The 72,089-nt window shown below is 41.1% G+C and overlaps 1 protein-coding gene and 2 long non-coding RNA genes across 3 annotated transcripts; 2 read left to right on the forward strand and 1 right to left on the reverse strand.

Moving 5' to 3' along the window:
- The first annotated feature begins 11,063 nt into the window (after positions 1 to 11,063).
- On the forward strand, positions 11,064 to 12,319 carry LOC131310253 (uncharacterized). Its single transcript, XR_009195154.1, has 4 exons — positions 11,064 to 11,128; positions 11,528 to 11,664; positions 11,780 to 11,875; positions 12,016 to 12,319. It is a non-coding gene; the product is annotated as an uncharacterized LOC131310253 (long non-coding RNA).
- Positions 12,320 to 14,115: 1,796 nt separating this feature from the next.
- LOC131310254 (uncharacterized) lies at positions 14,116 to 18,193 on the forward strand. The gene is made up of 3 exons (XR_009195155.1): positions 14,116 to 14,287; positions 16,695 to 16,824; positions 17,555 to 18,193. It is a non-coding gene; the product is annotated as an uncharacterized LOC131310254 (long non-coding RNA).
- Positions 18,194 to 20,144: 1,951 nt separating this feature from the next.
- LOC131310255 (mannose/glucose-specific lectin-like) lies at positions 20,145 to 23,727 on the reverse strand. Its single transcript, XM_058337174.1, has 6 exons — positions 23,572 to 23,727; positions 23,198 to 23,416; positions 22,667 to 22,906; positions 21,452 to 21,664; positions 20,851 to 21,150; positions 20,145 to 20,546 (listed from the first exon to the last, which is right to left on the reverse strand). Exons 1-5 carry the CDS (start codon positions 23,572 to 23,574, stop codon positions 20,887 to 20,889), a joined length of 939 nt encoding a protein of 312 aa, XP_058193157.1. The 5' UTR covers positions 23,575 to 23,727; the 3' UTR covers positions 20,145 to 20,546; positions 20,851 to 20,886.
- Between the last annotated feature and the right edge of the window lie 48,362 nt (positions 23,728 to 72,089).

The following is a 72,089-nucleotide window of genomic DNA, read 5'->3' on the forward strand; positions in this document are numbered from 1 at the left end:
AAATTCATTACAAAGTGGATAAAAACAAAGGAAAATTAGTGTGTTTTCATTATGAGGGAAAAACTAATAACAAATTACAATTTTGGATGGTTATTTCAAATGTTAGCAGTAAAAAAATCACAGTTTATATGATATATATATATATATATATATATATATATATATAATAGTTATGCCAATTTAGTCTAGAATTCGTATCATTTGGTGTCAATTTAATTTTCACATTTTGCTCTTCAATTATTACATGAACTCTTTCAGACACTAAAGACATATTAATTTCTCTCTCCAGAAAATATAAAGAAAGGAGAGTAGTTATTTTTTAATAACTACTAATATATTGTTTAAAGTGCAAGCAGACACAAAACCTCAATTTAGCCTTCATAGAATTACGTTCTTATACAAATTTAGTTCATCTCAATCATTATGTAAATGAACTATTTCTATGTACCAAAAAGGAAAAAGTAAATGAACTATTTCTGTCAATCGACATACATCAATTGCTGCATCAAAACATAAATAACATAAAAAAATCAATCAATATGATTTCATTTCAAAACTTATGATATGTTTGACTCGAGGATTTTAATCCCAAATTTAATTATAGCTAGTAGAAAAACTCAACAATATGTCCAACATTTTACACAACATTTCTACGTCGAAGTGTTACATTTTAGAGGATGAAAACGTTTGACGAAGGGCTTTTTTGGCTAAATAAAATAAGCCAATTGGCTAACTTATTTGCCCTTATTCAATTTTTTTTCTGCATTTGTTAATTTTGTATTTTTGCATCAATTTTTTTTTTGGATTATTGTGTTTCCATGACGAGAAAAATCGGAAAAGTAAAAAAATATGATCGAAACCAATTTTTTTTTAATAAAAACGAAAAAAGCCCAACCTAATTTTTTTATAATTAGAAAAAAAACCAAATAACTTATTTAACCAAAACACTGCCCGACCTAAAAAAACCCCCGCGACATGGTAAAACTTGCCTACTAGTGTATTACTTCATTGCCTGCTAGTCCTTTTTTGGGGTCACACTTTATGCATCGGCGGGTGTTAGAATATTAGTCAACAGAGATTCAGAAAAATCGTGAATCTCAAACCCGCCCCTCTTGGGGCTCGAACTTAGGCCTATCCTTAACCCATCCCTTGTGGGACTCGAACTCAGGCTTTCACTGGAGGACATGGTACAATGTACCAACTTCACCAGGTTTCTCCTTGCCTAATGCTAATGTATATTCTACTGCTCCTTTTACTCCTGCATTCAATTACTCACCTAGTGCATGCATTAAAAACCCATAAAGCTATAGGTACCGATCGGTCCCCTACCGAAATTGTACCTATGGTCGCGTCATCCAAATTTTTTTAAAAAAAACGAAGGGGTTCACGCGGGAACCAACGACATCCGATTTGTGTAAGGTGCTTGGATCAAGCACCATACACATGAAAAATAGGGTGTTGGATCGAACACTCTACACACATCGGATGCCGTTGATTCCCACGTAGGCCCTCTCTCTTCTTTTTTTTTATAAATTTTTTGAATGGCTCGGATCGACCGTTCAGTGACCGGAGACGGCCCAATGTGACCATAGCCATAGGTATGATTTCGGTAGGAGACCGGTTGGTCCCTATAGCAGGCCACGAGAAAAGTAATCTTTGAGAGCATTTCTGGGCACGTTTTTCTCCGGATATCTTAGATCGCTTTCGGTCCCCACGCACTTCAATAAAATAGCATAAATTGAAATAAAATAAATAACAATGGAGGATAATAAGATAGATATGGTCATGGGATTTCGATGCCACCTTGGCGTTTTAACAATAGCATTAATTGCGTTTGGTGTTCCACTAAACTTTTTTTTTTGAAAGTTACATTTTTGTCCTTATTTAAATTTTTTTTGCGTTTGTTCATTTTGCTCCAAAGTTTTTTGAATTTATAATTCGTCTTGACGAGAGACGAATCGGAAAAGTAAAAAAAATTTACTTTTATCCAAATATTTTGAACAAGGACCACTTTTAAGTAGAAAAAAAATAAAAAAAGTTAAAAAAGTTTACTTAAAAGTGGTCATTGTTCAAAATATTTGAGTAAAAGTAAATTTTTTTTACTTTTCCGATTCATCTTAATGAGATGAATCAAAAAGTTTAAAAAAATTTGACGCAAAACGAACAAATGCGAAAAAAATTTAAATAAGGACAAAACCAAAAAAAAATCATGAATCCCACTTTATGCGTTAGCGGGTGTTAGTATGCTAGTCAACAGAGGTTCAGAAAAATCGTGAATCCCAGACCCGCCTCCCGTGAGGCTCAAACTTAGGCCTATTCTAAACCCACCTCTCGTGGGTCTCGAACTCAGACTTTCACCGGGGCACATGAGACAACCAACTTCACCAGGTTTTTCCTTGCCTAATAATCTACTACTCCTTTTACTCCTGTATTCAATTACGTACTCACCAGTGCATGCATTAAAAACACTAGAAAAAGTGGAGTATTCTTTGAGAGCATTTCTGGGCACGTTTTTCTCCGAATTTGCTCACAAAAATATTAGATCACTTTCGGTCCCCCCTTCTATCTAATCAATCAAGCAATTTTGATAAAGTTTTATCACCCACGCACTCCACATGGGACTCTCTCACCCCTTGGCCGGTGTTGGCTACCGTCTTGGTACAGCAGCCTTGAAGTCTGAGCGGTGTGAAGTGATTGGGTGTATGAGTGCATCTCTTCTGCATCATTTGAAGTTCTAGTTAATGTCTCACCTTCTTGAGAGTTTTAAGTCACACAGAGACCTGAGGCAGGGTGATCCATTGTCACCCATTCTCTTTGATGATTTAACAAGAGGAAATACCGCTCATTTTTTTTTTCTCGGCAAAAGGAATTTTTATTAAACTCGAAAGGGTACATTGAGGGAAAAATAAACATTACAAAGGACTAATACCGTAGAAGATATCCAACCAAAGTTGGATAGAACACCAAACTAAACCTTCACTTTTCGAGTCCCATCCAAATAACCTTTGAAATCCTCCACCGTGTAGATCTTGATGTCAAACTTAACCTTTATCCACAACTCTCGTTTTAATTAAATCCGCCACTTCTGAAACTTGAGTTGTTCCCCCATTGAATATATACCCATTCCTCGTTAACCAGATGGACCAAAGTGTTGCAAAAAAACATACTTCCCAGATAGCTTTCTCCAAGTTTCGGAACCTGCTCCCAAACCACCAAGGTGCTAACTCTGCTAGAGAAGATGGACATACCCATTGAATATTCCACCACGCCAGAATTTGTGACCACACTCCCCACGAAAATCGACAATGTAAGAACAAGTGTTGAGGTGTTTCCACATGCAGATCACATAAGGGGCACATTGCCAATTGAAACTCAGAGATTAAATTTCTATCAAAAAGAACCGACCTCGTGGCAACTCTATCTTGGATGGCCATCCATGAAAAGATTTCTACTTTAGGGGGGCTCAGATTCTTCCATAAGGAACCAAGTAGAGCATTTCGTGACTGTGTCTGGGCTTCCCACTGTCTATAAAACCGATTATACAGAGAAGATTTTATCGGTTGTCCAAATTCACTGTAACAGATCAGGCTTTGAAGGATCTAGTGTCACACCATCCAGTCTACGCATCAAAGCCTCATATTGCTGATTTTCCCGAGACCTTAGTGTGCCCCTAAACAGCAGATTCCAATCACTACTGCCTCCTAATCCACAAAAACTGCTCAGAACCTCATTTTGTTGAGTTGAATGCCTATACAGCCTGGGAAATTCATCTTTAAGTGCTATAGGACCCAGCCATACTTGTTCCCAAAATAGCGTATCTCGACCGGAGTTTACCTGCACCTTGAACCCCTCCCGGATAGAGAAACCAAGTGCTGAATCAATATTACCAAGTGAACAAATGTCTCTCCAAACATTAGATATCGACCCAGAACCAGGCAAATACGGGAGCCAACTCCTCCGGTCTAGATTGCTGAAGATCTATTGATGTCCGGCCTGAAGATCAACTACTCTAAAAGTTCCCTTTGTGGTGTAAAAGTCCAACGGCAGGATATTGAATCACTTGCTAAGGTGATGGGATGTAAAGTGGAGTCTCTGCCCATTAAATACCTCGGCCTTCCGCTTGGTGCTAATCCAAGGAGGGTGAAAACATGGGAACCAGTTTTAGAAAGAGCTCAAAAGAGGTTATGTGTGTGGAGAACGAGAACTATATCTACTGGGGGCAGGCTTACACTGATCAATCACAACTCTAGCACTCTGCCGATTTATTTTATGTCTCTTTTCAAAATGCCCGTGGAAGTCACCAAGTCTATTGAGAAATTACAGAGGCAATTTTTTTGGGGTGACACACCGGACAAGAAGAAAATGCACATGGTCAATTGGGAGAGGATCACGATGAAGAAGGAAAATGGGGGTCTAGGGATCAAGCGATTGCTACAACACCTAAGGATTCGTTTGATATTCCCCATTTCCACCAAATCATTATTACAAAAAAGAATTGTATCATCAGCGAACTGAAGATGAGAGATAGTCACTCCGTTACTCCCCAATTGAACACCTTTAATGATATTTTTCGCTCGAGCTCGTTCCAGCATAATGTTAAGTGCTGTTAAGTGCTTCAGCCACTATGTTGAACAAAAAAGGGGATAAGGGGTCCCCTTGCCTCAGCCCTTTCTATGTTTGGAACTCTTATGAAGCTGCCCCATTAATCAAAACAGACATAGACACTGTGGAGCAACATTTTTTAATCCAAACACACCATTTGTCCCCAAATCCTACCTTTTTAAGCATATCCAATAAAAAACCCCAATTAACACAATCATATGCTTTCTCAAAATCCAATTTCAGAATTAAACCACCTTGAGCAGAGTTTTTCCAGCTATGAATAGCTTCATTGGCAAATAGAACACCATCCAATATCTGTTTTCCCCCAACAAAGGCAGCTTGGGCTTCACCAATAATAGCAGGGAGAAGATCTTTAAGCCTATTAGCTAACACTTTGGATAGGATTTTGTAAATACTCCCCACCATGCTAATAGGCCTAAAATCTTTAAATGAAGTGGGACAATCAACCTTAGGAATTAAAGCAACAAAAGTAGAATTAATACCTTTTGTGAGCTTTCCATTCCGATGAAATTTCGAGAAAAATTGGATCATTAGGTCCTTCATGAACTCCCACCCCCTTCTTGATAAATGAGAAGTTGAAACCATCCGGACCCGAAGCCTTTAAGCTATGGCACCCTTTGATAGCAGCCACAATTTCTCTTTCCTCAAACAAGGTTTCCAATTGCAATGAAGCTTCTCTGGACAACTGTCTTTGAAAAAAACCCCCAAACGTCGGTCGGACCAATCTTTCCTCTGTGAAATTATTCCGAAAGTGGGCAACAGCTGCTTCCTTGATTTCATTGGGGTCCTCCACTATTCTACCATTAACTTTGACTGACCCTATCATATTCCTCTTGAACCTATTATTGGCCATAACCTGAAAAAACCTTGTATTCTTGTCCCCCAATTTTAGCCACTTCACCCGTGATTTCTGTCTCCATAGTGATTCCGAAAGCTTGTAAAGCCTCCAATATTCTGACTTTGTTCTACATCTTAAAGCCTTTTCTTCTAGATCAAGTGGTCTACCTTCCGCTACAATATCAAGCTGATATAGTTTAGCTTCATGATCCTGTAAAGCACAATTAACGTCCCCGAACTCCTCCTTATTCCATAATTTCAGCCTATCTTTGACGGCCCTCAGTTTTTGCACTAGAATAAATCCAGCCCACCCCACCACTTGAACCTCATTCCACGTTTCCTTGGCCAAACTCATGCATTTAGGGTTAGAAAGCCAAATATCCATAAACTTAAAAGGTTTAGGACCCCAATCCCTGCTATCATCCTTAATCGTAATTGGGCAGTGATTAGATATCGGTCTCGGTAGACCCCATTGTAGGATATTATACCTATCAAACCATTGTTGAGACAACAAGAACCTGTCCAGCCGGCTATGAACAGCATGATCTTGATAGTTAGTCCAAGTATATTTCCTACCTAGCATAGGAATATCTATCAACTCCATATTGTTGCAAAACTCTGTGAATTCCCTCATGCCCCTTTGAGATTACCTTGATTTCATTGAAATCCAAGAAATACCGCTCATTGTCAAGGGATGAGAGAAGGCAAACTACTCCATAATGAGTACGTATTTCTTCCTATCAATTGTTTATTGGTAAAAAAATCTAAGTTATAGAGAGGAAGAACAAGAAAGAAAATACAAGATAAAGAAGCCGTGGAGTAAAACTGATCTTATCTCTTAGCTAAGCACTTATGCAAAATTGCCCAACATCGAACTTGAGCTGATCAGGCTCACGGGGTTCTCCGGTAGTATTTCTGCAGCTGCACGTGAGTACTAATGGCCATTTTGTTTATCCACACACCACACGGTCCACACGGGAAGTTCATTAACTTGGGGCATCCTACTTGGTGCAAGTAAATTAACTTGGGAAATACTGTTCTCAGTTCTTTCCAATATAACTCTAATTTGCTCAAGTACTCCAAACGCAATATCTCCACGGTCCACTTCTACTCTTGGCGTCTCTGAATTTCTTTAGTTGACCTCCTCTAATGTAGAGTTTCTTTAGTTCCTTAAGTTTGCCAGTCATTAGCCAATTGGTAGTACTCGTTATAGGGAAACACTGAAGGTCTAGTTTTTGTAGTCTCGGAGGAAGTCTAGCAAAGGGAAATGCTTCTGCAATTACTTCAGCTCGAGCTTGTAATCTTCCCCATGATATTTTCAACTTTTTTAGGCCTTCAAAACTTTCTAAATACTCCAAGTCCTGCAGCCTGAGAAGATCTTTAATAATTATGTGGATGTTAAGTTTTCTCAACTTCTGCAGTCATGACAAATCAAGTAGACTACATGATTAGTTGTTGTTATTGAAATCTCCAATCAAGAATCCCTTAAGTACTTGGAGGTTTGATAGTTGAGCAAGACTCTTCGGCATATGTTCCAAACAGTTACACTTGGACAGGTCCAAATGCGTCAAACTCTTGAGCAAACCAATGTTGTCGGGAACCACCTCAAGATTATGACGAGCTCGGAGATCCAAGATCATCAAATTATGGAGCTTTGAAATGAATGTGGGAAGCTCTGTAATCATAGAAAGTCCTCGAAGGCTAAGAAAAGTTAAGCTATTCAGCTTATTTAGTCCGTGGAAAATTTTGGCGTTTTTTAGTTCAATATGGTGTGTAACTAAGCTCTGCCACCTTTTGAGATAAAGACTTCGAATATGCTTCTCATATTCTCAAAACTCAACTCATATCACTAGTGAGGCCATCGCACCCAAGGCTGACACTAAAATGGAAATGATACTTGCACAATAACTGTGCACATATTTTGCGCATAGATAGCGGTGTGGGACTCGTATACAAATAATCCGAACCGTTCATTAAATGTAAATCATTTTTCTAAGGATAAACGCGAAAAATCAGCTCAATCCGATAACTAGATGTGCTCGATCCATTATAAAACATTTTTTTGTGTACATGCAATATGGATCATTCATTGTCTCCCAACAATCCAATGAAAATGAAGCTGCTACCCAACCCGCTAAATTTGCCTGACACGTGACTTGTTAGGAGTATCACATGCTGCTCGGGCACCGTCTAATAATTCCAGAGGAGGGAGGAAGAAAAAAGTAAGATCAAGTGAGTCGCTACTGACTTCAAAAGATTCGCTTCTAATTATGGCTACAGTAGTATACATATTTGACACATTTAAATCCAAAATCATGGGACAGGAAAATTCTTTAAACACAAAAAGAATTTCTTTATGCCAAAAACTCATTTGGATGTGGTAGCATTAATATTCTTAGATTGCATGATAAAATGAGGATTTGACCTGAACTTAAAAGCCCATGACTTGAAATTCAAGCATGCAAAATAATTTTTATATTTATGCAGGGGCGGACCCTGGCAGCCGAGACGCCAATCCCATCTCATCCCATTTTTGCAAAGTTTGTACAATGATTTACTCTCCTGTATATCCAAACACACAAGGCCCGTTTGGCGGGTGGGGAGAAGGGAGTGAGTGAGATATAAGAGTCTTTTAGAGCTAGCGCATGAGCACTCTGGAAACGCTAAATTCAAAACCTTTGCTTAGACCCTTATGCGTCTTCTACAAAGTCCTCGGCAGTTGAGAGGCCCTGGAAGCCATTGCTTCGGACCTGAAAATGACCAGGACCCCGATATGTTTAGACCCCCTTATGCATTAGGCCGAAAAAATTAAATATTCCTGCATGTAAACAAGCCCCAGATCCCGCCTCCAACGGCCGAAAACAACAAAAATTAATGAACCACGGAATTGTAATATTTTTTTGGAATAGTGACTTTCATGAAGAAACCAAACCAATCAGATCAGATCAAGGGAATAGCCTTGAGTTACAAAATTAATATTTTACATATATATATATTAATTTGATTGGTCTTTGAAATGAGTTTGTCCCCTAGTTGTGAGACTGAGGTGTGCCCTTAAAAAGGCGTTGGGTAATTAGCTGTAAACCCCCTTATTGACTTTAGTCTCCTACTTTTACTCTAACTAATCAAACCATTATCCTATTAAGAGCATCCACAGTGGTATAATCAAAATCAAAATGTTGCTAAGATTAGTAACATTTGCTAAAAAAAGAGCTCACAATGAAATAACCAAACTTAGTAACATCTTAGCAACTCATCAAATTTTGGTCATTGGATAATTTAAACCAGTAACCTTTTGCAAATAATCAAATTTAGTTATCCTCACATTTCACTAATCAACAACATCATCATTACACAAAAACCTTCTTTCTCTCTTTCATTTCAACATTTTTCTAAAAAAAAATACTTTTAAAAATAGTTCTTATTTTTTCCCAGAAATTGTTTTTGTCAAAACTGTTTTTTTTTATTTTATTAAAACTGTTTTTCCCAAAACTGTTTTTTGGAAAAAACAGTATTAAAACTTTTTTTCAAAAACTGTTCTTTTGAAAAATAACTTTTTTTTCAAAATCTTTTTTATTCAAAAACTGTTTTCTTTAAAAAAAAATTCCAAAAAACTATTTTTTTAAATCAAAGTTTTCAAACAACTATTTTATTTTTTTTCTATTAACCCGTTTTTATTAGTTTGAAATCTATTTTAAAAATAATTATTTTCTATGTCACAATTTTTAAATTTTTATAAGTTGAAAAGGTAATGTGATAAGTTTTGATTATTCAATTTTGATTCCTCTATGTTGCTAACGTTAGCAACCCTTAAATGGATAATCAAAACATGATGTAGCAACTTTTGATTATCCACTTTTGATTATTCCACTGTGGATGCTCTAATACTCTTATTATTTCTTGCAAAGAGAATGGTTTGTTACAAATAAAAACCAAGTGGTCTTGGACGTTGGTTATAAATTTGATGGGACTAGTGTTTGCAAAAGACAATACTTTTCTTAATTCCATACTCTGACTTCTCTGTATGGCAGAATTTACTCTTCTTCTCTTTTTCATGCAAACATCTTGTGCTCCACTATGTCTTCTCAGACTACTACTATATGTTCGGCTCGTATATCATCATAATATCCGTACAAATATTTGCAACTGATTTCATAAGGATTTAGAGTGTTGGGAAATTACTTGGTTCGTGAGTTTGCTTCATTGCACAGAAGGAAATTTGAAGGTCGATGTATCTTAGGGAAGGAGTACCATCCAACCCTGTGCAAGATGGGGTATATCGTTCCTTAGGAGAGCGCTATCACGTGCCTCAACCACCCCACAGGCTATTCTTATTCCTTTCTCTATCTATTTAATTTTGTCAATTGGATTGATGAATATTATTTAGAATTATTATTCTAACAGAAAATTCCTATCCAATATATTTTCTCCAACAATCTAAGGAATAATAATTATTAGGTTTTTCTGTAGAATAAGTTCTAACTTGGGTGGTCGTTGAGATTGTTATTTTTTGCAATAAAATGAAGATTGGAAAAAATAGACGATACACACTGTCTAGGGTGCATTAACCGTAGAGATGGAATTGATTAGATCAGATGTTCTATATCTTTGCATTTGATGGGAGGCCATGAGATCGATAGTACTATTGTTGCACTTCATCCAGTGTAGTTATGCATAATGAGTAATATGGATGTTTGTGTTACTCTATGCTTGACACTAGACTTGGCTTAGCAGTTTGCCAAGTCATCTAGACATTGTTCTTGTCTCGCTACAAGAAAAATTACATTGGGTGACGAATGAAAATCGTCAAAAATTGCATGTTTTTCGTCACAAATAGTATAGGTGACGAATAAAATTTGTCGACTAAAGGTTGTCGAGGATTCCTATACCTGGTGACGAAATTTATTTTTCGTCACTTATAGTACCTTTTGATGACGAAATATTTCACCACCAAAAAGTGAATAATTGGTGACGAAATTTTTTTCCTTGCTTATTGTGCTTTTTGCTGACAAAATTTTTTGTCATCAATTATTCCTTTTGGCGACGAAAAAATACGTCACCTATAAAAAGGAAGTATTAGTTTCTTTATGGACTCAATCGCATGGAGTTTTGTCCCAATTTTAATTGGATCTCGGTTAGTGGACGATGGGATAGATCTCCAGATTGGTTGGTTCCCCTAGATACCGGACTATAAAAAGGAAGTATTATTGAATGTAAAGGTCCATCGGATAATCGGTTCAATCCCACACATTTTATTGACAAACAAATGTTCCCTAGACTAGTAGAATTACTGTAGGTGTCTTCTTTCCGAATGCGGAGGGTTTTAGCTGAAGAGATTGCCAATAATCGTTTTGTCTTTCTTTTCAGTGATTGAACATATTCAAGTTGTCTCATTGTCCGTATTGGTTTATATTTTGCAGGATGATATCGTCTGGCATCGATGACAATAGGATAAGGCATCTGTTGCTGTGCCGCGTGATATTAGGGAACACGGAAGTGGTACGTCCTGGATCGAAGCAAATCCAACCAAGTTCTACAGAATTTGATTCTGGAGTAGATTATCTGTTATCGCTGAGACGATATACAATTTGGAGTCCCTAGTCTCCCTACATGAATTCGAACAATTTTCCGAATTACGTTGTCAGTTTCAGAGCTCCCCGGGTTACTAGTAATCAATCTTACTAGTCTGTTTTTGTGACTCCTAGGACTTTCACTCTGTTAGGCTTCAAAATTTGACATGCTAGGTATAGGCTTTTTCAACTTTGGCAAAAAAACTAGATAGGTTTAGTCCTGTTCCACATTGATGATCGATATCGTCCATTTTTTCCCCCAAAACGAGTACTCCTACGAGAATATTATCTGGTTTTCCATGAATAAATTAAGCTGACAGTTTCCTAAAGAACAAACGTTTCAATTCTGTAGCTGGCTCTGTAACGAGCCCAAAAGGTAGAACTGGACTTGGACACCCAATTCGAGACGATCTACTTGCATTTCACAATTGGGTTTTTTTAGGTGTCGTATGTTTTAGATGTTTAATGCAATGCTGTCTTCCTGTAATTTGATTCAGGTTTTGAAAGAATTTGGAGGTCTGTAGTCGGACCTAGTTTGCCATACATGACGTTTCCTACTTTGTTGTCCATGCTTTCGAGATTCTTACCTCGTTAGAAGAAGGTTTTGATTACCAATTTCTATAGTGCCTACAGAGTAAGTTCATCTTTCTAATCTTAAATCTTCATTCGCTTCTGTCTTTACGTTGACTACAGATCAATAAGCCTTTTGTTGTTTTAGTCCTGATGATTTAAATTATGCTTAATGACAGAAAAATAAGCTTTCCCGTATCCAACTGATACAAAAAATGAGGCGACTAGCCGGAGACAAGCTTTTAATCGCCGTAATCAAATTTGATAGGAAAAAGGTACATTCTCTCGTTTCACTTTGTTAAGCTAATAATCTTATAGTCAGCAGAAAAGGAAGATTAAATAGTTCAATTTCTCGTATCCTTGAGTGTGTTAATTTCCAACTAAGAAGAGTACTTATGATTTTTTCATTTTCCAGCAACTCCAGGCAAGAATTAGATCTTCAGCTTCAGCAGATTTAAATAGTGCAAAGAGATGTGCAGCAGGTGCTTGAGTGGCCGAAAGGGAAACTGGCTTCGTCCCGCGTTGCTTTCAACCCTGCAGATCATACCCTAGCAGCGTTCATATTCGTAGTCTTCCGCAGATTTTTTGCAATTGTTATGGTTAAGGAAAAATTGTGCGTTTTGATCCATTTGTTCTGCTCCAGTAGTTTTAGCTCAAGTTGGACAGTCTTTTCCGCTGATATGGCATTGTAATTCCTCAAGAACATATATTTTCTCTGAGCAAAAGTCTATCAATATATATATAGTAAAATTTTTTCATTTGTTGTGCTCCAGTTCCAGTAGTTTTAGGTCTCAACTTGAATCCTCCTATTTTCCCAATCCTCCTATTTTGAAAAGGATTGACAATCCCATGGTATTTATAGTCTAAGACTGTTCTGTCAAACCGAATAAAGGATTAGAGCCCCATGGTGTTGGCCGGGAGATGTTGGGAATGCCTAGAATTCATTTGTCCAACATTGGTTAATTATGTTATTTCTATTTTTGCATCCCACGTAGGACTTGGGGGACTTCTAGAAATTATTTTTGGGTGGCATTTCTCTCTCATAATGTGGCATTTCTAGAGTTAATAGATCATAGCCGACTCTTTGTATCTCTTCTCCACGTTTGTCAATAAATCCTCTCTCTCCTTGCGCGTGGATGTGCCCATCTTGGGGAACCAGTCTTGTGATTTCTTGTTTAGTTTTTTCTTTCTCGTTCTTAGCTTGCATTCATAATGTTCATTACAACAGGAGAGAACTTAACGAGCTTGTCGGCCAAAAGCTGATCAACGATCTCTTCCGCCTTGGTGATGTCAAAAGCCCGGCAGACATAAGGCAGGTCGATGAAGAACCGTGTAACAAGCATTCTTTTTTTCTTTTTTCTTTTTTTCGGATAATAAATGTTTTAAACGTAATAATCTTATTACCAATGGTCGATTTATTCTAATTTCGCCACTTCTGAATTCAAATCATGACTCTGTCCGTTGTCTGTCCCTGACTTACAAAGCCGTCACCTCTAGATTTGTTATATAAAAGATTAAATTGGAACCTTTTATTATCAATATATTCTAAGTTATGAAGCACAGAGACTTCTTTTTCTTTTTGAACTGAAACATTAATTCTTCGATGTACTGAGGTGATAATGTCACATAACCTGAAGGGTAAATAATCATAGTGGCAACGCTGAATGAGGCTTATCATCGTTGTTAGTCTCTTTGTTTCTTTTCCAAGATTTATTTTTTGGGCATTCCCACCTATATAAATTTTGGACTTCAGTAATGCAAATGGAGGATTTGCATGTTGGCGTCTTCTCGTTAGGACCAAGGACGGATGGAGGGGCCGACGAAGTCCGGGCTACCACCTTACCCAAGTGTTTAAATTTCTTTAAGAAAATAATAGTATTTTCTCAGTAAATGTCAATATTATGGAAGTTCGCACACCCAAGGGGATTTTCAAAAAAACTCTAATTCCACCCATCCAATAATTTTTGTAAAGTTAAATAATCGTACTCCTAAGTTGGTATGCATTTATAAAAAATTAACCACAAGTTTAGTATTTTTCCTTTTGTAATGATATTAATTAACAAGATTGCATGCATTTATAATTATGACAATGACTATATTCCTTGCAATTTTATAGGCCGATCAGAATCATCTAGGATAATTTTTTCTGATACTGTTTTTGTTATGTGTCGATAGAAATTAATGACCATGTTCGTTTTGGGACTCAAGTCACAGCCTTTTCTCTCCGTGCATGCATGGTTCCTAATAAATTTTCTCTCATTTCTCTATCTCTAGCTCGATCTCCACTCATTATAAAAAATTCAAAATCCCAAAACGAATATATTCATATGATAAATATGTGAGGAAAAAACTTAATGATCACCCACCCAACGTTAAAATCTCGTGTCCGTCATTGATTGGGCATGGACGACGACTCGGCCAACGTTGATGAAAAAATGGCAAAAAAAACAACTTCTCTCATCGCATTATTAACTTGTGTAGAATTAAAGATTAAGTCCAGGATTCGAGTCAAATCGACCTTCCCCTTTCAACTAATACCTAACCTATCCTTTCACCTCTTCCAACCGTCACCATACAACGCCTCCAATTAAAACGACACAAAACAACAACGCGACTCCCTTCCCGGAAAATCCAACTGCAAAAAATCTTCCAGACTGAACACACACTCTCTCTCTCTCTCTCCAAAGGTAAATGGTGGGTCTTTGCTTCAATTTCAACATTACTTAAATTATGCTTTTCTAACTGTTTCCCGATGAAGACAACATATTCCTCCCACATACCTTGTGAACAAAGTTCTCATATGTGATATTATGGTTTTCTAATTGTTTCTTTATGAAGGCAACATATTCCTGACACATACCTTGTAAACAAAGTTCTCAGATGTAATTTGCATACTAAGTGTTTGATACAATGACCCAATGATTACTCAATTTCATCATCACTTTATTTTTGCGTTTGCTGACAGTTACCTAATGAGGATACATATCCCTCATGCAAACATAAGGAATCCCATAAATTCCCTTCTTGGATGACATGTTGGTTGGTGTAGGATGGACTGTGCAGGATTAGTTGAAATAAGGGAGAATGATTGCTATCACCGCTTTAAAATGGGCATAGGCTTTTTCTGCATGACATAAGAGAAGTAGTTGTTTGCGTTGATGTCGAATGGATGAAGGTGGCAATACTATTGTAAGTCCACATAGCCTCATATTGCTTCTCTCATTAACTCTTGCAAGGGCGTACTGGATTCTATGGATATTTGGGGTACCTTCTATTAAGTAACACCTGTGAAGATTTCGGAAAATTCTGAATAGTTGAGTCAATCTTTGAAACTCAGTAAGTGTGCAGCGCAGTAACTTGATAAGTTATGTTACATTTTTCTCCTTTTTGTTGTATGGGTAATGATGTTATGTTACAACAGTTAACATTGTTGGAAATATGTGAAATTTCCCCATTGAATGACACCACTAAAACAAAACCTTGGCCATGCCATTGCTTGTATTGTTACTACACTAATTGCGGGGAAAAAAACCTTAATACCAATGGGAAGGGGAGAACTTGAGGAAACAGTTTGAGTTTCTACAGTAATTTTTACTACAATGAAAGTCAGAATTAGAATGTCACCTAAAATTGTTCCCGTACTACATGAGAAACTGAGTGTAGAAGTGTATTTATTGGTATTTGGTAGGTAGTGTTCTAAAACTCGGAAATACTCGGTGAGTACTCGGCGCGCCGAGTACTCGGTATTCGGTGCCTAGCCGAGGAGAGTTAGGGCTAGTCGGTGGGAATTACTCGGTGAGTACCGATTCTCGGTAAAATGAGATTACTCGGAAGTGGGGAGAAAATCGAAAAAAACTGAAAAAATGGGATAAAATACATAATATGTTAAATTTGAAGGGTTGTTAGTGTAATTTCAGTATAGTTTTATACTTACCCTAATAGAGTAAACACACCAATCAAGCTACTGCTGCTGTTCGAATCGACTGCTGCTGTTCCTCTTCTTCTTCGAGTTGCTGCTTCTTTTCATTTGGTTTGAACTTTGTAATTGACTATTAATTTCGTACTTGGTTTCATTTGGTTTGAACGTTAAACTTTGTAATGGACTAGTAATTTTGTACTTGGTTTGAATTATGAACATCGAACTTCTCATTATGCATTATGAATATCATTTGGGGAACATATAAAAAAAAAATTCAAGTAATTTCTACTCGCCGAGTAATCGCCGAGTACTCGGCCTCCAAGGTACAAGGTGGCCGGCCGAGCGAGTACCGAGTTTTAGAACATTGTTGGTAGGGCACTGTTATTCTAATATGAAAGGTAATGAATTGCAGCAATTTTGACTTGTTCTGATCTATCGCAATTTCTGCTTGTTTTGGCTTATTTCCATTCCGAATAGACTATAGAAGAAATGCTTGATCTGTCCATTAGGTTATATATTTAGTGCTTGTGCTTTAGGTATCTGTGTTAAACTACTACAAATTCAGAGATCTTGTGTCGTGGATGAGAAGCTGATTTTTGTAGTTCTCATCTCCACTATGGATTATCATTTGCCTAGATGTTTGCCAACTGTAACCCAAGGAAGTGGTATTTTCGTTTCTGCATGGTGGTGGTTCTTGTTCTCCACGTCTATAACTATCCCGTATTGTGGTATAGTTCTCATATTGTCTCACCGTGAGTTTTTGTACAATTCTTTGGTACAATAGAGGAATATAGCCCGTGATATGGAAGGACATATCCAAGAGACATTCATACTCAATTGGATCCTCGGCAGCCATTCTTGGTGTCCTTGGTAATCAACGTGTTTGTTACTACTGTCTTGGCTCTAGGATACACACTTCTCACAATTTTGTTTTAAGACTTTTGTCCTTGACACTCGACTGAATGAGACCAGCATAGGTTCAATGTATACCTAGAGCCAAGACAGGAAAAAAATTTGTAAAAAACACTTACCTTTGTCTTTCATGGTTTATTGTATTATTATCACGAGTAATAGCACGTGCAACGTCAAGAATAGGTAAATAGGTAAATCATAAATAGGTAAATCAATCTCTCTCTCTCTCTCTCTCTCTCTCTCTCTCTCTCTCTCTCATTTAGGGTTAATTGGGCCGCCTCAGTCCTATGGATCTCATAGACTATCATAGTAATGGTTTCAGAAAGAGGGCAATGCTTGAAAGGCTTGGTAAAGACATACAAAAGGAGCAGCTCAAAATCACCCTATGGAATGGTAACTGTCCAGTCCTACCTCTTACAATTTATACTTATATATGCTTATCATTTAATGTTTGTAACTTAAATGATTTGGTCAGCTGTTAACTGCATTAACTACATTTATGATCGTCTCTCTGTCTTCCTACCTCCTATAGTGTTTCTTTTAAGTTGCTGATTTTTTTCCTTATCTGCCACGTCTGTATACTATTTTTTTGGATAGCATTTCCGGGTCTCATGTCCATATTTGCTTTATGATGTGTGCCCGTGTCTATTAATTAGTTCACACACTCCAGTTGAAGCACGCAAAACACGCCCAACACAAAGCTGGAAATTGCAAATTAAACATTTCAATCTGTCATCGTCAAGCAATTATATGGACATGAAACGTTTTTAGATGTATCATTTACTCTTTGAAAGTGACTTTTAAGAGCTAATTATAAACAGATGGTCTAACATTGGCTAGCTCATTAGGTCAACATGAACTCCTTGTGTATGATTGGAATTTTTTTTGTCTAGAGTCTAAAATCTCCAACCAGAAATGTCAAATTGGTGATGTCAAATTTTTTTTGAAGGCTAATGTGGCATTTTGACATTTTCAATTTGACATCAAGCTCTCCCTCTCCAACCCTTTTGTGTCAAAAAAATAGAGCTCAAACTTAAAAGGGCAAAAAAAAAAAAGAAATCCTCAAACGCAAATTTTTTTTTGAACTTCCAAAGGTAGCTTTTGAAATTTGGCATGTGGAGAGGTAGATGTCAAAATTGGCATGGGAGTAAGAGATGTCAAAGCTACGTCAGCTTTGGCATGATTGAAGGCAGATGGGTTGGATTGAAAGTTGATGCCCAAAATGATCGTTAACTTGTCCATCTCAGCTTTGACATCTCCCATTGGAGATGCTCTAAGGTATCTTTAATACTTTGATTGTTAATTTTATAGTGCCCACATTCATAAGTGATAAGAGTGTTTCCCTGTGCTGCCAATAATCCCACAATTTAGAGTGACTTTCTTTAGAAAGAATTGTTTATCATTTAAAATGATATGAGCTCGAATATGGTTATTGAAAATGAATACATTATATGTGACATTTGAGTCTGTTGTAAATACATTTGGTTGGAGATTGATAATCCCACCATCTAGAGATTGATACGCTTCTCAAAGTCAAGAGGGGAGACAGAGGAAAAGTTCAAAGTTCAGGTACCCATGATCATTGAAGGTATCTTCCGTTTGAATCACATGGAGCTAGATCATTCTTGGACTCATTTACAAGTCAGAATCATGCAGCCACTTGACAAACTAATAACATTTGGTGTTATCTTCCCTGCTCTTCTTGGCCATTAGAAGGGTTTTTGTATTCTTGTTTATGCTTTCCAGTAATTGAGGGGTCCAATAGAAGGGCAGTGTGTATGTGCCACTAGGATTCATGTGCCCGTTTCAAAATGCTCCGTTTCAAAATGATATGGGAAAATGACGGCCCATGACATGTTTTGATAATTAATACCTGCCAATGACATGCTGAGAACATTTGTTAATGCTAAAAATGTCCTTAGAGGGTATTAATTATCAAACACGTCCTTGGCCGTCATTTTCCCAAATGATATAACTACATTCCAACAGCTGTCTCCTAATATAGGTTAGTTGAACTACTGAAATAGGGTTCTAAATTATAACAATTGCTGAATCTGGCATTTTAAATACACAAACTATTATTCTGGTTGCTGAAACGGATTCCCCAATTTGCTGAAACTACATTTGAATTGTTGAAGCTTGTTCAAATGTTGCTCTTTTCCGGATCGGAAGCTTGGTTTTGAAGTTAAAATCACACGAACTGCTAAAACGGGTTCTCTAAATTACGGAAATAAGAATTCCAAATGCCGAAATTGAATTCGAAGTTATCTATCAATGTTATGTACTTACTTTTGGACATTGTGCATAATACCTTAGTTGGTTACTTTTAGGCGAAGCATACAATATAATGATGACCCAAAAGATGAGGGAGGGGAATAGGTTTTTTGACTTATTGTTCATTGTTAGTATTCACAATTTGCTTAGTATGGACTTCGAGTTGGTGCTGTGCTATGAGCCGTCGGATCGCGCATCTGACGGCTCGGATCTCATCTCAGACTCATGTAAGTGTGCAGCGCAGTAACTTGATAAGTTATGTTACATTTTTCTCTTTTTTGTTGTATGGGTAACGATGTTACAGTACATTAGTTAACATTGTTGGAAATATTTGAAATTTCCCCATTGAATGACAAGCAATTGGCTTAGTATACCCATTTTGACTTTCATAACTCATGAGTCTTTAGGCTCATGAAACAATATGCATCGTCTAGACATCACAAATTACCACGTGTAACGCACATGTAATTCCACTACCATGAATAAAAGTAGTAAGACTCAAGGTTCTATTTTTAATAATTCAAGCCGTTTGTTTTTTGCAAGCAAAAAAATAAGCTTGATTAGAATCTTGATTTACTACTAATTGGAAAAGAGAAAAATAGAGGGAATAGAAGGCGATCAACCTTGTGCTGTGTTGGGTTGGCGCAGAATCTGGCTGTTCACTTTGGGTGCATGGGTACTACAAGTACACCAATTACAGTAAGGTAGGTTCCAACAAGTCCATGGAATTCAGCAATAACTCCATCTTGACATCTTGTAAGGGAATGTATTAGAGAAGAAGCACCCCTTCTTGAACTAATTAAAAGGTCCATATTCGTGTTGGAAAGCAGAAGCGAGAGGTATCAATTACACACACAATCAAACACTACTCTTTTATTAATATTCTTGAACACAAAACAAAAACACAATATCACTGATGGGAGGAGAAGATATTCACACACAATAGTAACACACTTTTATTGACTAAGCTCTCACATGTCTATTTGTCTTTCTCTCTCACTCAACTCTCATAATTTTACAATATAAATTACAAGCCTATTTATAGGCGGAACAATAAAGATACGATAATCTCTCATTTATTTTGCAAAACCAAAACATATCATGGAAAAGCTCCAAAGTTTTCAAGCCTGATAAGGAATAATGCTCCACGTTTTTCTCAATCCTAATCAGCTGCCTTTTCAACATCCCCCTTAAGCTTGATTTACCTTCAGCGTCAAATCACTCTTCTTCTTTGGCTAAGATAACCTCTGCTTTGATTAACAATATTGCTTCGTCTGTCCCTGCAATATTCACTTGCAAACGACAATCAAAGCCCTACGCTTTGGGCTATTCACCCAGAGTTACAAGGCAAAGTCGCAGGCATCCGACATAGAGCCTTTGGCCAACATATTAAAGTAGGAATACGAAGTATATATATATATGATATTCAATAAGCTGCATTAATAACAAATACCAGCAGTTTAATTAATAGAACAATCATCCCCACATGAAAAAAGTAAAAAGTAATTACAGATCACACACCATTTATTACAATACAATACAGATTACAAGCCTATTTATTGCCCTTAACCAAGTGCCCCAGGGGCATTATTTAGCGCATCCGCATAACTGAAGACGCGTAATTTGGCCATCAAAGTCTAGGACCGTATCAAGGTCGGAACGGAAATGCAATTATTACAAATATTGAAAGATAAATACTTAAGTGATCGAACTCCCACGGCATGTGAATATAAGAGTTACTCCTGCCGAAGAAACCGACCTCGCCTTCCCAACAGTCAACAATATTGAAGAAAAGTATGTGCCTATTAGATATCCTCCAAACGGACCAAACTTTTGCTTCCCTGCGAAAAAAAAAAAAATTATGCCAATTAATTAGTTCCCAATACAGTAGTGACACGTCACATGGTATTCAAATTTCGATCACCAAAACATTAATGAATTAGTTGAGGCACGGTACTGGGTAGAAATCAGGATAGTCTACCGTGAGATCCCCTTATGTGAATAATAGTAAGACGTACTCACGGTTCTATTTTAAACAATTCAAGCCGTTTGTTTTTGCAAGCGAAAAATAAACTTGATTAGAATCTTGATTTTACTGATTGGAAAAGAGAAAAATAGAGGGCATCTTTATAGAAGGCGATCAACCTTGTGCTATGCTGGGTTGGCGTAGAATCTGACTTTTCACTTTGGTACATGCTTGGGTGCTACAAGCACACCAATTGCAGTAAGGTAGACTCCAACACGTCCATGGAATCCAGCGAAGTCCCCACCTTCTATCGGAATGGACACAGAAGAAGTACCCGTTCTCGAACCAAAAGGCCCATATTTGTTCCCAATATTTGTCTCAAAACTGAGGGATATGATTGTCACTTCTCCGGATCCATAGAACTTTTCGTATGTTAGGCTTATGGACGAGATTTGCTCTACTGAACTGTCAATGGAGAACTAAACAAAGTGCAATTATGAATTAGGACTTTGTTTGTGAAGATAAAAAAATAAAAATAAAAATCATGTGAAATTATATATTGTAGTATTTGGCTATACGTTTTCACTTTTGCCTATTTGTCTTTTCAGTAACGAATTCCTTTTTTAGGAAAAAAAAGCTTCGGAAATAACCGAAAGTGATCAAGTCCAGACAAAGATATATATGTCCGTAACTATCCTACGTGTGTGAGATTCACGTTCATCGGACGGGATCGAGATATATCCCTGCCCAGATCTATGAATGAGCTATAGAGTGTCCCACCGTTTTAGTCGTTCCGCCACCGTTATCGCCAATTTTCATAGAGCGTCCAAGTTTATTGCCGGTTCTACTTTGAAATAAAATTGAATCGATAGCTTCTCCATAACGAATACTTATCACCATTATAGGCTCGTCGGCCTTGTAAGCCCAATATGCACCTTCTTTTCCTCCCTCTAACCCTAAAGATATGCATCCTCCTTCATTGCCAACATTTCCCTGCACATTCACACAATCTATCTGTTACATAAAGATTCTGAAATGTAGGATAGTCGGAAATTGCTGTTTACCATTGGATTCTCTTGGTGCGTGTTCGAAGAAATTCAATCGCATAAGGAAAGGAGTCTGAATGGGTGTTTTGCAAAGTTTTTTTGAAAGTATTTATAGGAGCGTCAAAGTATTTGTAATTGACACCTTTGGATTTGAATTCAAAAAAATCAGGCGGCTTTTCCAATCCTGCTAACGGTTGGAAATCCTGTATAATTTCTCGCTAGGGTTAATGTTTTTTGCGTTGTAGGGTTTCGGGGGCTTAACAATTAATGGTCCGGATTTCATTTCGATTCAAATGCTGCAGTACTATTACGTACCCTCTACCCATTATGGGTGTGTATATATTGTAGACTTCCCTTTCACACGTGGTTTTTATCAATGAATAAATTTCATAACGAGAATCTTAAAAGTGAAAGTTTGGATCATCAAATTGATCAATAAGCATGAGAAATGAGCATGAGAAATTGAATTTACTAACTGGATATATATATATATATATATAGAGTCATTTTCAAATGAGTAAAATAAGGACCTCTCCATTTCTCCCATTTTCAGTTCGAATTTCAATGATCCGAGCCGCTCAATGTGTTTAGAACGTGATTTTAAGAGTACCCGTGTGAAATTAGCAAAAAAAATGACCGGGAAGGGCTTCATCTGAGCAGTTTTTATTTGAACCGTTTGATAAAATATAAACAAAAACTGCTCGGTTGAAGCCTTTTCGGTCATTTTTTTTTGCTGATTTCTCGCGGGTACCCTTAAAATCATGTTCTGAACATGTTGAGCGGCTTGGATTATCGAAATTCTATTGGGAAAGGGAGGTCCTTATTTTATTAAGTTAAGGTGGTCCTTAGGAGAAGGGGACTCTATATATATATATATATATATATATATATATATATATATATATATATATATATATAAAAGAGAATAACAGAGGGGATAGAAGGTGACCTTGGGTGCCACAAATATACCAATAGCATCAAGGAAGCTTCCACCACGTCCATGGAATCCAGCGATGAATCCATCTTCTATTGGAATGGACACAGAAGCACCTGATCCCGGACCAAAAGGCCCATATTTGTTCCCAATATTTGTTCCAAAACAGAGAGATGTGATTATGGGTTGTCCATGGTAGTCTTTGTACGTCAGGCTTATGGATGTGAGTCGCTCTACTGAACTGTCGATGTGGAACTAAACAAGTGCAAGTATATATTAGGACTTTGTTTGGACGCATAAAAAAATAAAAATAAAAATCATATGAAATTATTGTAATCTTTGTTTAAATACTAGTTCCCTAGCTTGCCTATTCGTCTTGATAATGAATCACAATATTTTAAAAAAAAATGATATGGACAAAAACAAAAGTGCACAAATTTGAACACTATGGTGTCGGGAACCGTCTAACGTGTGTGAGAACCACGTGCATCGATGAATTTGATACATCTTTGTTTGAATCTATGGACAAGCTAACAAGGGGCACACCTTTGAAGACAAACTGCCGCCGGTACCGCCAATTTTCACGGAGCTTCCAATAACATTGCCATTCCAGCTTTGGCTTTCGAATAAAATTGAGTCGATAACATCTCCGTGACGAATTGTTATCTGCATTATAGGCCCCTCGGCCTTGTAAGCCGAATATTCACCACCTTTCCCTCCCCATGGCCCTAAAGATACCCATCCTTGTGCACCGCTAATCATGGCCTACACATTCACACAATATGCTATTACAACCTTCATTGGCACATTTTATATATCTCATATATGCATGTACATATATCGGGGGGGGGGGGGGGGAGAGAGAGAGAGAGAGAGAGAGAGAGAGAGAGAGAAAGAGAGAGAGAGTCAGAGTCGTTTACCATTGGAAATCTTGGACTCTCTTGGTGCCAATGAAGACTTTGATCGAAGGGTTGGATACTGGTGTCTTGTGGAGTTTGTAAGTATTTATAGGCTTCTCGGCTGCTCGAAATCGCCCCGTGTTCATAGTGGACTTTGACACTTTGTTTCCGTTTAATTGGGCTTTACGTTAGTTAGTGGATGGTGGGATTGAATTTCCGGAAATTCTGAGAGGTGCCTTGTGCGCGTAACGTGGGCCGGGCAACAAATTTAAAAGTTGTGGATAATAAATTTATTGTTTTGTTCTTATTCAAAAAAATTTCGTATTTATTAGTTTTGCACCAAATTTTTTACGTATTATTGGTTCGTCTCAACGAGAGGAATCGGAAAAATCAAAAAATTATGATTTTTACAAAATGATTTTGGGTAACACTTTCAACAAATATGTAAGGAAAAAAAAAAAACTTTCATGTTTAGGGATTGGAACAGTGGTCAAGGCATTGGAATTAGTTTTTTTTTTTGGTACATTCTTTTTAAGATCTCATGTTCGTCAGTCTCTGGTACTATCACCTACTTTGGGGTTAGTTCATACGTAGTTTTGCTCCAATTTTAATTGGGCTTTTTGCAAATGAGTGATGAGAATGAACCCCTAAAATTGATCGGGATGCACGTGACTTATCAAATAAAATGTGAAAGGAAACAATAAAAGACATTTCATAAGTGCCTATGCTATCAAGTGGATAGCATTTTTTTCTTTTTTGGGAGCGGGAGGAATTCACCGTTCAAATCTCTTTCTTTTTTTACACGCATCTTAACTAATTTCTCCCCTGGTCCAATCAAAAAGAAGGTCATCTACACCGAAACTAGAGTATTTACAATAAATTACTTTTCTGCGGACTTATCTCAACAATCAAATCATAATCAATTATGTGAGAAGCAAACCCACAAATTAACCAGACTAACTTGTGCCGGTACATATCATGAAAAATGGGGTGTCGTACTCACTAATCCTTCTGTCCCTCATGGTAATTTTTCATTGGATTCTCAAATTGCGTTTGTCATTTATTGACCATGCATTTCACATGCATATCACTAGCAAAGACTTGGCTATGCACGGTTTGGATGATGGGAATTGGAAGTTAAGATTTTAAAAATTCATTTAAAAACAAAGGAAAATTAGTGTGTTTTCATTTTGAGGGAAAAACTAATAACAAATTACAATTTTGGATGGTTATTTCAAATGTTAGCAGTAAAAAAATAACAGTTTATATCATATATATATATATATATATATATATATATATATATATAGTTGTGCCAATTCAGTCTAGAATGCATATCATTTGGTGTGTCAATTTAATTTTCACATTTTGCTCTTCAATTATTACTTGAGCATACTCATGCATCTGAACTATTTCAGACACTAGAAACATATTAATTTCTTTCTCCAAAAATATAAAGAGATGAGAGCACTTATTTTTTAATGACTACTAATATATTGTTTAAAATGTAAGCAGACACAAAACCTCAATTTAGTCTTCATAGAATTACTTTCTTATACAAATTTATAATTCTCCCGTCCATTTACTTCATCACAATCATTATGTAAATGAACTATTTCTATGAACCAAAAACAAGAAAAGAAAAAGTAAATGAACTATTTATGTCAATCGACATACATCAATTGCTGCATCAAAACATAAAAAATCAATCAATATGATTTCATTTCAAAACTTATGATATGTTTGATTCGAGGATTATAATCCCAAATTTATTGCTAGTATATAAAAACTCAACAATATGTCCAACATTTTACACAATATTTCTACGTCGAAGTGTTTCATTTTAGAGGATGAAAACGTTTGACGAAGGGCTTTTTTGGCTAAATAAAAAAAGCCAATTGGCTTATTTTATTTGCCCTTATTCAATTTTTTTCCGCATTTGTTAATTTTACATTTTTGCGTCAATTTTTTTTGTAAATTATTGTGTCGCCATGATGAGAGAAATCAAAAAAGTAAAAAAATATGATCCAAACCAATTTTTTTTTAATAAAAACGAAAAAAGTCTAACCTAATTTTTTTTAATTTGAACAAAAAAATAAGCCAAATATCTTATTTAACCAAAACACAGGCTGACCTAAAAACCTCAGCGACATGGTAAAACATGCCTACTAGTGTACTACTTCCTTGCGTGCTAGTCCTTTTTTTTGGGGTCACACTTTATGCATCAGCGGGTGTTATATTGTTAGTCAACAGAGGTTCAGAAAAATCATGAATTCGAGACCCGCCCCTCGTGGGACTTGAACTTAGGCCTATCTCAGACCCACCCCTCGTGGGGCTCGAACTCAGATTTTCACCAGGCGACATAAAACAACCAACTTCACCAGGTTTCTCCTTGCCTAATATTCTACTGCTCGTTTTAACTCCGGGTTCGGCTCCCCTCCAGTCTTCCACTATCCAGTATGGGCCAGGGTGTTGCTGGAATGCATTATTGTCAAATCCAAGGCTCCACGTTATTTCTGCTCTCAAATGGACAAAACGATTGATAATGGAGTTAACGGAAACAGAACAGAAAACATAAACGGTCCGGTAAAAAATATGGTTAAAAAATTAAGTGTTCAAACTTTTAATCCATTTGATCCTGTGAGAAAATTTTATTTTATTTTTATCATTTTATCCTAAATACTCGTAAAGAATTTTTGGCTCTAAGGCTTTCAATGAACACCCTAACAGAGTCCTAGAACAAAATAAGAAACATGTACTCTCATATGAGAGCCCTAGATACAAAAATTCAGTATGACCATTTATGATAAAATAATCAAAAAAATAAAATCTTCGTACTGGTTCAAATGGATTGAAAATTAGAGAACTTAATTTTTTACACCGTTTGTATATTAAAAAATATGATTAAAAAATTAAGTGCTCCAATATTTAATCCGTTTGAACCAGTGCAAAGATATTATTTTTTTGTCATTTTATACTAAATGGTCATAATGAATTTTTTGCTCTAAAGCTCTCATATGAGAGTATATGCTCCTTATTTTTTTCTAGAGCTCTCTTAAGGTGCTCATTGAAAGCATTAGAGCCAAAAATTCATTATGACCATTTAGGATAAAATGATCAGAAAAATTAAATCTTTGCACTGATTCAAATGAATTCAAAATTGGAGCATTTAAATTTTTTAACCATATTTTTTACCAGAGAAATGACGGTTTATGTTTTCCGATTTTTTTCCGTTAAGACAATTATCAAGTTGTTTGTCCATTTGAGAGCAGAAATAACGTGGAGCTTTGAATTTAGCATAATGCAATCCAGCCACACACTGGCCCATACTGGACAGTGGAAGACTGGAGGGGAGCCCAACCCCTACTGAAATCGTACTGATGACCGCGTCGGGTTGTTTCTGACCACCGGACGGTCGATTCGAGCCGTCCAAAAATTCTAAAAAAAAATTAAGAGAACTCTCGCGAAAATCAACAGCATTCGATATGTATAGGATGTTTGATCTAAATATCCTATCTTTCTTACTGAATGAAACCACTTTTCGAAAAGAGAGCGAGGAAAGGTCACCCCTTAGTCTATTCCGTACTCAAGTCAGGAATGCGGGGTGGAAAAGAACCTAATAAAGAAAGACTTGCAGATGACTCTTTTTCAGAAAGGGAACACTCAAAAGAAAAGGAAAAAAGCATGACTTCCAGATTAACGCGAGAATCAACGGCATCTGATATGTATAAGGTGTTTGATTCAAACACAATATTTTTCGTGTGTGTGTATATATATATATATAGGGTGTTTGGATCAAACACCCTACACACATCGAATGCTGTTGATTTCCGCATGAGCTCTTTCGATTTTTTTTAGAATTTTTGAATGGTTCGGATTGATCGTTCAGTGGCCGAAAACGACCCGACATGACCGTCAGTACAATTTTGATAGGAAACCGGTCGGTCCCTATAGCAGGACACGAGAAAAGTAATCTTTGAAAGCATTTTTGGGCGAAAATTGCTAATCCCCCCTGACACACACACCCCCCGGCCCCACCTTCCTTTTTCCATTCTACCCCGCCCCTCTCTCTCTCTCTCTCTCTCTTTTCTTTCTTTCTTTCTTTACCTTTGGTTCTTCTTTTTTTTTTTTCCTTTTCTTTTCAATTTCAGTTTCGATTTTTTTTTCATTTTATTTTTAGTTTCGTTTTTTTTTTCATTTTATTTTATTTTCTTTCTTTCCAGTTTGAATTTTTTTTCTCTTTAATAATAGGTTCAAATCTAATTCTAAGCTTTGTAAAGTAATTGAGAGAAAAAAAAGTGTTTCAATTGATCATGTTTATCCGACTGTTTTATTTTTATTTTTTTGACCTTTATAGATTAAAAAATATAGTTACTAAAATAAGTGTTTCAATTTTCAATCCGTTTGAACCGGTGCAAAGTTGTTATTTTTCTGATTATTTCATCCTAAATGGTCCTAATAAATTTTTGGCTCCAAGGCCTTTCAATGGATACCCTAAGAGAGTTTTGAAACTAAATAATGAGTCTTAGGGTATTTGTTGAAAGGCCTTAAACCAAAAAATTCATTATGACCATTTAAAATAAAATAATAATAAAAACGATCTTTGCTCTGATTTAATTGAATTAAAAATTAAAGCATTTAATTCTTGAATTATATTTTTAAATATACAAATGGTGTATTTAGAGAAATTAAATAAATAAGGTATAAGTAATTAAATAAAAAAATAAATTAAAAAATAGGGGGGACCCGGGGGCTCAACTGCCCTCATTGGCACAGTAGCCCATACGAAACGTTTTAGTTATAAAAAAATAGAAACCAGCCATTTGCAATCCTATGGAGTAGAGACGTGATTTGAAGCAACATACTACTGAATCAGTTAAGAGGATTTATGCTAAATAATAGTTAACAAATTTATTAAATTGTACTATAGTTAAAAAAAAGTAATCCTAAATAGAACATTTGTATTTTGGATTAGTATGTCGTTTGCAAAATACATTTCGTAAATAGTTTCCGAATACTAATTGTAATCTTAATTGAAAATAGAATTTGAGTTAACCAAAAAAAAATAAGAAGGGAGGTAAATGGGAAAAGAAACAAATAAAGAAAATAATTGAAAAATAAAAAAAAGATTCAAAGTGGAAGAAAATAAAAGGAAATAAAGAGAAAAAAAACGAAAAAAAAAAATCCAGCCGAAAAGAAGCAAAAAGAAAATAAAGAGGGAAAAAGAAAAAGAAAAAGAAAAGTAAATGGGCGGAGGGGGGAAGCAGGAGAAGAAGGGAGGAAAAAACAAAAGTAAATGGGAAGAGGGAGGAGTAGGAGAAGTAGAACGGGAGGAGCGGAGGGGGTAATACGGGAAATGGGGTGTGGGGCCGGGGGGTGGGGTGTCAGGGGGGAAAAGCAGCCCTCTTTCTGGGCACGTTTTTCTCCGGATTTGCTCACAAAAATGTTAGATCGCTTTCGGTCCCAACTTCTATCCAATCAATCAAGCAATTTTGATAAAGTCATGTCACCCACGCCCTTCACATGGGACTCCATCTCTCACTCCTTGCGGTGTTGGCTACCGTTTAACCTTGTTTATTTCGAACGAAATATTTAAATGTTTTGGATTTTTCAATAAAATAGCATAAATTGAAATAAATAAATAACAATGGAGGATAATAAGATAGAGAAGGTCCTGGGATATCGATGCCACCTTGGCGTTTTAACAATAGCATTGCGTTTGGTGTTCCCCTAAACTTTTTTTATTTTTATTTTTAAGTTGCAGTTTTGTCCTTATTTGAATTTTTTCCGCGTTTGTTCGTTTTGCTCCAAGTTTTTTGACTTTTTGATTTGTCTCAATGAGAGACGAATTGGAAAAGTAAAAAAAATTTACTTTTACCCACATATTTTGAACAATGACCACTTTTAAGTAGAAAAAATAAAAAAAAAGTGAAAAAAGTTTATTAAAAAGTGGTCATTGTTCAAAATATTTGAGTAAAAATAAATTTTTGTTTTTACTTTTCCGATTCATCTTAACGAGACGAATCAAAAAGTCATAAAAATTTGATGAAAAAAAATTTAAATAAAACAAAATCAAAAAGTGGAAAAAGTGATTAGTTAGTCAAACTTTTCAATTGGAGATAAATATAATCATTAACTGCCAAAGCTTGTCTTTGATAATTAGCGTGGGTTGTCTATACACTAATCTAGGGTCATTGACACAATTCGTCTTCTCGTAGCATATGCTATCTCAACCCTCGAATTATTGTAAGATTTATCGTACGTTCACCATATATAGTGTTTGAAATCATTGAAACCAAATACCCAATATTGGTTTTACCGTGTTCCGGGGGTTTTAGGTTTTGGGTTTAGGTCGTCTGTTTCAAGTGATTGCTTGCCAACTTAATTCTTTTTTCTTCCGAATCCTGGGTGGCTTGTGTCTTTGAAGATTAATAAAATTTCTTTTGCTATCCAAAAAGAGATTTTCACAAAATGAAAGAACATGGCCATACACTTAAAATTCAAGAAACTGAAATGAAACAAAAAATAAATTGCAATAATATTTAAACTAAACTTGGCCAGGATTTCATCTACGTTTTTCACGCATAAAATGAAGCAGCATATCGTTATAGTACATTTTTGGAACTCCTCCACGGAGCAATAATTTTAAAACTGGTAGTTGGTGTTAGCCTAATAGCTGTTTTCTTTTACCAGTTTTTTTTGAACCGGCAAAAATTTATTAAAAAATTTGAAAATGATACATCAAGTGGGGTGAAAGAGGAGGAATATCCAATCAAAAGTCGGAAAATGGCCTAGGCCCAAAAATGGTTTAAGCCCGAACACCTGAGGGCAAAGCCCAAACACACCCTATGGGCCTCACAACACCCAAATTGAAACAATTAAAGCTCAAACATCCTAAAACGCCTAAAAAGCCCAAATATAAAATTAAGCCCAAACCCAAAATGCCAGCCCATAGAAAACATAGGCGAAGCCCAGCGCAAACCCAACCGAAACACTAGCAGCGCCTACTCCAACAGGCCGCACCACCACCAAATCCGACAAACGACAACAACTTTGCTAGCACCACCCATTTACACACCTAAATACACATCCACATCACATGGATGATGGCCCTGCACACACTAGCACATCCAATGTGCATGGAACCCACCACTCATATGAATGTAGATGTGTTTAATGGGACGTGTAGGTGGGAGTGATACTAGAATTGATTTTTAAAATATGGGATTCCTCCAAGCCGGCCCAGTATTGTCTCCATGTACCCATCCAACCCCGCCCAATGTCTAACCTTACCCATAGAAGCCCTGTTTTATGTCAGGTACCTAAAATACCCCAAATTCCTCGCCTCACCTGCGAATACGACGGGCGAGAGAGCAGGTGAGTGCGACGAAGCAGCCCTAGAAAGAGCACCATGACTGTATCCGCCACCTCCGTGACACGTCGACGTGGATGAGGCGGTGGAGTTCAACGGCGAGGGAGGAGTCGATAGATTGGTCAGCGAAGCCGACGCAAAGGACGAGCTGCCACAGGTGGAGGCGGCGCTGGGCTTCAAGCGGTGTGCGTGAGGAAGGAGAGGGAGTGGAGGATGATGGCGGCGGCCGACTCGAGCTTGGACTCGGCGAGGCGGGACAGGAGCATGTGCTCGGCGGTGACTTGCTCGAAGGCGGTGTCTTCGATGTAGTGTTTGGTTACGACTAGGGGGAGTGGCGGAGGTGCAGCGGCACTGTGGTGGGACTTGGAGGATGATCGAGGATTTCTCCGGGGCATCCATTGCATTTTGTTTTTGATTGTTCTGATCATTGCTGCTGTTTGATTGTTATTCGTTGTGATTGGAAAATCACAGAGAGATATTGCATCTTCTTCTTCATCATAGCTATCATCAGAATTTCTGTAATCCTTTCATTTGACTTGAGAGAGAGAGAGAGAGAGAGAGAGAGAGAGAGAGAGAGAATTCACACTTAAAATCCACTTAAATTTTTAATAAAAATGAGCTAAACTGTTTGCTTTCATATAAATGGATATTCTCTTTAATATTGTTTACATCTAGATGTGAATTTTGTTTTACCTCTTTTTAAATTCACACTCCAAAAAATTCATACACCTAAAGAATGAAACATGGTGTGAATTTTAGGGTGTAAATAGTGCAAGGGGTGTGAATAGTTGGACTGTGAATTTTGCAAAGAACCCCTTGTACTTCTACTTGTTTTTGTCATTTTTAGCTTACTTTATTAAATATCAGGTTTTATTTACAGGTGTGAATTGTGTATTTTTTGGTGTAAATTAATATGTAAATTTTAGGGACGTGAATTCTGCAAAGGTGTGTGAATTTTGCAAATGGTGTACTGGGGCCAAATTCACACACTCAAAAATTCACACCAATAATTTACCCAAAAATTTGATGGCGTGAATAGTGCAAAGGATGTGAATTCTTGCGAAAGAGTGTCAATTCGGGGGTGTGAATTCTTACAAATGGCTATGAATTCTGCAAAGGGGAATGAATAGTAAAAATAAGATGTGAATTCTGCAAAGGAATGTGAATTTTGGAAGGTATGAAATCTTGGGGTGTGAATTTTGTGGATGTGAGGGGTGTGAATTCTAGGAGTGTTGAAAAGTGACAAGGGTAAAATAGTAGTATCTTTAAAAAGGGGCTGAATGTGATAGCTCTACAAAAAGGAGTTCGCATGTAACTCCAAGCAAAAAATGGGACTGGCCAAAAATTTTTCCTTAAAATAATTAAGCAAACAAACTACAATCGCCGCACTATGTTCAGCATACTCAAGTAGGGCACACTCTGGGACTCACAAAAATACAAAAAATTATTCATAAATTTAAAAATAAATAAATTATGGATTCTGTAAAAAATCAACTCCAACGGATATCGATAAATATTTTGGGGTCACACTTTATGCATCAGTGGGTGTTAGTATGTTAGTCAACGTGGTTCAGAAAAATCGTGAATCCTAAACCCGCCCCTTGTGGGGCTTGAACTTAGACTTTCACTGGAAGACATGAGACAACCAACTTCACCAGGTTTCTCCTTGCCTAATATTCTACTGCTCCTTTTACTCCTGTATTCAATTACTCACCAAGTACGTGCATTAAAAACACGAGAAAAGTATAGAGTGTTAGGGACAAAGAGAATGGGTAAAGAAAAGACCTTTAAAGTGTACGTGGACAGCTCAAATTCACTGCTTTGCACTTAGCATTTCTCGAAAAGTATTCTTTGAGAGCATTTCTGGACATGTTTTTCGATCACCGGATTTGCTCACAAAAATGTTAGATCGCTTTCGGTCCCCCCTTCTATCTAATCAATCAAACAATTTTGATCAAAATCTTGCACCCACGCACTTCACATGGGACTCTATCTCTCATTCCTTGTGGTGTTGGCTACGTACCGTTTAACCTTATTTACTTCGAACGAAATATTTAAATATTTTTATGTATTATTGGTTCATCTCGATGAGAGGAATCAAAACAATTATGATTTTTATAAAAGTATTTTGGGTAACACTTTCAACAAATATGAAAGGAAAAAAAAAACACTTTCATATTTAGGGATTGGATCGGTGGTCAAGGCATTGGAGTTAGTTTTTTTTTTTTTTTGGGTACATTCTTTCTAAGATCTCATGTTGGTCACTCTCAGATACTATCACCAACTTCGGGGTTAGTTCATACGTAGTTTTGCTCCAATTTTAATTGAGCTATTTGCAGATGAGCGATGAAATTGAACCCCAAAAATTGATCGGGATGCACGTGACTTATCAAACAAAATGTGAAAGGAAACAATAAAAGACATTACATAAGTGCCTATGCTATCAAGTGGATAGCATTTTTTTTCTTTTTTGGGAGCGGGAGGAATTCACCGTTCAAAACTCTTTCTTTTTTTACAAGCATCTTAACTAATTTCTCCCCTGGTCCAAAAAAAAAGAAGGTCATCTACACCGAAACTAGAGTATTTACAATGAATTACTTTTTCACGGACTTATCTCAATAATCAAATCATAATCAATTACTCTCTCCATCCATTTTTTAAAGTTCAGTATTTCATTTTGCGCTGTCATTTAATAAGTGTTCATTTTTTAAAGATAGTTGGTAAAAGTTGGTACATTTTCTATTTTGTCCCTAAATGTAGATTCAATTTTGAAAAGTTAGTGTGTAAAAGTTTAACGATGATATCTCCATAGAGGGTAAGTAGGAAAAGTTGAGGTAAAAGTTGATGTGAAAAGTATAATGATGATGTTTTCATAATAAATTGGAGTTACGAAGCGATATACTTAGAAAGAGACGGAGAGAGTATGTGAGAAGCAAACCCACAAATTAACCGGACTAATTTTTGCCGGTACATATCATGAAAAATGGGGAGTCCTACTCACTAATCCTTCTGTCCCTCATGGCAATTAATTTTTCATTGGATTCTCAAATTGCGTTTGTCATTTATTGCCCATGCATTTCACATGTGTAATCACTACCAAAGTGGATAAGAACAAAGTGGATAAGATTTTAAAATTTCATTACAAAGTGGATAAGAACAAAGGAAAATGGAATATTTTAATATCCATACTCTTTATTCATGCCATGTAAGAATTCATCCCGCTATTTTTTCATACTTATGTTTCCACTATAATATACGTATATTATGTTATATTGCTTTTCTAATTTAGTAGGATTGCATTTGATTATTTTCCCAATTCAATAAAATTTGGTAAATTTCAATATGATTGATTATTATTATTATTATTAATTTTTTTTTATCATAGAATGTATACGAAGAATCGATATTTTTAGGAATATAACATGATAAGTTGACCACATCTTTGCATTTTTTCTTCATTCTTCGAGTTGGACAACCGAACACGGCTAAATTACAATTAAAAAATATATATATAACATGACATCCTCAAACCATTACATGGTTAAATTACCATGACATGACATGGTTAAATTACAATTTCAATATGCATGTATTTGAGGAATCGATATTTTTAAGAATATAACATGATAAGTTGACCATATCTTTGCATTTTTTCTTCATTCTTCGAGTTGGCCAACTGAACATGGCTAAATTACCATAAAAATATATATATAACATAACATCCTCAAACCATTACATGGTTAAATTACCATGACATGACATGACTAAATTACCATGACATTACATTGTTTATTACATATGATTACATCCTAAAATTCTGGGCCTATATAGACAAGAATTTTGGGATAAAAATTACTTATGATTACATCCTAAAATTGTCGACCTATATAGACAAGAATTTTGGGATGAAAATTACTTATGATTTCATCCTAAATTACTTATGATTACATCCTAAAATTCTCGGCCTATATAGACAAGAATTTTGGAAGGTAAATTACTTATGTTTACATCCTAAAATTCTCGGCCTATATAGACAAGAATTTTGGGATGTAAATTACTTATGATTACATCCTAAAATTGGATGAAAATTACTTATGATTTCATCTTAAAATTCTTGGCCTATATAGACAAGAATTTTGATATGTAAATTACTTATGATTACATCCTAAAATTAGATGAAAATTACTTATGATTTCTTCCTAAAATTCTTGGTCAATATAGACCAGAATTTTGGTATGTAAATTACTTATGATTATATCCTAAAATTCTCGGCCTATATAGACAAGAATTTTAGGATGTAAATTACTTATAATTTCATCCTAAAATTCTCGACCTATATAGACAAGAATTTTGGGATGTAAATTACTTATGATTTCATCCTAAAATTCTTGACCTATATAGACAAGAATTTTGGGATGTAATTTACATAGGATTACATCCTAAAATTCTTGGCCTATACAGACAAGAATTTTGGGATGCAAATTACTTACGATTTCATCCTAAAATTCTTGGCCTATATAGACAAGAATTTTGGGATGTAAATTACTTATTATTACATCCTAAAATTCTTGGCCTACATAGATAAGAATTTAATTTTAGGATGTAAATTACTTATGATTTCATCTTAAAATTCTTGGCCTATCACAAGAATTTTGGGATGTAAACTTAAGTATTTGTACATCTCAAACTACCTTATATGAATTGGTTCGCGAAGCGGCCTAACAGATTTCGCCAGACTAGTTTCATGGTAAATGGTCCAAATAATTAACCATGAAATGATAGGAAAATACAGACATATTTCATGGTAAATGCTACAAATAATTTACCATGAAATCGAAAATTTTGTATTACATATGTGGTTTAAAATTAGGCTTATACATATGGTTTAAAAATATACATATATACAATTAACAACACTCAAAGGGCAATATCGGTATTAAAAGTATGAGAAGGACGAAATCATAAGTTGCTGAAATGGACAGGATGAATTCAAAAGTGAAGAGGGCAATAAGGACAAATTTTTAAGTCTCCCGTAAAAAAATCACAGTTTATTTAATATATATATATATATATATATATATATATATATATATATATATATTATAGTTGTGCCAATTCAGTCTAGAATGTGTATCATTTGGTGTGTCAATTTAATTTTCACATTTTGCTCTTCAATTATTACTTGAGCATCCTCATGCATCTAAACCATTTCAGAAACTAGAAACATATTAATTTCTCTCTCCAAAAATATAAAGAGAGGAGAGTAGTTATTTTTTAATGACTACTAATATATTGTTTAAAGTGTAAGCAGACACAAAACCTCAATTTAGTCTTCATAGAATTACGTTCTTATAGAAATTTATAATTCTCCCGTCCATTTACTTCATCACAATCATTATGTAAATGAACTATTTCTATGAAACAAAAAAAGAAAAGAAAAAGAAAAAGTAAATAAACTATTTCTGTCAATCGACATACATCAATTGCTGCATCAAAACATAAATAACATAAAAAATCAATCAATATGATTTCATTTCAAAACTTATGATATGTTTGACTCGAGGATTATAATCCCAAATTTAATTATAGCTAGTGAATTCCAGGAGTGTTGAAAAGTGACAATGGTCAAATTGTAAAAACATCTTTAAAAAAGGGTTGGATGGGATAACTCTACAAAAATGGGTTTGCATGAAACTCTAAGCAAAAAATGAGACCGGCCTAGAATTTCCCCTTAAAATAATTAAGCAGACAAACTACAATCACCGCACTAAGTTTAGCGCACTCGAGTAGGTCTCACTCCGGAACTCACAAAAATACAGAAAATTACTCATAAATTTAAAAAAAATAAATTATGGTACTTTGTAAAAAATCAACTCCAACGAATATCGATAAATATTTTTTCAATATAGTTGCTTTGCGCTCGTAAACCTTCTAGTGATCAGAGCTTGGAAACCTTCTAGTTCAAGGCATAAGAAGTTAAGAACCAGGGCCAAGTCTAAATCAAACAACGGATAGCTAATAATCTTTAGTACTCATCAGAAAAGAAGGTTAAATGGTTCAATTTCTCATACCGTTGTGCATGTTAATTTCCAACCAAGGGTACTTATGATTTTTTCATTTTGCAGCAACTCCAGGCAAGAACTAGCTAGTTCTGCTTCAGCAGATTTAAGTGGTTCAAAGATACATGCAGCATGTGCTTGAGTGGCCAAAAGGAAAACCGGCTTCGTCCCGCATTGCAGAAACATCAGTAGGCCCCAAATCTGGGAGACCAGAATCCGGGGTAGGAAAATCTGAACTGGGAGAGACCCAACTAAGAGGAAAAACAGTTTTTTTGCAATTGGTTGGTTAAGAAAAAATTGTGCATTTTGATCCATTTGTTGAGCTCCTGTTCCAGAAGTTTTAGCTCAAGTTGGACAGTCTTTTTGGCTGATATGGCATTTGTAATTCCTCATAGCAAAAGTCTATCAATAGAAGTTTTGGAACAGTTCCGGAAACACCTAAAAAAAATCTAAAAAAACACCCCATAGTTTCCTATCGAATTTCGATGATCCGAGCAGCTCAATGTAATCAGAACGTAATTTTAAGGGTACTCGCGAGAAATCAGCAAAAAAAATGACCGGAAAATACTTCATCTGAACAGCTTTTTATTGAATGGTTCAATAAAAAATTGCTTAAATCAAGCTCTTCCCAGTCATTTTTTTTTCTGATTTCTTACGGGTACCCTTAAAATCACGTTCTGAACACATTGAGCAACTTGGATCATCAAAATTTGATCGGGAACTATGAAATTGAGATTTGGGGTATTTTTTTAGATGTCCCCGAAACCTTCCCGAGTTTAAAAAAAAAGGTATATAAGATAAAAACAGATCTTTTTGAGTTCCACAGAGTTTGGAACTCGCCCTACTTAAAGAATACTTGTAGCGATGGCAAAACTCGTACGAATGGCAAGACAAATAGCTTTTCAGTAAAATTAATAGCTCCATATATAAAACTCACCAATGGCATGATGCTAAATATAAATATGTTTAGAAGAAATTAAATAGGCATTAAGGAATTTATTTAGGTGTCCACCCTAGTGGGTTTAAATACTTTTGTTCTTATCTTCAAATTGTCATATTGTCCCATGTTATACCCCATCCATATATTAATATATATTTTTATGTGATATACCAGATTTTTAATCCCATGATTATAGGGATTATGCAAATCTCGATCTCTCTCTAATCCCAATTCCCACATATCTCCCCTCCCTCTCTCTCCTCCCCTAATCCGTCTACCTAACACAACGTGCTCCATTCAATTTCATCAGCAACAACCATGAAATTCCTCCTCATTCTTTTCTACCTGATGAGATACAAACCCAACTCTCCTTTCCTTTCCCCACTTCACGTTACTATGGTCCTTGACACAGGTAGCAATCTCTCCTGACTCAACTATAATGACACAACTTGAATTTCCCGACCCTTCTGGTAGCGGCGGTCGCCAAGAGATGAGGGAAGGCCGTGGTGGCCACGTCGTCGTCTAAGGCTGCTGTAACTGTAAAAAACACAATTGTTGAATAATTTTTTGATATTTCATTCATTATAGTTCTACAATATATATAGTACAAACATTTATACGGAAAGAATAAGAATACAGGAAAACGTAATATAATTAAGGAAGAAAATAAAAGTATTTACTGAATTAAGGATATTGACCATATCAAATCCTTAATTCTAGCAATATCAAATCCTTAATTCTAGCACTCGCCCTCAAGTTGGAGCGTGGATATCACACATGCCTAACTTGTCTAAAGAGTCACACAAAACATTGCTGGCTACAGCTTTGGTAAGAACATCGGCTAGGTTATCTTCAGACTTCACAAACGGAAAAATAATTATCCCTACATCAAGTTTTTCCTTAATGAATTGTTTATCAACTTCTACATGCTTCGTCCGATTGTGTTGAACTGGATTATGAGCAATCTCTATAGCTGAAGTGTTATCACAATACAACTTCATTGCATCCTGAGAGTCAACACCCAAATCCATTAGCAAGTTCCTCATCCATAGTACCTCACATACTCTAAAAGCCATGCCTCTATACTCAGCTTCTGCGCTTGACGTTGCTACTACCGGTTGCTTTTTACTCCTCCGAGTCACAAGGTTTCCCCCTACAAAAGTAAAGTATCCTGACGTAGATTTTCTGTCATCAGCTGAACCAGCCTAATCTGCATCAGTGTAACCTTCTACCTTCAAGTGATTATTCTTGGAGAACAACAACCCTTTACCTGGAGTAGACTTCAAATACCTCAATATACGTTCCACGGCATCCATGTGAGGTTTATGAGGATCATGCATCAACTGGCTCACTACACATACTGAATAAGCAATATCTGGCCTAGTGTGGGACAAATAAATCAATTTCCCCACAAGTCTTTGATACCTTGCTTTATCAGTAGAAGTTGCATTCAAACAGTGGAACAATTTATGATTTTATTCAATAGGAGTATGTGCAGGCTTACATCCAAGCATACCTGTTTCAGTTAACAAATCAATAATGTATTTCCGTTGAGATAAGAAAATACCATTCTTTGAGCGAGCAACCTCAATCCTAAGAAAGTACTTCAAGTCTCCAAGGGGGTGTTTGGAAGGCCTGGTTTTCCATTTTTCAATTGCCATTTTCAGATTTTGGGTGTTTGGTAGGAAGAGGTAAAATAGATTTTGGGTAAAATAGATTTTCTAATTTGTTGTTTCTAAAACAAAACAGAAAAAGAGGTAAAAGGAGCTTTTTGCATTCCCATTTTTCCATTTTCGAATCCAGTTATACCAAAAAGACAAAGCTGCCCTCCCTCTTTTCGGAAATTCCCACAAATGCCAGCAGAAGCAAAAGGTCGGTTGAAGTACTCACAAGTTTTGAAGAATGAATATGACACGACCTGTTTCCAATTTCAATTACAATACCTCGGGTTGATCTGTTTCCAATTTCACCTCCTCCACCAATTTTAGATCTGGGGTTTGCATGTAGTTGAAAAGTACCCCAAGTCTTGACCACATCTCTCCTCAAACCTCTCCTTCTCCTCCTCCACCCTGTCTGAAAACCCAAACCCAACAAAAAAAAAACCAGTCCAGGAAATTGAGGATCCTTCGAAAATCCCCACCAAAACGTAAGTGTAATGTGTTGGGTGTTCGTGCATGATAATTTTTTTTACTGGTAAATCCCTTCATTCTGCAACTCACTCTGAGTTTGATGTTGTTGTCTAATGTTTGATCTTTCTTGTATGAGATCTGATTTTAATTTCCTGTCCTATTTTTTTCTGAGCCTTTCTGATTAATAGACTGAATCATTAGAGAAGAGACGAAAGAATAATAATATTTGGTGTTGCTTACAAAGATTGTTTAAGCAATGAAGTTAAAGTGGTCAACATGGACATGTGTTCGTTGGAGATGATCAAGACATGGAAAATGTAAGGGCTTCAATTCGGGATTGGATTGTCTCTAACCGTATCCGTTAGATGAGTTGTTCGGTGTCGTAGTATATGTTTGTTCAATTCGAGTAATTTTTTTTAATCCGAACTTCTGTAATATTTGGTATTGTATTGTAGTTTGTAGTATATTTGTTCAATTTCTGTAATTTGGTTTAATCTGGATTTAAATAATATTTTGTGTTGTAATGTTTAGATTATAAATTTCATCGCGTCTTGTATTGTTTGGTTTTTCCATTACTTTGGTTTAAACTTCATTGTTAATTTAATTTATAATTCAAAAACATTTTTGATGGAAAAGTAACAACAAACAATAATTGAAATAATAAAAATATAATTTTAAAAAAAACGGGGTACATCAATTTCATGTACGTAGGAGAATTTCGGAATTAAATTTTAAATAAATTGAGCCCAAATATTATTTATATACATTATACACCATTATTAATAACCAGGGGCAACATAGTAAAAAATCAATCCATAATTCATTTTCATTCCATATCTTCCAAACACTACTCCTATTGCAAAATGCATTCTGCACATATCATCCAAACACTCTACCAAATACAAAATACATTCTGATCATAATCTCAAAAGCCAAAAAGGCAAAAAGTAAAAAATGAAAAGCCAAAAAGTTGCCTCCCAAACACCCCCCAAGTTGTTTCATTTCAAACTCCGAGGCCAAGTGTGCTTCGTCCCAACGTAACCGTTGAAATAGGTTGATTTACCCCGAGCGTAGGGCTAGATCGTTGTTAGCATAATATCCGAAAGCCCGGTATCGTTCCCACAGGGATGGTCTTTAAACCTTGCTAGGATTTTTAGATGTAAGGGTTTGCGGCGTTTAGACGGCCAACTTTTGGTCTTGCTTGGAAAGGTGGAAAATGCTCTTATGAAAAAGACTAGAAATGAGTTTTAACTAGGTTAAACAAGCGGCAAGGCGTTGGAATTTTTAATGCCCGAAACGTAGGTCATTGAACCATTCTCAACGAAAACACGGTTGAATCGCACGGCATAAGCTATCAACCGGAAGATTTTGCTATGAAACCATTAAAGACTAGAAATTAAGAATGGAGAACAAGCGAGCTCTTTTATTCTCTTGGCAAACACGAGGCGAGCCATAGCTCACGGAACTATATGTGCAAGCATATGATCACCGGAGGTTAACATCGACAAGTTTTGTTACATAAAAGGCGAACCACGCTCATTTTCCATACGAACCTCAAGTATTTAGTTAAGAAAGGGCAAAATTAACGTAAGTCACAGGGCGTTAATCACTCCGTGGCCAAGCCTAATCAACTACTCATGCATATTAAGAAGACTAGAAAGCATGCTAGAATTTACGAACATTTTTAACCAACAGAATCAGAAATAAACTTGATTTTATAAATGATCCAAAACATACGAACAACTTTAATACACGAGAAATTAACGTAATGTAAATACCTTAATGTGTTCTTGGGAAATTACAACTTGAAAAGCTTAAGAAGATATTAATGGAGAAACTCCTAAAAGTAATAATGTGCTAGATATCAGGGGAGAGAAGGAACCCCCCCTATTTATACAAAAAGGGCCATCTTCCACAAAAATATCTAAGAAACATACTAATAAAGGCAAGTATTCCATAAATGGAAAGCCCAAAAAGCAAGAAATATCTGGCCGAAGGCTCCCCGTATCGATACAGAACAAGCTAAGTATCGATACCATGCTGTTAAGTCAAAATGGACCATCTCCCGTAGCTCACGCATATCGATATGGCCCTTATTCCGTATCGATACAGAAGCCTCTGACTTCCCACGAAGCTAATGCGTATCGATACGCATTAAGGCTATATCGATACGTGTAGCTTATCTTCAGGCCCTCAGGCAACGTTCAAGACTTGGCACCCGATGGCCTGCTAGCTTGCCCGACGGCTAATGCCTTTGCTCTTGGGTCATTCTGGCAGAAGTTCTACCGGGCAAGGATACTTGAACTTCCTTGGAAATTAGCCTCTTGATCAAAATATGCCTTTTAAGGACGTTTTGCCTGAAACACTTAACAAACTACCTTACGAGCATTATTGAATAAAAATGACAAATTATAACTATAACATATATAAACTAGGGGGCTTAAGCACCACGAACAAGCAACTTTAGGTGCTTATCACACCCCCCAACTTGAGCGTTGCTAGCCCTTAGCAACAAAACTATAACAAGAAAAAGGAAAACAATCCTTCCGTAAAAACCACCTAGCACTCGCCCGTATTGCAGCCAATTAGCAAGAGTTAAAACAACGCAATTATTCCAACACAACTCACAGCCGACGATTGAGCGATTACTAATCATTGAGTGAATTATAAACAAGTATCCAAAGTGAGAGTCAAAAGACAAAAGGTGGATACAAAGCTATAACATTACCACTTGTGTGCAAAGTAACCATATCCCACAAAAAAGGTGCTCGAATGAGGTGCGGTGAACAAAAATGCCGAACCTTATGAGTGGAGAAGCACCGTTAAACAGAACTTAAGACTAAACAATATAAAACTTGATCACCAAAAGAAATATGCCACAAACCAACAATACTAGCTATCAAGCGAGAAATCAAAATGGAATCAAGGCATACTAGAGATCTACTAAGAACTTCATAGCATATATTGACCTTGGTTTAATCAAAGAACGGTTAGCAAAATGAGGTGGCAACCATATATTAGCCAGGATCAACTACCCCTGGTCGCCACCAACTCCAACTACCAAGTCATAGGCCACATGCCGGCCTCAACAAAAACTTTTTAAACTACCAGTTAAAAGTGTAACCAAACTAAACTAAAAACAATAAATGAAAGGATAAGAGATGGGCTGTCAACCACCATGCGCCCCGACCAAGTTGGGGGATTTCAAACTCCTCCTCCGAGTCTACTCATCATCTACGAACTTTGGCTCCCCCCCAGCAAAATCATCGCTGTCCTCCTCCGGTTTCATTGGCGGTGGCTCATACGGTTCACTTGCTTGCCCCACGCTGCGACTCACAACCCAATCCAACTTGTGATCTATCCTCCTCTGCCTCCTCGCATTGTCTCGGGTTTCCTTCTTAATCTTTTTCATGCATCCCATAATGGCCACCCCTTGGCAAAACAGTAACTTGTTCCAAGAAACTGAACGGGCACCCTTTGGTGGCAAGGTAGTCAAGTATACCCCACGCAGAGCAGCAGCAGCAGCAACAGGCCGAGACTGAGAAATACTCCTAGTGAGAATGGAGCTATTTATATCACCCGGATTGAGTTTCTCGCGTTCCACAAATTTTGATTTCGGGACCTTTTGAGCAAAGGAAATAGCAGTCACCAAGCATGGAAAAGACAACCTAGAATTAGCTGGGGCCTTCGCCTTAAAATCAATCTTTCCAAAAATATGTATCTCACCCAATCACATACCACATCCGGATTCATAAAAGCGTGAATCAAGCCCCCCTCATGAATGTCCGGCTTGTTTTCAGTTCCCCTAGGGTTGAAATTATGGTGCACGAGTTGATTAACAAGCCGATAGTTATCCTTGAATTTCCCGGGCACATGAGGAAGGCTTGCCTCCCTAGGGTTTTTATACAATTCCTGGACAATGGTGTCATCCTTAACATACTCCTCATCCGGGTAATTCGTATCATCAAAAGCCGGTTGGTGGTAATTCAGGAGTCGTGCTATAAACCCAGCAGTAACCTCTATGGCGATCTTCCCAATTTTTGAGGTAATCTTAGCATCTTCTTTACCCTCGTCCTCCTTGGACGGAATTTTCATATTTTGATAAAACTCTATTACTAACTCTTTGTTATAACCGGGATTTGGAGCTAGGTAGTAGGACAAACCTTGTTCCCAGATGCGGCGAACAAAAGGATGCTCGATGCCAAGATTGTCAACGTCCACATGTCGCTCGTTCTTGAACCCCCTTGTTTGGAGACCTTCTTCCCATTTCTTTTGATTGGCCGCTCGCACCTCAACGGCCGTCCTCCGCTTTGCACTGCCCCTTTCCGGATTCGTAATCATTTCCTCCTCTTCCTCCATTTCTCGAACTATCTCCTCCGCTTGTTGCGAAGAAGAAGCCGGAGCTTTTCCTTTACCCTTAGCAGCCACAGTCTTTGTTCTCACCATTGCAAAAGAGACCTACCAAATAGAGCAACAACCCCAAACTTTGAAGCAAAATCACAACAATAATTATTTACACTTCCCAAATTCAGATCACAAAAACAGCCTGCACAGTTCAATGGGAACCCCCAATTCCAATCCAAAAATTCATCAAAATCTCAAAAGTCCAGGCTAGGGTTTTGGGTGATTTTGGATTTGGGGGTGATGATGCATGGTAAAATGGTTCAAATCTATAATGCATGGCAATGCATTAAGTGGGTAATCAAGGGTTTAAGCTTTATAGAGAAAAGATGGAAATTTTCGTGTATGAAGAGAGAGGAAATGGATTTACCTTGTAAAAGTAAGATTCCGCTAGAAAACCTTGAAACCCCTTGAAATTCCTCGAAAGTTTGAAGGTTTTATGGGAGATTATGGAGTTTTGGGAAGATTTGGTGGAGAGAATGGTGGTTTGGGGTTAGGGTTTTCGAAGGAAGGTGGGGGTTATGGAGGACAAGAGAGAGAAAATGGATTTAGGAGATGAAGAGATCGACCTGGTTTTGAAACAGATTTCCATGGATAACTCACGCGTATCGATACGGCTCTTATTCCGTATCGATACGAAAGGGTCTGCCTTCCCTGGTAATCAAAGCGTATCGATACGGATTAACGGCCGTATCGATTCGGGGAGCTTAAGTCCAGCAATCCAACTTTGCCACCCGATAGCCAATGCCGATGCCCGACACCATTTCAAAATACACCCGGAGCCCTAAAAAACCTGAAGCCAGCCCATTGCAAGACACAAAACCAACCTTGAACCATCCACCTAACATCTGATTTCCTAAGGATAAGAGTGAGACACGAACTTGGCTTTGTTTTTAAAGGGCAATGGGACTCTCTTGTGGTTTAATCAAACAAAGATTGCCTTGTATCATTTCCTAAATATGCCATAGATTCCGAAATGATTTAAAACAGATAACAAACACCATTAGGCATGACATGAGATAAAACATAAACTAAGATTATAATGTTCAAAACAACGGGATATGGGTCAAACTTGCTCACAACGCACTCAACAACTAACTCATCATTCTTTCCTTAAGCATACGAGTTGGGGTGAACAAAGTTACTTAAAATATTTACAACGAACTCTTGCCATTTAAAGACTTAACGAGCATGTGCTAAGCAGTTTTACTCCACTAACTTTGTAATAACGGAAAGATTGCAAAACTAACAATGAAAAATTTTGGTCAAAAACAAATAACCAAATATATATATAAATATATATCCTTCCCCCTAACTTGAAAGATGCTATGCCCTCATAGCATGGAGAACAACAGTATTGAGAGGGAAAGAACAAAAGATGTTACCTCCAGGGGAATGTTAACCCCCGTATACCTCGACCAAGTTGGAGGCTTTCTTGTCATTGCTTCCCTTCGTCATTGGAACTGCTTCTAAGGCTCACTCTTTCGGCTCCTCCATCAGAACCACAGCTAGTCACACAAGGTCATTGCCGGGGCTTTCTTGGTCTTACAACCACGACACGTAATCGCACCCATGCTTAGGGCTCCTGAATGCCGCACTCACCCTAGCTTTTAGACCTAAACCACCAAGGCTGGTGTGGTAGCATGCTTACCCTGTAAAAGACTTAAGAACCAACTACCTACTAAGAAGCAAATGACATTAGAACCGCCCGGCTTGTGTTATCCGGGCGCCAAACAAACATAGATACAAACGAAAAATCAAAGAACACCACCCAATTGTCACGCAATCACACGAGTCATACTTTTCTTCCCGTGTCTCGCCGAGTAGACAAAACACGGGTGGCTATACTAGACCGTCGAAACTTGTTACATCATGCCCGAAGTAAAATTCACCTCCTGACCTCGCCAAGCAATTAAGCCCAGCGTTCCCTATGATCGAAACAAAGTGAGACAAGACAGAGCCTAGCGCCAAAGCACGGGAATATCAAGTCTCACCCAAAGACCTAAGCTGCCCCCGATAGGGACATATCTGGTGAGCAAGGATCGTTAACGGTAAACTACTACAAAGAAGGACTAATTAAAGCCCGATACAATGATGCATTGATGAAATCTCTTGATGTGGAAATCCCAAACGAAACAACCAAGCAAATATGTACAAGAAAAGAAACATTGCCTTTACTAACCGGAGCTGGGCACACGATCCTTTTTTTAGTAGCGGCGTGCGAAGCTACATATACCCAAGTCCATGGAGGGTACCCCCTACCCGGGGGCCGGGTCCGACAAATAGTTAAGTTCAGCGGTTACACTTTCACTCCCCGTACAAATATAGAGACAGCAGCTGCATCAAACAGCAAGGTCAACCGGATACACCGGTGCAACCAACTCCTCCTCAATTTCCACTACCGAAAATTTTTCCAAAAATGTCTTAAGCCTTTGCCCATTGACCTTAAAAATATTTCCACTCACGGGATTAACAACGTCAATGGCCCCATGCGGGAAAATATGATGCACAATGTACGGGCCAATCCAACGGGAACGCAACTTGCCCGGAAAAAATGAAGTTTTGAATTATACAAAAGAACTTTTTGGCCAACTTCAAAATTTTTCCGTTGAGTGCTTATCATGAAAATCCTTTACCTTAGACTTGTAAACGTTAGTGTTATCATATGCATCTCTACGGATTTCCTCAAGCTCATTCAATTGGAGTTTACGGTGAACTCCGGCGTCGGGCAAACGATAATTTAATTGCTTAATTGCCCAATATGCCTTATGCTTTAATTCCACCAGAAGGTGGCATGCCTTACCATATACAAGCCGATAGGGCGAAGCGCCCAAAACAGTCTTGTATGCGGTACGATACGCCCAAAGAGCATCAGTCAATCTTAAAGACCAATCCTTCCGATTGGGATTTACCATTTTCTCAAGAATACATTTTATCTCACGGTTAGCGAGCTCAGCTTGACCGTTGGTTTGAGGGTGATATGCGAGGGAGACCTTGTGCGTGATGCCGTATTTCTTCATCAAAGCGGCGAATGACTGATTGCAAAAATGAGAACCTTGGTCGCTAATAATGGCACGAGGGACCCCAAACCGAGACAAGATATGCTCCTTAAGAAACTCGAGCACCACCTTGTGATCATTGGTACGAGTGGCAATGGCCTCAACCCAACGTGACACATAATCGACTACTAAGAGGATGTACAAGTTGCCAAAAGACATCGGAAATGGCCCCATAAAGTCGATACCCCAACAGTCAAATACTTCAACAACAAGAAACTTGGCTTGGGGCATTTCATTCCTCCGAGTCACACTACCCAACTTTTGGCATCGGTCACACGATTTGCAGAAGGCGTAAGCATCTCGATTCAAAGTCGGCCAATAAAAACCGCATTGTTGTATCTTGGCGGCAGTCTTCCTCATAGAAAAGTGTCCACCACATGCTTCAGAATGGCAAAATTGTAGAATTGCATGTTGGTCAGAATCAGGAACACACCGGCGGATGATTTGGTCAGGACAATACTTGAACAAATATGGATCATCATAAGAAAAGTGTTTGACTTCAGCAAGGAATCGCCGGCGTTCATGAGAGGACCAATGGGTTGGAATCAAGCCCGTAACCAAGTAATTGACAATGTCAGCAAACCACGGGGCTTGAGATACACCGAAAAGTTGCTCATCGGGAAAAGTGTCTCCAATGGGTATGTGAGAAGTACGATCCTCAAAATCCAAGCGCGACAAATGATCGGCCACCACGTTTTCTACCCCTTTCTTATCCTTGATGGGGATGTCAAATTCATGTAAAAGAAGGATCCACCGGATCAAGCGGGCCTTTGCATCTTGCTTGGTGAAAAGGTATTTGAGTGCTGAGTGATCGGTATAAATCGTGATCGGAGTACCAACTAGGTAAGACCGGAATTTGTCCAAGGCAAATACTATGGCAAGAAGTTCTTTCTCCGTAGTGGAGTAGTTCATTTGAGCATCATTCAACGTCTTGCTTGCATAATAAATCACCCACGGATGCTTGTCCTTTCTTTGGCCCAGAACGGCCCCGACGGCATAGTCGCTCGCATCGCACATCAATTCGAATGGAAGATTCCAGTCGGGTGTTTGAACAATGGGCGGTGTGGTGAGACTAGCTTTGAGCTTAATGAGCTCCAGCTCACATGCAGTAGTCCATTCAAAGGGGACATCTTTGGATAAAAGGTGGCAAAGCGGCCTTGAGATTGCGCTAAAATCCTTAATGAAACGCCGATAGAAACCGACATGCCCAAGGAAGGACCGAATGTCTTTAACGCACTTCGGAGTAGGGAGATTGGAAATAAGGTCAATCTTGGCCTTGTCTACCTCGATACCCTTGGCCGATACGATATGTCCGAGCACAATCCCCTGAGTGACCATAAAATGGTACTTCTCCCAGTTGAGAACCAAATTTTTCTCCTCGCATCTCGTTAAGACCTTCTCCAAATTGGCAAGACATGACTCAAAAGAGTCGCCAAACACAGAGAAGTCATCCATGAAGACTTCAACAATTTTCTCGATCATATCGCTGAAAATTCCCATCATACATCTTGAGAAGGTGCCGGGAGCATTACACAAACCGAATGGCATGCGTCTATAATCAAAGGTCCCGAATGGGCATGTGAACGTTATTTTCTCTTGGTCGGACAAGGCCACTTCTATTTGGTTATAGCCCGAGTAACCATCAAGGAAGTAGTAAAAGGCATGACCGGCTACTCTCTCCAAAATTTGATCAATGAAGGGAAGAGGAAAGTGATCTTTGCATGTGCTGGTATTCAACTTGCGATAGTCTATGCATACCCACCACCCGGTAGTCACACGAGTCGAAACGAGCTCGCCTTTGTCATTTTGCACCACGGTCACCCCCGCCTTTTTAGGGACAACCTGAATGGGGCTCACCCATTTAGAATCGGCAATGGGATAGATAATCCCAACATCAAGCAATTTAAGAATTTCTGCCCTGACAACATCTTTCATAATTGGATTGAGCCGGCGTTGAGGTTGGCGCGATGGTTTAACATCCTCCTCCAAGTAAATGTGATGAGAGCATAGAGAAGGAGAGATGCCTTGAATATCTGCAATAGTCCATCCTATGGCCTTTTTATGCCTCCGCAAAATTTTCAACAATTTCTCTTCTTGGAGTTTTTCGAGGAAAGACGAATTGACCACAGAAACGTACTACTCTCGCCAAGGAACGCATATTTCAAAGTGTCCGGTAGTGCTTTCAACTCAAGAGTAGGCGGCTCAACGCTAGAAGGTACTGTTTTCCGCTCAAGAGGAGGCAACTCTTCAAACTTTGGAAACCACGGTGCAACTCCGCTAATTCCTTCATCGCCATCTTCTCCATTGAGCAAGGGAAAGAGAAACCCCATCTCTTCGGGTTCAAGAAAGGCGGCCTCTTCAGAGGTCAGAGCTACCTCCAAAGAGTCCATAGACAAGAGTTCACCTATATGCTCTTGAACAAGTGTATCCACAAGATGGACATTTTGACAATCGTCATCGTCACCCATTTGAATTCCAACGTTGAACATATTAACCTCCATCTTCATGTTTCCAAAAGACATGTTCAATAGTCTATTCCGACAGTTGATTACTGCATCCGAGGTTGCTAGAAACGGCCGACCAAGGATAACAGGAGTAGACAACGGTGATGAAGACGACGGACAAGTATCCAAAACAACAAAGTCTACGGGGTATACAAATTGATCAACTTGGACCAGTACATCTTCCACCATACCACAAGGAATTCGGACATTCCTATCCGCCAATTGTAGAGTAACTCGTGTAGGTTTCATCTCTCCCAGCCCGAGTTCTTGGTATACCGAGTACGGTAGCAAATTCACACTCGCTCCCAAATCCAAGAGAGCTTGCTCCACTCTCTTACCCCCGATAGTAATTGCAATTGTAGGACATTCGGGGTCTTTGTATTTAGGTGCAAGATCTGTTTAGAAGATTTGGCTAACTTGCTCGGTGAGGAGCACCTTCTTGTGCACATTAAGCTTGCGCTTCTGAGTGCATAGATCTTTCAAGAACTTGGCATAAGAAGGAATTTGCTTGATAGCATCCATCAACGGGATGTTAACATTTACCTTTTTGAACACGTCAAGAATATCGGCATCCTTGGATGGATGAGCCGGTTTTTTCAATCGAGAAGGATAGGGAGCAGGAAAGGGAGAGACTTGTGGGCTTGGAGTGGTGTCGGCCTCCTTTGAAACTTGAACGGGAGATTCCCCATCTTCCTCCGAAGCTTGCTCGATACGTTCCTCCGTTGAAATAGAACCTATTGATGTCGATGATGGCTCGAGAATAGGTGTAGCTGGTGGATTGACAACTAGATTGTCCACCGCCTTGCCACTCCTCAAAGTGATGATCGCTTGAGCTTGCTCGGGCGGAGGTCCTGAAGAACTACCCATAAGAAGTTGACCTTGTGGATTGGCTTGTGGCTGGGTCGGAAACTTGCCTTTTTCTTGTTGGAGAAGCCCTATAGATGTGGTTAGCTTTCCCATTTGGTTCTTCAACTCCCCCATCATTTGGGTGTTATTCTCGTTGTAATTCGATTGAGCTTGTATGAAGGATTGGAGAGTATCTTCCAAAGATCGCCTTGGGGGCAGTTGAAACTGATTAGATCCTTAAAAAGGTCCAGACGGTACAAAACCTGGTGGTCCTTGTGGAAAACGAGGCTGCCCTTGGCCTTGAGCAAGCCGCCATGGTTGCTTTTGAGAACTGGGAGGTGCTTGAGATGGTCTGCCTTCAATCTGATTGTTCCAACGGAATCCGTGATGTTGTCGTTGACTTTGGTTGAAGTTTTGGGGAAAAGATTCAACTCATTGGTTCACCGCACTAACTTCTTCGAGCGGAAGGTTGAGGTTACTGTAATGTTGCCTGAGAGTGGGAATAGACAAGCAATTGTCAGTGGAATGGCCCGATGTTTCACATATAGCACACATCTCGTCTACTGCTCGCACTGCCTTAACTTCCTTTACCCCTTTCAACTCCAACTTCTCCAACTTTTATGCTAGTTGATCCATCCGTGTTTCGATAGCATTGTGCTCATTTATGGAGAACTTTTCGGAACCCCCGAGACCTTGGCTAGCCATAGCTCTATCACCAGCATCTTCATAATTCCAAGTTAAAGACTTCTTGGCCAACTCATCTAAGTAATGCCAACCATCATCGGGTGACTTATTCATGAATCCTCCGGAGCACATGGTGTCGAGCAGTTGCTTGCTAAAGCCCTACAAATTAACAAAACACCCCATAAACAGTGTGGGGACAAAACAACGGCCTAAGACCAAGTTACCCATGCAAGGCAACTCACTGGTCAGAGACAGACTGGCGCGCATGTATGGTGCCCCGGCACGCGCGCATTGCGCCCTGGCGCGCGCGTGTCTAGACCATTTAACCAGTGTTTGGTTTACATGTTTCTGGGTTCTGAAACATATCCAGAATGATCCCAGGGTACTCCACAGTAGGAGATATGCATATTGAAATATAGCTATCAGTTCTAACAAAGGAAAGCAATAAATTGGTTATTTACATGGTCGCAGTGATCTATATACAAATTAAAGCGTAAAAAAAGCAAGCAACCAATCCCCACGCAGATCCGCGCGCACAGCCATGGAGTGGCACGCACATATGGAACCACGTGTTCACTTCCCCCCACGTGTTCAAAGATTAAGGCTTCAAAGAGTGAAACCATGTCTTAGCCTTATCCTTCAAAGTGAAAGGGAAGAGCCTCAATCTTGCTTGGTTGAGAAGCACCTCCCCGCTAACGAACGATTGGAGAACTTCCTCAAATTCCCGGATATGTTGGTACGGATCCTCGCGCTCCATATCGTTGAAGAATGGAATGCAACGACGATAGTCTGATTTGAACACGAATGTGTTTGCAACGGTGGTGGGCTGTGGAAAAACTATTGGTGACAGTTGAGTCACCCGTTCCGGATTCAAATAGTCCTGAAGAGTCCTAACCGGAGCAGCTTCCTCGTCTGCCATTGATGTTCTTGATGGAGAGTACGGCCAAGAATATCTACTTGGTGGAGAGTAAGCTCGGAGATTTCTGTTTCTTACGCGAGGTGGCGAGCTAGAGCGATGCAGTCGGTTTGAGCGAGGACTACGATAAACCACAAGCATGAACCTCTGCTTTTAACGATTAAGAACTATGGAACCGCTCTGCAATAAGAAAAATAGACTGGAGGGGCTATGTTGCCACTTCTTCCTCAAGACAATTTTGAGGGGCTATGCCGCCGCCTCAATATACATGTACAAGACAAGAAAACGAAAGGCAGTAGATACCAACACTAGCTTCGTTACACCTCAAATTGATAGGATGATCGGTTAGAGGTATCCACTAGGATTAGTATGCAATGCGCAAAGGAAAATTAAACGGAATACTTACAATGGTTTGTCGAACCTCCCAATAAGCTATATAAGAAATATCCCCGGCAACGGCGCCAAAATATGCTTTGTCCCAACCTAACCGTTGAAATAGGTGGATTTACCCCGAGCGTAGGGCTAGGTCGTTGTTAGCATAATATCTGGAAGCCCGGTATCGTTCCCACAGGGATGGTCTTTAAAGCTTGCTAGGATTTTTAGATGTAAGGGTTTGCGGCGTTTAGACGGCCAACTTTTGGTCTTGCTTGGAAAGGTGGAAAATGCTCTTATGAAAAAGACTAGAAATGAGTTTTAACTAGATTAAACAAGCGGCAAGGCGTTGGAGTTTTTAACGCCCGAAACGTAGGTCATTGAACCATTCTCAACGAAAACACGGTTGAATCGCACGGCATAGGCTATCAACCGGAAGATTTTACTATGAAACCATTTAAGACTAGAAATTAAGAATGGAGAACAAGCGAGCTTTTTTATTCTCTTGGCAAACACGAGGCGAGCCATAGCTCACGGAACCATATGTGCAAGCTGTAGACACCCCAATTTGACTTCCCGATCGTTTTACTTTGTTCTTCGGTTTCTTGATTCCCTGATGATGAATCAGGTCGAAACAGTCTCGAGAACTTGGAATGGCTTGAGTTTGGCATGTGAAGAACCCATCCTTAGCCCTAAAACCTTTAATCAGAACCTGGACCTTGGCTTGAATGTCGCGCGGCAAAATAGGACCCTCGCGCGATGGTCCATCTGCCAGGTGGTGGTCAAAGTCAAAGGTTTGACCATTGACCCTCGCGGGGTTGGCTGGACCCTCGCGCGATGCTCTCACTTCATCGCGCGATGGTCAATACCTGTCATTTTCACCCAGATTGCATGGTGGTCAGGGGGCTACAGGCCTATGTGACCCCGTTTTCTCGGCTGAACAGCGTTCTGGGGGGGCTCCCCTTGCACCACCTCACCCCCCATTCTCCCATCACCTTTGCCACCCACTCCTCCACCAAGCAATTGTAACCAGCATTGTTGGCTGGTTACAAGGCCTTGGTTAGCCATCCACTAACCCCTTTTTTCTATAAATACCCCCCCCCCCCATGCTTCCTTGCAAAGGGTTACAAAAATTCTCCCAAAGAAAGAAGAAGTAAAAGCTCAAGCACAAGCACTTCACACAACACTTTCTCCTACATAGTCACCTCCTAAGCCTCATCACCTCATTTAAGCCATCTCCAAGGAACTCAAGCAAAGGTATAATATCTTTCTGCTTACTGTTCGAACCCCTGAGGGGGGCTGGTAGGGTCAAGGCTGGTAATCGATACCAGTTCTGGCCCTAAAGCTGGCAAGGTTTCAAGAGCCGTTACCTAGGAAACCCTCGCGCGATGGTCCCATATACTCGCGCGACAATTCTGTCCGTGTGAGATTGGACCACGTGGGGAAGGGACCCTGGTCTTTAAGTTTATTATTGTGTTTGTAGTCTTTTAAAAGTCTTTTAAGGAGCTTTAGCTCACTGCTTTGCTGTTTTGCATGTTGAAAATCATTGTTTGGCTTAGTTTATAACACCTCTTGGTTTGGAATGCTCTTGGGATGCTCCTGAACATGTCTCAGAGCCCTAAGTATGCAAAGCAATTCCTGGAAGTCCAGTCTGAACAATCTCGCGGTTGTCTCACTCTGTCGCGCGATGGTTCTGTGTCTTCCAAGGACTGTCCTTGCATGAGCAGTTTGGCCTTGGCCTCCGTTTAGATACCCCCACTGTTTAGGGGTTGCATTTATATAATATTTCCGTCTGTTTGTTGTAATATTGTTTACTTTCAAGTACCTATAAACTGCTTGGTTTGCACCTGGGTGTGCACTGGTCCTTCCAGAGCCCAGAAGGGGATGAAATTCAAACCATTGGTGAAGCATCAATACTCGCGCGAGTATATGGTTATGTCGCGCTATGGTTTGCTTGCATGCGGATGAACTCACGCATGCAAGCTGGCTGTTTGTTTGTGCCAAAATCATACACAGCGCTGTCTTGATGTATGATCGATGTTTTGAACTTCATTCCATTTATTACTTGTCATCTCATTCATCCATGCTATCTATCACATCTTGCAAACTGTTGCAGTTTTAATCCCTTAAACTGTTCCCACGCCCTAAATGGCTAAAGAATTGACTAATCAAAACAGAATCGCAAACAAATATTTTTCGCAAATGCCTAAGTAGAGACCGATCTCCGGATTGGGCGAGAGGGGTGCCATAAAACCCTTCCCCTCTCGTAACCTGGCTCCCGAACCCAGATATGGTTATGACGGACTAGTTCCTTAACTTTTTCAAATCAAACAGCGCAGCAAGTGCTTCGAAATACGGTTCCTTGGGTGTCGGACCTTCAAACCCGAGTGGCGACTCTGTATTTTGCGAGCGCTCGCGCTCCCTCGATCTGGGCCATTGCGCCTCGGAATTCGGAAATTCCGAAAACGGGCACACATGCCCACAGTGGCGACTCTGCTGGGGATAGAACCAATATTGGTCTATGTCTAGATTTCAATACACTTGAAGAACGATCCCACAAAAGTTTGTCAAAACGGTGAGCTTCGCGCTGCCGAAGGTTGGAATGGTGATTTAACGGGACCTCGTGTCCGGCCAATCCAATCTGGGACTTTTCCGATCATTCTCTCGTGTAGTTTCTTCTAAGCATTGACTAAATAAAGTGAGCCAAATTTGAAAGGGGCGTTTGCGAAATTGCGATTCTATTTTCATTAATCAACTTCTTTAGCATCTTCATTTGCATCGATGTGGGATAAGCCCCGTTGGATCGTTTTGGCAATCCGGCACGGTTTACCGGAGCTCGGGGACCCCGAATGACCAACAACCTTCGACGATGATGAGTCATTCTACCGTTTGACTGTTGCTCTGCGATTACGCGGGCAGCGGGAGGTATATCTTGGCTCTAGTCCGAGGAACCCGTTACAAGCCAAAACCAGCCTTTGCATATACGAAGCATTAGAACTCTCCAAACTAGGACAGGTACCTACAGGTTAAGATCTACTTGCATCTAACCCCCATATACTGTCTACGTGTTACTGCTTTCCCTATCGCATGCGCTGTACATACATACCGTTTTGCGTAGGGGCATGTTTAGGGCGGCTTCTAGGTTGTCTCTCTTTCGAGTCTGTCTTATGTTTATTAGGACGCTGCTAGGTCCGATGAAGAGTCATGCATCTTCGCGGTGCATGTTGTCAGATTTTCAAAAGTCCTAGGATCAACAAGACTTTGGGAAATCAAAACTTTCTAAGTCTTTGTCTATGTCCCGATTGAAGTCTCAAACAGAAAACAAGGAACGACGAAGAGAATGCCGTGATGCTCACACCACCCTGGTTATCGTGCGCAGCACGTACACCGCTCGGGCTATGGCACTGTGTTGCCTACGCCGCCCCGGTTAAGGTGTCACGTCATTCATCCCGAGTTATTCCAAGTTCAAAGTTGAAACTTCAAGAACGGAAAAGTCAGAGGCTTAGGCTACTTTTGACATCTATTAGTATTGTTCGATTCAAACGAGGATACGCTCTCAAAAAGAAATCCGAGGATTTTGGCAGTGTCCGAGCGTCATGAGATAGATTCGTCTGTAGTCTTAGAGTCTAAGGGCGACACTGACGACGATGGCTGCATTATCACTTTAAAGTCTTTTGCTTAGAGTAAGGTTGCTGCAGGGCCCTTATCGAACCTTTTCTTACAGCAAAGCAAAGCAGAATTCTGAACCATTGCGCCACCGAAGAAAGTATCGAGGCAGAAAGCCAAACCCACTTGGGAACGTCTGCATCAGAATTCCGTTCAAAGGCTAGTCAGGTTGCAAGCTCAGTCAGTCACAAAGGAAGACTCTCCGTGTTCCCTTTTGGTCGCTTTACGACCAGGATCACCGTCAGTTCTCCAGGAAATTGGGTCTCCGGCATCGCCAACCTCCCCGTCCTCGTCAAGCTCATCCGGGACCTCCATTATGGCAGATCATCCGCAACCACTGAGTCTCGAAACCATGCTCATGAACATCCAGAACAGCATCACCACCATGCAGCAAAGGGGTGCTCAGACTGATGCAAATCTCACGAGGCTCAATGACCTTATCAACACTCGTCTTCCGCCAGCTGCAGAAGTGGGAGGCGAGGTCGATGAGGACGACCATGCGGAACCAATCTTTGTTGAAGACCCTAACCATGCGGGGCGGATCATAATTCAGCCCAACCCAAGAGAGGCTCACCCGGAGGCTGCGAATCTGAATCTCGCTGTGGCAAGACCCGTTCTGGATCCTAACATGACTGCTCTCATGGCAAAGATCGTCAAGCTGGAGGAATCTGTGTCCAAGTCTGAAAAGATCAGTGCCGGGGGAATTGATTTAGATCGCCTTTGCTTGTATCCCAATGCTAAGCTCCCTGACAAGTTCAAAATGCCTGATCTCGCCAAGTTTGATGGGAGTGGCGACTCGAAGACTCATCTCTATGGCTACCATGCCGCCATGAAACTCTTAGCTGTTGAACCCGAGGCCATGTCCCAGCTGTTCCCTCAGACTCTCTCGGGACCCGCTTTTCACTAGTTTTTGTCGCTCGACATCGCTAAAAGGAGGACGTGGGAGGATATCGGTGCTGCGTTTATTTTGCAGTATAGTTACAACTCCCAGCTCAAGATGACAACCCGAGAGCTTGAGTCCACGAAAATGGAAGCTAAGGAATCCTTTGCGGATTTTGTCAAAAGATGGAGGACAAAGGCTGCTCAGATGACCGATCACCCGAGTGAGAGAGATCAGCTCCGAATCATCTCTCGCAATCTTCAGCCTGATTATGCTAGGCATTTGGTTCTTGTCCAAGCCTCCTCGAACTTTGATACTTTCTTCGAATCTGGAATGGCCATCGAGGATGCGCTACAAAGTGGGATTCTGTCAAGAGGGGAGTCTTCTAACCCTTCGAAACCAAAGCCTCGGGTCTACTCAGGAAACACCAATGCGTTGTTTGGCAGTGGGACATCTTCCAACACAGCAATTAGCGGCACTAATGCTTCCTTTTCCAATACAACCAATCGCGTCGCTGAGATTAACCAGGTGCAAACCCCACAAAATAACCGGCCCCGCGGTCAGTCCCGCAGTTTCTCCGCGTTTGAAGCTCCACTGTCATTTGTCATGGAGAAGTTAATCCAGTCAGGGCATCTGAAACCCCTTGACCCGACTCCTCTGCCTAAGAACCCTTCACCCAACTTCAAAGCTAACCTTTATTGTGCCTACCACCAAGGGGTTGGACATCTTACGGACTCCTATTTCCGTCTCCGACATGCGATCCAGGATCTCATAGATGAAGGAACTCTCCACGCTCCACCTCCACCAACCCAAAAACCAAACATCCTCTCCAACTCCCTGCCAAAGCACAATGCTGCTCCCCGCATCAACCAAATATCCATCAGCTCCACTTATATCAACCCTAGCTCCACTATATTCAACCCCACTGACCATATAACCTCAACAAACCAACCCAGGCCGGTCGTGCCCATCCCTTCTCAGCCTGAAGCCGAGATTTTCTACATCCATCTTGAAGAAGGACATTCGTCCAATCCCGATGTGCCTCTCGCACGCCTGCAGAATGGAATGTTTGTGTTCAACGCCTCCATCAGCGAACTGTTTCACCAGTCCATTCCTTCCGTGCAGCTCAACTCTGCTTCTTCCTTGGACAGCCCGTATTTCGATGTGACGGATCCAAACTCCTCTCCGAATTTGATAAGCCGCTTTAGGTCTGCTGTCCCTTTTCTACCGGAATGGCAGGTTGATATGCAAGCAGTAGGATGGGCTATCGCCGATAATGATGATTATGCAGCCCCCATAATCAATGAATGGACGGAGCTAGAGTTAGACGGTTTCCCCCAGAACCCCGAATATGTCCCATTTAACCATGCTTGGTATGACGCCTGGATGGCTAATTATGAGGCAGACATGCTTGACCCTTTGGATGGATTCTCTTTGAACATGCTTTTTCAACAGCCTGAACCCGTTCTGCCTGAGGAGGAGTACTATTGGGATCCCGAGCCCGCGTGGCAGTTTCTATTAGAGTTCGACCTTAATCCTCTTCAAGGATATGCTCTGCTCGATCACGAGATTCAATTCATAGAGGAGGGTCTCGTTCAGGAGGAAACTCGCGTCTTGGGGGAATGCTTTCTCCCTTCTACTCTTGACAGGCTGGTTGGCTCTGTAACTAACACTGAGTACGACCCTACATTCTACATCATTAGCGAGGAACTCTCGCGCCCCGCACTGCCTTATCCGACCGAGGAAGATCACAGCATTATGGTTACGGACCTTGTTCCACCAGCAGACCTCTGGGATGTTGATGATGTGGTTAATATCCAAGTTGGGTCCGAGGTCTGGACTGTCAACCGCTCTCTTGCCGATGGGGGACTCTGGGACGTCCCGTTTATTGCTAACACGGAGCCCATTGGGGAGGCTGTAGCTGTTAAGGAGCCAGATTTCTGAGAGTCGCTGCGGTGGAACGATTTAGCTCAAGACCTCGATCTAGGCATGGAAGCACCTGTAGCCCCACTGCCTTCTGACAAAGGAAAACGCAAATTGGGGGAGGTCCCTGCTGATCTTTGGGATGACCGTCAAGACCTTCAAGCGATACCCTCTTTAGAGAACGTTCACAACGTTACGAGGAGTGGACGAATTTTTCAGCCTTCCAATCTTCAGGCTGGGAGCTCGTCCAATTCTTCTAACAAAAGGAACGAACCTTCTGCATTCTCAAGGTCTGCACCGTTTGAGGCACCTCCTAGCTCCCCGAATGATGACATGATTCAGAGGCAGCTGGAGCGGATTCCTGCTGCTATATCACTCTGGGGGCTAATCTGTTCCTCCCGCGAGCATTGTCAGAAGTTTTGCCATACTCTCTCTCGCCTTGAGATCCAACCCGATGTCACGCTTGAAGCCATGATATCCATAATTCTCCCGCCTACTTCGAAGCACACCGTGGTCTTCACTGACAAGGATCTACCGATCGAAGGGGTTGATCACAATCGCCCCTTGCACATCACTGTTAAGTGTAAGGGACTCTGGATTCCAACTGTTTTGATCGACAACGGATCGGCGATCAATATTTGCCCGTTGAGAGTGGCTTACCCCTTGGGACTAGCCAAGAAAGACTTTGCACCTTCCAATCTGGCTGTTAAGGCATACGACAACACTCGTCGCGTGGTCGAAGGCACGCTCGTGCTCAAACTTGACGCTGAGGGATTTGAGATGGATGTTGAGTTCCATGTGGTCGACATCCCCGCCACCTTTAATCTTCTGCTGGGAAGGCCGTGGCTTCACCGATCTGACATCATGGCTGTACCGTCTACTCTTCACCAAAAGGTTATGTTAGGACTGCCTACTGGAACTTTGACTATTTGCGGGGACTCGGGCATTTGCCCGCTTAAGGAAGATGGCACGCATGTTTTGGGGATTGCACACGGCGAGGAAGACGTTGATCTCGGGGGTTTCTCTTTCGACACTTCTGGTTCGGTTTTGACTATCAACGTGGATGGGGACTTCATCATAAGCTCTGTCGCCTTGGACATCATGAGGAGGATGTCCTATTTACCTAGTCTTGGTCTTGGGATTCACCAACAAGGGATCCCGGAGTTCCCTGCCTTTCCTTCCTGCGAGGGCCGCTTTGGTTTGGGGTACTCTTCCTCTACCAAGGATGCCAAAAGAAGGAAATGCACGGGAAAACCTCGATCTCTCTATGGTGAACCCGACAGCTACTTTGTGCGCGAAGTGGGGAATGACGTCTACACCGGACAGCCTGAGCCTTTTATCGATTCAGTCACTGGGGATTTGCTGCCTGGGTTTGAGTTTTCGCTGATGACACTTGGTCCTCTAGTGATGAAGAGCCAGCAAGGGCGGAGTTCAAAAGGAAGCTTAACCAGCCTAAGTTGAAGACTGATTGGCTGATGTCTTTTGATCAAGGGAGCTTAAAGCAGCTGTTTTATGAGTTCTCCCAAGTGGGTTTGGCCAAGGAAGCTGAAGAGGCCGAGGTGTTCATGCTCGGTTCCGACGACCTCGAGGATCCTCTCTCCCTCATCACAGAAGCAAAGGGTAGCCTTAAAAATTGCATTTTCAAACCACGCCTTACTTGCATTGATGATGTATCAGAGTCTGACACTGAGTCTGTTGAGTCGTCTGAGTCTAAGTCTAGCTCTGAGTCGGAATTTGTGCCTCTTGGCCCTCCACGTCATGGCTTTTACTTTGAGTTTGATTCCCTTGTACTTGGCGACCCTGTAGGGTCTTATGAGGAATCCTCTTCTGACTACTTGAATGATCTTTATATAAACTGTGTCGACCCCGACGATGAAGGGATAGATTTCGATGGGGACATTCCCAAGGAAATCCGTGCCCTCATCGAGAGGGAAGACGAAAGGCATGCTCAGCCGTTAAAAGAAGAAATAGTTTTAATAAACTTGAAAGACGAGAATGATCCCCGAATGGTTCAGGTGGGCTCCACTTTATCTCCAGAGGAACATCACGATTTCAAAGAGCTGCTCTCAGAATTCAGTGACATCTTCGCGTGGTCTCATCAAGACATGCCCGGCATCGACCCAGAAATAGTGGAGCATCGAATCCCCTTGCTACCAAATGCCAAACCTGTGAAGCAGAAGTTGAGGCAGATGAGGCCAGATTGGGTGCAGAGGATCAAGGAAGAGGTCACTAAGCAGATCGACGCCGGTTTTCTCATGGTTTCTCAATACCCTACGTGGGTTGCCAACATTGTTCCAGTTCCTAAAAAGAATGGGCAAATTCGAGTGTGCGTGGACTTCAGGGATTTGAACAAGGCAAGCCCCAAGGACGATTTTCCCCTGCCTCATATCGATGTACTGGTTGATAATACGGCGGGCCATGCCCTGCTTTCGTTCATGGATGGTTTCTCCGGATATAACCAGATTCTTATGGCGCCAGAAGACCGTGAGAAGACGACTTTCATCACCGAATGGGGGACTTATTGTTACTTGGTCATGCCGTTTGGTTTGAAAAATGCTGGTCCCACTTACCAGAGAGTCGCTACGACCATTCTGCACGACATGATGCACAAAGAAGTTGAGGTCTACGTGGATGACATGATTGCTAAGTCAAAAACTCGGGGAGGGCATGTTCCTGTATTGAGGAAGTTTTTCGAGAGGCTCTGAAAGTTCCGCATGTGCCTCAATCCACAGAAATGCACCTTTGGGGTCACAGCAGGTAAGATGCTCGGTTTCATGATCACTTTGCGTGGGATTGAGGTCGATCCATCCAAGATCAAAGCGGTGCTTGAAATGAAGCCACCAGAGACTGAAAAGGGAGTGCGAAGCTTTTTGGGGAAGGTTCAGTTCATCAGCAGATTCATCGCCAAGTTAACCTTAACTTGCGAGTCGATGTTTCGTCTACTCAAGAAGGACACCCCGTTCGTATGGTCGGACAGATGTCAGGCTGCCTTCACGCCCATTCAGAGCTATCTGCAAAACCCGCCTGTCTTGATGCCACCAGTGCCCGGAAAGCCCTTGATTCTATACTTATCTGTGAGTTCTACGTCCATGGGATGCTTGCTAGCTCAAGAGGGTGACCAGGGAGTTGAGAAGGCCGTTTATTACTTAAGTAAGAAAATGGTTGGGTCTGAAGAGCGCTACACCGCCTTGGAGAAAACGTGTTGGGCTTTGGTTTGGGCTTCTAAGAAGTTGAGACACTACATGCTGGCTTACCCAGTGAAATTGATTTCTCGGATGGATCCACTCAAGTATCTGTTTGAGAAACCGGCTCTCACTGGTAAGTTAGCACGCTGGTTGCTCCTTCTGGCAGAATTCGACCTCGAATACGTCACGAGGAAGTCGGTAAAGGGGCGAACCATCGCTGAGTTTTTGGCTGATCACCCTGTGGATGGACCGGAAGATGCAGATTTCGTGTTCCCAGATGAGGAGGTGCTAATAGTTGTCGAGGACGTCTGGACTCTGTACTTCGATGGGGCGGCCAATCAGAAAGGATTTGGGATCGGGGTCTTGCTAGTCGCCCCTGATGGTTCTCATATTCCGCTTGCATTCAAGCTTAACTTCGATGTTACAAACAACCAAGCTGAATATGAGGCCTGTATCGTGGGTATGGAGGCTGCACTCACGCTCGGCGTTGAACGACTCGAAGTCATCGGGGACTCCAATCTCGTTGTATCTCAAGCCAATGGGGACTGGAAGGTGCGTGAAGAGGGGTTGAAACCTTATCATCAAGATTTGGAGGGGCTAATTCCTCGCTTTAACAAAGTGACTTTCACCCACATCACCCGTTTAAAGAACCAGTTTGCCGATGCCCTTGCAACCTTGGCTTCCATGGTCGAACTGCCCTTCGGAGTCAAACTCCGCCCAGTCTTAATTGAACAACAGGACCGCCCCGCTTATCAATATGTCAACGCCATCGATGATGCCGATGATGGCCTACCTTGGTACCATGACATATGGAACTTTGTCGATAATGGCACGTATCCGGCTGAGGCCTCCAAGAAGGATCAGACTGCATTGCGAAGAATAGCCGCCCAGTACATCATTTGTGGGGGAAAGTTATATAGGAGGTCTCATTGCGGAATGCACAAGCTCTGTGTCAACGGGGCCGAGGCCGTCAGAATCATGGAGGAGATCCACGAGGGGGTCTGTGGCCCTCACATGAGCGGCGTCATGCTGGCTAGGAAAATCTTACGCCAGGGTTATTTCTGGTCTACCTTGGAATCTCAGTGTGTAGATTATGTGCGGCGATGTCACAAATGCCAAATTCATGCTAATCTAATGCATGTTCCACCCTCTAACCTATTTGGCATGGCTTCGCCTTGGCCTTTCTCTGTATGGGGTATCGACGTCATCGGCATGGTTAGACCGTCCGCATCAAATGGTCATAGGTTCATCCTCGTGGCCATAGATTATTTTACCAAATGGGTGGAGGCCGAATCTTATAAAAGCCTAATGGCAGTTCAAGTCGCTCACTTCATCAGGAAAAACATCATCTACCGATATGGGGTTCCGCAAGCGTTCGTATCAGACAATGGGAGTCATTTCAAAGGCAGGGTCCTGGAGCTCTTCGAAGAATTCAAGATCCAAGTCCATCACTCAACGGTCTATCGTCCCCAAACAAATGGTGCGGTTGAAGTGGCCAACAAAAATGTCGAGACAATCATCAAGAAGTCTGCAGAGTCCGCCAGGGACTGTCACGAGCAACTGCCTTTAGCTCTTTGGGGTTATCGAACGTCGATTCGAACATCAACGGGGGCAACCCCCTATTCCTTGGTCTACGGGATGGAAGCAGTTCTCCCTATAGAGCTTGAGGTGCCATCTTTGAGGATTATGGTAGAATCGGAACTCTCGGAATCTGAATGGCTCAGTGGGAAATTCGTTGAACTCATGCTTTTTGACGAAAGGAGGCTTCGGGCCTTGTATCATGTTCAGGGGTATCAGCGGAGAATTGCCCGGGCGTTCAACAAAAAAAGTGAAGTCTAGAGACTTGGCCGAAGGGGACATGGTTACGAAAGAGATTCGGGCACCAGTTTTTGACCCCCGCGGCAAATTTCGACCCAAGCGTTCCGGACCTTACATCATCAAGACCATCCTTTCTGGGGGAGCGGCTCAGCTCATTGATCTTGACGACAACGAATTCAGCTCTCTGGTTAACCTGGATAAACTCAAACGATACTATCCCTGAGAGAAGCTCGTTGGGCCGAAAACCACAAGGGTGGGCGGTTCCAAGCAAAAATTAGAGCAAGCCTGCTAGACCGAAAACCTGAGAAGGCGGTCTAGGCAAAAATAAATAGGCATCAATCAAAGCTCGCTAGGCTGAAAACCCGAAGTGGCAGCACTAGGCAAAATTTAGAGCGTAAAAGGAGAGTTAAAATACTCGAGTGAACCTTGGCCTGAACTACGTGCTGACCTGATTCCCTGAAAGGGGATACGTAGGCAATCTCTCTGTGAGATTCGGTCATAATCTTTCAACTTGATCCACGGTTTCCCATTACCAGGAGTTGACCCGATACTTGGGTGACACGGCGGTTCAACACTTGGATCGAAAGGGGAAAACTCTCGAACTTTCATTTTTATTCAAATTATAACTTCTATTACACAGGCTGAGCAGTCTTAAAAGGATTAAAGCATAAAAACAGAATAAAGTGCTCGAGGCCTTAACAGGCTCACGGTTTATTCTAGATCATCAGGATTCGTCAGAAGTCAATTGTTGTTTTGCCTGCTTGCGATTTCCCTTCTTAGCCATGTTTGATATCGGTGCGTAAGTTCCGTACTAAAGTCTAGGTCAGCTCCTCCGAGTTGCCGCAGGCCCCAGTCGTGCTCATACCCTCTCAGATTCTGGGCAGTGAAAGCGGGGACTTGGAAATCTTCAGTCCCAGCTCGGTGGAGTCCTTGGCTCATTCCTAGCTGACGAAGGATGCGTCCGGGGATGTAGAATGTGAAAGCGGTCAGCCCAGCTATCACTACTCTCTCAAATCCTGCAGAACTCAGGGCCATGTCTGGAATGTTTAAAGCTTCATGCCGCCATGTGATCTCGTTCGGCAGCATTTCCCTCATAAATGCGCACCATTGATTCACAGACATTTCCGGATAGATTATACCCCGCTGGTGCATTCGGCCGGGCAGATGAGGCCAGTTTGCTTCCGGTACTGTGAGCAATCCCAATTTGTCAGATAACCAGAGCTGCATGAGTGGAAAAACAAGTGAGAAGTTACATAACAGCTTGAGAGAAAAGACAAGTAAGAAGCTTCGATATAGCCTTAGCTGAGAGATAAGGAAAAAACAGAACGTATGAAAGCCGGAAAAAGGTGAGCTGAGTGAGAACTAAGCTAACCTGCAGTAGTAGTGGACTACCGCCGAACGCGTCTGTTTGGCCGGAAGAAACCAAATCCAAACCTATGAGCGTCTCTGCCAGAACCAGTGGCACCACATTTCTTCGGGCGCCCATTTGAGCGGCGATGCTCACCAGCATGGGGTTGACTCGCCCATTTGGAGATACCAGTAAATAAGCAGCCAACACGCCGATCGCCAGGGCAAATCGACGTCGAGCCTGCACGGCTATATTCTCTACGTCACCTTCTGGCCCATACCACTCCATAAGGCGTATGATGTTGATTTGCCCACCAGTTAGCAAACTTTCAGCCGCTCCCCGGGTGATACCAAGACTTGACTGTAGGAGCTTTGGCATGCTTTTCCTATAAGGTGGCACGACAATCACGCTCGAGGCGACTCCTTGGAGGTATGCTTGGAATTCCTCCACGGTTGGGCATAACTCGTTAACCCCAAACCTGAACACGTGAACCTCTGGGTCCCAGAATTGTAGGGCTGCCCTCAGAAACTCTGGACGGACCCTCACATTGCGAAGGAAACGGAATGCGGCCAGCCCGTGAAACCGGAATGACAACCAATCTCCAGCAACAAAGGCTGTGAGCCAAGGGCTAATCAAGGCCGGAAGATTATTTGCCATTCTGCTTCCTCGTGGGACTTTCAAACTATGGGAGGAATGCCTTTCATTTGCAGAATATTGGCCTCTTTATAGGCAGAATGCATAGAGTGTCGTCCCTTCCCAGTACAAACATCCATGCCATGTGGCGTTTTCTTCTCCAAAGTGAGGGCATCTCTGCACTGCCCCCCCTGAAGTACTCTGAGCAGTTAAAGGTTGATGACGAGGCTTGGACGTCCAAAAATCTGAGATGGTCAAAATAAGGTGGCCTGGCATGGCCCAACCATCGCGCGATGGTCTCAGTCCATCGCGCGAGTGAGAATCATCCACTCCATCGCGTGACATTCTCACTCCCTCGCGCGACGGTTCAGCCTGCATTTTGACAGATTGCACCAGCTACTGTCCAATTTTGGTCGTTTCCTATTCCAAGGGTACTTTTACAACTTTTATGGATCCAGCAAGTCACTATGAGCATATGCAACCATATCCAAGCATCGGATTCGAGATATCGCGTTTAACGAGGTTTTTGAACCCTCGGTGGCTCGTTTCAAGGCCAAATGTGCATTTCAGGAGTTCGAAACTCGTTCCGGAGGGTCGTGTCCTTTTGTCTCAGGCCGTACAAGTCATGATGACCTAATGTGACTGTACGGAGGTGTCGGTTTCAGTCCGGGACATAATAGAGTCATGTTTTTCAATCTCGTGTCCCTTTTGTGTCCTTTGTAAGGTTTTTGGGCAATTTTGCGTTTCGGGAGGTGTTTCTCGAATCCGTCGGCTTTCGTAGGTCATTTTGTATATACATGACCTCACGAAAGTGTTCTTTTTATCCAAGTTGGGGTATTTTTCGGTTTTGACTTGTGAATTTCCAATATCTCGTATCCTCGTATCCTGACCGTATCCTGGGGTACATTTTCGTTTTTCTCTGAGATTAGTTCTGTCCGTACGTATGTGTGCGTTTGTGAGCAGTCTTGGTACATTATCAATGCAAGCATGGTATTAGTGGCAAGCGTTTATTTATTCTAAGCTCATTACAAGAGTAAAATAAATTGAAAATGCAAATTTTATAGCTAAACCATATTCTATCCATGTCAAAGTAAGGAATACTACTATGCATGCGGCGCTTCGGCCAGTCAAAAGTCATCATGTCAGCTCGGGCACACTCGCCCATCAAATCAAAATGGCGCACAGGCCCCAAGAACATGTATTAAGTATCAACTAAGGCACTCCGGCCTTCCGTCTATCTACGCGGGCACGCAGGCCCAAAAACAAAAATCAAAGATGTGGAAAGACAAATGAGGCTTCTTAGTAGCCCTCAGTCCTCCCCGAACCAGTCACCATCCCCGTCGTCGTCATCGTCGTCGCCTCCCTCTCTAGGATCCTGTCTAAAACCAGGGTCATCGGCTGAGTCGTCTGAACCACTGCTGTCAGGCGCCTCCTCGTACTCCTCTTCTTCTTCTCCCTCCTCTTCCTCTTCTTCCTCAGAATCCTCGGGCAGGATCAGCCGCTTCTTGCGGACCGGCTCATCTTGCGAGGGCCTTTGGCGCATCTTCAATTGATACCTCTCCTCTGCGCGCGGGACGGCCTCTCGGGCCGCCTCCTCGCTCGCGACGGGTGGCTGTACGCCCCGCGTCTGTGGTCTAGTAGTAGGTGGAGGAGCGGGAGTCCTGCTTGCTAGCTTCTTCTGCGGAGGCTCTCTCGCGCTCTTCCTCCTAGGAGCCGCCCGTCCCTGAGTCTGCATTGTAAAATTTTGCACATTTAGTATACATTCTATATGTTGTATGTTTGCAAGCAGGTATAATCAATTTCAAAGTTGACGGCAATCAAAGTACACTATGTATCGAACAAAGCATGCTTATGTCAAGTATCGAATGCAGGAATGTATCGTTTCTCTAAAGGATATACCTGAGATCTCTGAGCTGCTGGTGGTGGGTATCGCAAGTCCAAAGGCAGGTCACTTGCCGCCCGTCTTATCACGTTCTCCAATGCGAGCATACGCCGAACGGCTTCGTTCGCCCACTCATTAGGCACCTGCAAGGATAACTTGAACATAAGTAATGGAGCAATATTTCAAGGCTTTATGGAAGTACAATAATGAAGGGTACGATGCCTTACCGGCACAGTGACAGGCGCTGGCTCAACTCTGGCAGGAACTAGGTGTAGCTCGGCCGGATTGCCCTGAGAATCCACCACAGCTAAACGCCATGTCAACTCTGGTGGCCCACCTCTCACAGGTCCACTCGGACCCCGCCTCGCGCGACTCTCGCCACTGCTCTGCCTCGCAGCGACGGCCCTCCTCTCCTCAGCAGCTCCGCGGGCCTGACTCCGGATCTCCCTGAACTCTCGTACTCTCAATGGCCCCGCCAAACGCTCTCTCTGGTAGGCTGCATAGTCCATGCCGGGACGCAAGTAGCGTGTCAAATCGGTGTCAGGCCGCGTGAAGATCTCTAGCTCGGCCAACGTGTACTCCCCTGTGTGTGAGGCCCGTGGTGGAAGCGGTCCGGGCACCTGAAACCCTGCGTGGCCAAGCGACTGGCGTGTCACTCGGTCACCCAAGTATCACTGCCAACCAAAAGCCGACTCCAGCAGCACTCTGCTCGCCGTCACGGCCCTGCTCCTGGCCAAGTACTCAGGCTCTGACTCTGCCACTTTCCAGGGATCCCACTCTACCTGCGCAAGCAAGCGATGCAAACGTCGGTCAGCGACAGCATTAAAGCAATAAAAGGGACGCATATTTATATTTGATGAAGTCGTGACATACCTGTGAGGGTCGGAACTCGTCTAGGTATACCCTGAAGCCGTTCAGGTCGCATTGCCCTCTTTTCTCTCCCATATCCTTTTTGCTCCAGATATGAGCACGTGGGAGGATCCCCAAGTCCAGGCTCTTTGTCACTGGACGGCACATGTTCAGAACTTCATAGGCCCAGAGCTGCACAGTTATCAAGGTTCAAATCATTAGTACAATGCAGGAATATATTTGAGCAGTTTATGTATTCAAGCAGATAAGTACATAATGAAAAATGTACGTTACTCTATTATGATCATACCTCCCAAATCCGCCAGTAGCCAGTAGTGCTCATCTCAGTCCTCGACGAGTCCCCCATGAAACCATAGGCCGCACCAAGCGCAGCTCCTCCCTAGTCAAAACGTGAGGCCGTCCTCAGATCCCTCAGTGCAGGCAAGTACGATAGGTGGACCTTGCTTCGCTTGTTCGGATACAGGGTGGCACCAAAAAGGTACAGCAAGTAAGCCCGGGCCATCTGCTCCGCCTCTTGCTCCGTCGCCACCTCCTTTGCAAGGTACCGGGTAAACTGCCCATATCTCGCCATCCCCTCCTCAACCTTGGGCACCTCTCCCAAGAACCACTCCAGGGCCGCCTCGTCCTCCTGAATGCCCGAGTCAAACGGGATAGGGTCGCCTCCAACCCTCAAACCAGTAATCGCCGCGAAGTCAGTAGGCGTCACTGTCATCTCCCCGAGCGGTAGGTGGAAAGTGTTGGTGGTATCTCTCCATCTCTCTGCAAGCGCAACCAAGACCGCGTGGTCATTCCTGGCCCGAGTCAGGGTCTGTATGAACTCCCCAAAGCCTGCCATATCCACCAACTGCCTCACCCTCTCTGGCAAACCCTGGTACAACGCCAAGGAGCTACAGGCGCCCCCGAAACCCCGGATGTCCCTCTGTCTCGCTCTCTCCTGCATTAGACACGGAAACAAGCAACAGGAGGTATATCAGCATGTGAGGCTTTCATTCTCAAGTTCTAGGTAATCAATACAACTTGGCAGTAGATGGTTGGTTCAAGTTATTATGTCTCATGCATGGCATTTAATGTGAACTGTAGTGTCACTATTTGGATCTACTTTAAAGGGTTGCGCTATGTTCCTCGGTATTCAAGCACATGCATTGTATTGAAATGACAATCACGAAAGTAAATGGGGGATTCTCAGAAATTTACCTCAGCCCAGCTGCTAGAAATGTGGGTATTGGGGTCTCTCAGAACGAGCTCGGGGTCGTACTCCGCTTGCCGTGGCTTGTATGCCGCAAAACCTGACGGTACAAACAGGTGTGGATATGGTGACCGTACCCCTCTGCTGAAAACGGAGCACGAGTTAAGCCCTCCGCCTCTGACACTGCTGTCACTCTGGGTCCCTCCCCCCTCGCTCCAACCCGCTCCTCGGCCTCCGCGTCCCTCAAAACCTCTTCCTCAGCGGCCCTCGCCCTCTCGGCCCTCGCCGTAGCCTCTGAAGCGGCTATCTCCCGCTCTCGCTCCTCTCGAGCCTCCAAAACGGCGGCCCCAATCATGGGATCCTCCTCAAGCAGCCGGGCTAGCCTCTCGTCACTCAGGAACTCCGCAAGATCCTGTCTCGTGATCGGCCTGTGGCCCGATGACGTGGCCACCGGCCGAAACAGTACCTCCTCCTTAGGAACCTCCTCCTCGGCAGCCACGCCCTTGCCCTTCGCCGGGTCCCTTGGCGGAGTCTCGCTTGGCCCGTCGTCACCACCCGCGGTACCTCCACTGCCTACACCCTCGAGAGTGCCGCCAACTATTACCGAGCCACTTACGGCCTCGCTCGGGTCCAGTTGCACGACTCCAGCAGTCACGGCCCCGACCTCCATTGTCGCGCGACGGTCTGACTGCGTCGCGCGATGATCCTCGTCGCCAACCGCCTCCTGTTCGTGACCTTGTTCGCCATCGCCACCGCTAGTTGCCTCTGCACTGGCGTCTGCGGCGGCCCCCGCTCGCGGCCGATTCTCTGTTTCGACCTCCATTGGTCCTCCCTCGTCCTCCGGACGATCAACCACTTGTTCACTACCTCGGATATCGCTGTGATCCGCCATGGGTGATGATATGCACGTGGGTTTGCTTGGTTTTAGGACGAAATCAAGGGTTTGGAGAGGAAGAGTTTGGGAGAGAATAGTGTTGGAGGGAGTTCGAAACTGCTGTGAGCGGTTTTCGAACGTCCCCGTCGATTGTATGGAAGAAAGCAGGTCCGGGCCGGGTTTGGGCTCTTGACAGACCCAGGCCTGAACAGATAACCCTCGCGCGACGGTATGACTATGTCGCGCGATGGTTTGGTTGGGCCTCCAGGCCCAATGCAGCTTCTGGATAGGCCCAATCATGCTTATCCACCCTTAAGAGCCCACAGGTTCTCACTTAGGCGCTGCAGCAATTTTGAGGTTTATTGAGAGTTGATGACTTTTAAAATCCAAGGCGCATTTATATCCCCAGCAGTGGTCTGCCCGTGTAAAGTCCAATATCAATCAGCGACGATCCATCCGTCCAATTTCAATCAGCGACGATCCATCCGTCCAATTATCAATCAGCGACGATCCATCCGTCCAATATCAATCAGCGACGATCTATCCGTCCAATATCAATCAGCGACGATCCATCCGTCCGATTATCAATCAGCGACGATCCATCCGTCCGATTATCAATCAGCGACGATCCATCCGTCCGATTATCAATCAGCGACGATCTATCCGTCCCATATCAATCAGCGATGATCCATCCGTCCAATTATCAATCAGCGACGATCCATCCGTCCAACTATCAATCAGCGACGATCCATCCGTCTCCAATTATCAATCGGCGACGATCCATCTGTCCAAATTTGTATCAGCAATCAATCTGCTCCCCAATCCGTTGGTGCACGGTATTTGTATATACTTTCTAGCACTTTTCGTTTAAATCGGCTTTTGGGTGGATTGGATGGGTGTCTAGAAATCTTTGGCGTTACCCATACCAGCCAATGGTGCTCTGCGTGCCGTCAAAGAGGGACTACTGTAGACACCCCAATTTGACTTCCCGA

The sequence above is a fragment of the Rhododendron vialii genome, chromosome 12a, assembly GCF_030253575.1.
Source record: "Rhododendron vialii isolate Sample 1 chromosome 12a, ASM3025357v1".
Lineage (NCBI taxonomy): Eukaryota > Viridiplantae > Streptophyta > Magnoliopsida > Ericales > Ericaceae > Rhododendron > Rhododendron vialii.

Coding starts and splice junctions, on each gene's coding strand:
- LOC131310255 (XM_058337174.1), bottom strand. Junction 22,907..23,197: donor GCGGCAGTTTGTCTTCAAAG/GTGTGCCCCTTG, acceptor GCACTTGTTTAG/TTCCACATCGACAGTTCAGT. Junction 21,665..22,666: donor GTATATTTGTGGCACCCAAG/GTCACCTTCTAT, acceptor GTGAATGTGCAG/GGAAATGTTGGCAATGAAGG.